General features: G+C 41.6%; 2 protein-coding genes across 2 annotated transcripts in view; one reads left to right on the forward strand and one right to left on the reverse strand.

The window, feature by feature from the left end:
* Positions 1–37503: 37503 nt before the first annotated feature.
* Positions 37504–60674, forward strand: PCB (Pyruvate carboxylase). Its single transcript, XM_080267575.1, has 21 exons — positions 37504–37679; positions 38814–38998; positions 39689–39854; positions 41106–41251; positions 41921–42145; positions 43134–43297; positions 43902–44064; positions 44705–44887; positions 45477–45711; positions 47994–48160; positions 49185–49399; positions 50411–50517; positions 50777–50910; positions 51248–51359; positions 52549–52844; positions 54794–54880; positions 55625–55804; positions 56204–56350; positions 57031–57114; positions 57759–57920; positions 58295–60674. Exons 1-21 carry the CDS (start codon positions 37508–37510, stop codon positions 58547–58549), a joined length of 3585 nt encoding a protein of 1194 aa, XP_080123701.1. The 5' UTR covers positions 37504–37507; the 3' UTR covers positions 58550–60674.
* Positions 60675–64983: 4309 nt separating this feature from the next.
* Positions 64984–66374, reverse strand: part of LOC145393408 (WD repeat-containing protein 18) — an 11807-nt gene continuing 10416 nt past the window's right edge. Inside the window, exons 7-8 of the mRNA XM_080267502.1 lie at positions 65865–66022; positions 64984–65217 (exon numbers count right to left, since the gene is read on the reverse strand). Of these exons, the coding sequence (XP_080123628.1) occupies positions 65079–65217; positions 65865–66022 (297 nt within the window). The 3' untranslated portion in view covers positions 64984–65078. The remainder of the gene's footprint in view (positions 65218–65864; positions 66023–66374) is intronic.

Raw genomic sequence — 66374 nt, forward strand, 5'->3', positions numbered from 1 at the left:
AGGACGAGGACGAGCGCAGGGAAGGACGTGACACTCAAGGCAAGCGGACTTTGGAAAACCTTCGCCGCTACAACATCAAGTCTGCGCTGTACAACTGGGCTAGTGCATGGAAGGAAGTCCCTGTGAAAACTCTTGAAATTGGTTGGTCTCGTCTGCTTCTCGGAACAGATGTGGAGTACGATTTCCTAGGGTTTGACGTGGATGACTTCCATGCACGGCTACGTACGCACGGCGACGATGTTGATGTGGACGATGTTCGTGAGTGGTTGGACGACGACAAGGGCGATCCTGGGTATCAGACGTTGTCTGATATCGAGATCGCGTCTTCGGTTGCTGGTGTCAGTCCCGAACTTGAAGATTCCGACGACGAAGGCGATGATGATGCAGACTCCGCCCAGCAGGACACTACTCCAGCCATCCCCAAGCTGAGCGCACTCCGGGAACATCTAGAGTTCATCCTAGACTACCTGGAACACCCGGACTGCGACAGGGAGATGGGGCCCTTGGGACTCGTGGAGGAAGTGCGTGCTTTCCGGCAGCGCATCATCAATCGCCAGAATCGTCGGTCCTTGCGTCAGTCAACGATTGACAGTTTTTTCAGGCCCGTGACCCCCACTGTGCCAAGCCCTGGTTCCACTCCGTTGCCTCCCCAAGACAGGCCCTCATGCTCCGAGCCACAGCCCAGCACATCAGCTACAGTGGAGTCACCGCTCGACGTGAGTTTGCGGCTGTCTTCAGGGTCTTCTGTAGTCGGTACGCCATCACCACTACCCACCGATGCACCCCTTGGACGCCTGCCAGTGATACTCTCGGGCTCTGACAGTGAATAAACAGCAAGAACTTCTCCACTAGACCACACGGGAATTTTGAGTGTTGTGCAGTGAAAAAAACGGTGTGTTGTGTTAAGGTTTTCAAGTTGGGAGAAAAGACTAAGTAGAAAAGAAATTTAACGTAACTAACCTTCTTTGTTTTGGCTTTGGAAACTTAAAAACTTGGGAAAAGTTAATGTGCAACACTTAAATTTAATGGAACATTATTTGGACTAAAGTGAACACTGTGAAAAGAACGGACTTCTGTGTGTTAGTGACTAAGTTCAGTGCAAGACTTCAGGAAGAGTGTAGTGCAAGTGCTTCAGGAAATCGTTCTTACTGTCAGAGTCCGAGAGGAGGCGGTTATTCATCGAGGTGGCCAGGGACTTGCTGTAAGTAGCCAAAATGTTTCATGTTGTACTATTTTCCATACTATATTTACCAGAATGTTTCATATTGTATTTTTTCCCATACTATACTTACCAGAAAGTGTCATACTGTACTTCTTTCCATACTAAACTTACCTCATGCATGTGCAGTAGGAATGTGTTTTTCAGAGTTCGGTTAGGTTAGGTTCGGTTAGAGTCCATAAGTACCAGAATGTTTATTAATGTATGAACATACTTCTAAACCCACATTTTATGTGTCTATTGCATTTATTTCAGTCATTTATGTGCCTTATTGGTGTGATTTGGGTGTTAAATAGGTGCTATGCATGTCCAGAGGGAGTTGTATAGGTTTTTCTCTGTGTTAGGGTCCGTAAGTACAAGTCCATAAGCTGGGGCCCAGTATCCGGACAAAACCAATATCCGAACCTACCGATGGCTCTATTGATCCGGATATTGGAGTGATTACTGTACTGTACCTAATTGCATCTGTGGTTGTGAAAAGGTTAGGGTGTAATATTCAAATCTATCTATCTATCGCCCGACACCCTAATCCCGCAAAGGGTGGCCGCAGACAAAACGCCTCCAAGTCACTCTGTCACCCACCATTTGACTACCCTCCCCCCAACTCACCCCCCCCTCCCTCATATACCTCTCAACTCATCCCTCCACCTCATCCTCGGTCTACCCCTCCCTCTCCCTCCCTCCACCTCACCTACATACACCCTCTTAGTCAGTCTTTCATTCTCCATTCTCTCCACATGTCCAAACCACCTCATTGTATTTCTCCTAATCTTCTCAACCACATCCACATCTACCCCACAACGTTCCTTCACTTCTTCATTCGTCAAAATACTGTACTGTAAGTCAGTAAGAAGTGTACAAAGTTTTGTATAGCATTAAGATTATGGTACTGTACATAGAGTTCATCTGAGTGCCACTGTTGCTTGTGTCAGTGTGGTGGTGAAGTACCATACTGATAAGCCAAGTGTGTGGTGATGCCAGCTGTCACGATGAGGGCTGACTGTAGATGGAGCCAAGGTGGATTTTTCTCCCATGGCAGTAAAATACTTGTTAGCACTTTGTTTAGGTGGGCATCAGACAATTTTATTCTTGATCGTGGGGAACTTGAATTGTTTTATTCCCTAATAATTGCTTGCAATTCATCATAATGTTTTGAAGTCAAGATTGATTTTTTTTTTTTTTTTTTAAGCCTCACTTCTGAACCAGACACATGCCTTTTATTATTTTTTTTTTTTTCACTCTAGGTAGTACTGGTATTTTGCCTGCATACAACCATACATCCTTAACATCATCAGCCTGGATGATGTTTGTTTTAGTTTATTCTTGCAGTTGGAATATTCTTATTGTAAAGGTTTATTAAGGTTGTATCCAACCCCTCTAGTTTGAAAATTCTGTCATAGAGTGCATAAAATTGTAAGATGGCAAGAATAAGGTGCTAAAAGGCATCCCAGGGCTCAATGGTTTAATTAAAGGCTGACTATAGTACAGCTACTGTGATGTGTTTTGATATATCACAGCTTTTCCATACAGTGTGTGTGTGTGTGTGTGTGTGTGTGTGTGTGTGTGTGTGTGTGTTTACTATCTTCAGATGATTTTGTTCAGCTTGGGAGGGGCATTTTGAACAGGAGGGGTTAGATACATAAAGCCCTCATGAGCCAGTGCAACAAAAGGTTTTGCTATTTATAGTGTATATACAGTATTTTATCATTCATTTCATTATTGCCCCTTTAGGAGCATATGGGTTCAGGGCCAGGCTACTTATTGGAGATGTTTAATGTGATAGTGACCTGTTGCTCACCTGTATTACTACATGAGCAGTAATTTCCAACCAGCCCTCAGATGTAAGCACATATGGGTCTCATCCACTTAGAGCCCCGTAACCCACTAGAACCCCAGGCTTCTGTGTAGTGTTATGGTTACCATCCTTTGTAGTACTGTATTGTACATAGTTTCATGGGCCACAAGAAGCCATTTTGCTTGACCACCTGTGCATGTAATACATTGAGGGAATGGTGGGTGTTCCACCATCTGCAGTATATTGTAATGAAGGGGTTATAAAGATCTTTCTATCTATCTATCTATAGCCCGACGCCCTAATCCCGCAAAGGGTGGTCGCAGACAAAATTCCTCCAAGTCACTCTGTCACCCACCATTTGACTACCCTCCCCCCAACTCACCCCCCCCTCCCTCATATACCTCTCTACTCCATCCCTCCACCTCATCCTTGGTCTACCCCTCCCTCTCCCTCCCTCCACTTCACCTACATACACCCTCTTAGTCAGTCTTTCATTCTCCATTCTCTTCACATGTCCAAACCACCTCAGTGTATTTCTCCTAATCTTCTCAACCACATCCACATCCACCCCACAACGTTCCTTCACTTCTTCATTCGTCAACCTGTTCCTCCACGTCACTCCACATGCTCCTCTCAAGTAACTCATTTCCACTGCTCTCACTCTTGACTTGTTCCCCTCTTGCAAGGTCCATGCCTCGCTTTCATACGTCAGGGTAGGGATCACAATATTGTCATGCAGTGACTTCTTAACTTCCATACTCACCTCCCTATTTCTTATTACTGCTTTCAGTGTACCAACAACCTTCCTTCCCTGCTGTACCCTTTCACGCACTTCATCCCCCAAAGTTATAGAGATGCTAGCATTTATACAAAGCTTTCCTGCATTCACTTTTTCGCATTTGTGAATAATGCATTTTTAAAAATGAGTGTGATACAGCAACTAACTGAATACTGTACATACTGTATTGTACAAGAAGAAGAAGCAGTTAAAGAGTGCAACACCCATGCTCTAATATTGGTGTAAAGGGTTGAGCATTTGACTGTGTCCTGTGACCACGACCCTCGACTGATTGTACCAAAAATTGGATGACTTCTGTGTGTGTGAAAATCCTTCCACCCAGCTTGGTCCAGATCTGTAAAAACTCATTTGAATTAAAATTTGCATGATTTATAGGTTCGAACATTTGGCCTGGTTTTGTAACCTTGACATTTGACAGATTGTTCAAAAATCGAATCCCTTAGGCTAATCCTTGCCTAATACCCCGAACCTCTCCACGAAGTTTGGTTTAAAGTCGATGAAAACTTTATTTCACCTTCCCACATGACCTTGACCTCTGATTGGTTATAATAAACTTTTTGGTTGACCCTTAACCCTTACACCAAGTTTGCTCCGAATCAAATCAAGACCATTTTAGTTTTGTTAACACACACACACACACACACACACACACACACTGAGCAAAACAGTGCGCGCTCGGGTGTAATAGCGAAATTTTATATTATAACGAATTTCTTTGGCCAGATGCAGAAAGGTAGAACTCAAGTCGAGTTGCTCTTTTTCTTCCAGTGAAGGTTATGGTTAGGCTAGAGTAGGTTTCGTAGGGTAGGTTGAGTTAAAACGAGCGATTATCCTGGAAAGGAAGGGGTGTGGTGCGGAAATGGCTTATATTCGTTACATATACAGTATATATATATATATATATATATATATATATATATATATTATGTTACATGTATGTACTGTATAGTACTGTACAGTATTACAAGCCGGCCGGATATCCGTTTTCGGTGTCTGCAAACAACGTCACATAATATCACGTAACGAACGCTAAGGCTTACTGGTAAAGATATTATTGTACCTTGACATACGCCACTGTCAGCTTATCAGTATGTGATGGTTGTCATACGAAATGTAATGATATAGGCCTAATGAAGTGTAGAGTATAACGGGTAAATAATCGACTGATTAATGAATGTATAGTTCTTTGGTTTGAGTGATTTGTTAACCATTACCAGATCACATTCTCCAGACGATTATGGTAGACTTTTTGAACTGTTGGTGTTTGATATAACCATCATTATCCCTCGCTACAAGAGGTCTCCCCAAGCTAAATTAAATCGTTTGGCGGCAGTAGGTATAACACTAATTAAAACATCCTACGTCATCGTAGTTAAGGGTTGTGTGCGTGCCAAGAGCGAGTGCGACAGACCTACCCAAGATCTGAAGACCCACCGTTGACAGACTCCCAAGACGGTTTTGTCGCTCACAGTCTTTGAGAGTAACTCTTATTATTATTATTATTAATGCTTCCGAATCTGAGCACAGATATCCAGTTGTCCTACTGTGTGCCACGCCACTTAGCACTTCGGCACTAGTATCCACAGTCCAAACTGAATACATGTTAGGGCTGTCTCAGCTTTGGATAGAACTCGCGTGGGCAGCAGTCTACTGTAACTAATTCACCATGTGCATTTGACTTTTAAAATAAAAATAATAACTGGTCCGAGCAACAAAATATCATGCACAAATTTGTATGGTCAGTATGTAAAACCATATTTGTTTAACTAGTGATTTATATACTGTATATGGGATATTAAAAAAAAAAAAATCATGAGTACCGTATGAAAAATTTCCTGATACATCACTTTTAATAATACTTATTATAGTGCTTGGAGCGCAGTAGTGGTGATACACATTTTTACTTTATGACCTAAGTTAGCGTGGTTGTTGGGGATACCTGCCATCCATTCATGTGATATAATGCTTCCTTCAGTGACACGCCAAATGGTGTCTTGTACCCCCAGGAAACAATTTACTGCGTTGTTTGGTAACCATGCAGCCAATAAATGGACGCCAGATGCTGGTGTGGATTAAGTAGTTCCAGCCGGATGTGAGTCATTAGGATTAGCCAGGGTTTATTGTTTATATACAGTAATACCACTCAGACACGTGGCTGCTGACCATGGCCTTCAGTGGCCGTAATGAGTAGCCTAGGCTGGGCCCTCTACTCTTCTGGTAACGGAACAGGAATGGATGGGAAGTGGATTTTTTTTTCCCCAAAATTCTTAAATATGTGAATAATTGAAGTAGGACATGAGTGCAATGCTAATTAAATATTTTGCTTACGGTAGGGATGGTCTGGCGTGGTCTTTGTATAGTTTATCATCATCATCCTACCGTAATTGTATATAATTAGCTCAGCATGACTTTATCGAGTGATCTTGTGATTAATGACCTCTTAAATTTGATAACCTCTTTGACAGGTAACCACGAGGAAGTTGTCAAAGCAGCCATGTAGTAGATCTATGTACAGTACCTATGAGGGGACTGTAAAAATAGATGTATGATGGATTAACATACCACCGTAAGGCGGGGGGGAGTGGAGGGTCATGTATAAAACGCTAGAGGGTGTGAGATACCAGGCAGTGAGATTCAGGCGGGCAGGCGGTGTGGTGGTGGTGGTGGTGGTGGTGGGAGGAGGATGGTGGTGTGTGGATGGTGATAGTGTTGGTGCTGGAGTTGTGGTGACGATGTTGGTGCTAAGATTTTAGTGGTAGTAGGTATATTTGGTGTTGGAGATGGTGGTGTTAGAGGTAGTAGTGAAGGGTTACTCGTGCTTGTTTTGGTGTTGGAGGTTGCTATGGTAGTGGTGTTGGAGGTTGCTATGGTAGTGGTGTTCTTGGTGGTATTTTAGTAGTGGAGTGATGGTGGTGGTGGCCTGGTTATCTTCTCCAACAAGGAGAATATGTTTTCACCTTTTTTTTTTTTATTTTTTTTGGTTAGCAGGATTACTCAAAAACTAAAAGGCAGATTTGGACCAAATTTGGTGAGTAGATAGCCCGTGTCCCAGGGAATAATCGATTAAGTTTTGGGACCGTTGCGGATCGTATTACAGATTCTGGATCCGGAATACACTTTTTGCGAAACCCTAATCAGTGATGAGAAAACCTATCCCATTATGAAGAGTGGTTTGGAAATTACGTTGCCCTTGTCGGAGAGATGCACATTGAGTGCCCTTTTAGTTTCGTATGGTGATGGTTGGAGGAGGATGTGGTTGTAGTTCTGGCAGTATTTTATATGGTGATAGTAGTGGTTTCGGGAATTTTGATGGTGTTTGAGGTGGGGTGTACCGTAGTGGTACTGAAAGTTGTGGAGTTGGTGTAGGTGATCTATTGATGGTGGTAATGGTTGTGGTGTAGGTGGTGGTTTAGTGATGGTGGTAATGGTTGTGGTGTAGGTGCTGGCTAGTGGTGTTGAACTTTGTGATAGAAGTGGAGATAGTGTTCAGTGGTATATAGTGAAGTGGTGTTCGTGGTAATGGAGGTGGAGTGTTGATATTTGTTGAAGTGGTTTTGATAGTCGGTGGTGCTAGCCTTTGCGACGGTGGGAATGATGGTGATTTTGTGCATGCAGGCTCTTGAAGGAGGATGGGGGTAGTAATGAAGATGGGAATGAAAGCAGAAAGGCCGGTGATGAGATGCAGCAGAGTAAAGGTGTGTGGGACTTTTTTTTTTTTTTTTTTTTTTCTCCAGGTCAGGGTTGTCAAGAGTCGGGAGTAGCATCTGATGATAAAGGCGGGAGCCGAGGCCAGTTCATTGAGCTCTTTTGGGACGAGACCACCATCCTTTTGTCATCACGATTTTTAAGGGTGAAAGCTGTCCCATTTGTTGCTTTATTATGCAGGTCGTATTAAAACGGGCAGTTCTTAGTAGAATGCCGGTCCTTATGGGGATATACTTTTGACTTAAACCACGATTATTATTACTGGTATTATTATTATTATTATTATTATTATTATTATTAGTTTGCTCACCTACCATGTAATGCATCATCAGTTCAGCAGGCGCCGTATACAGTACAGCAGTTATTTTTTTTTAGCATATTTTTGTCTCATGTAAATAACACAATTGATGATTGTCAGGTGGTGACAGGTTGTAGGATCAGCATAATAATAATAAGTAGCAGCAGCAGCAGCAGCAGCAGCAGTAGTTGTAACTGTAACATAAAGAGTAGCAAGAGGCTCCTAAATATCCTTTTTTTTTTTTTTTCTTTTTTTTTTTAGTACTTACATTGAAATTTCAAAGGAACTGAGGATACAGTTACGTAAAAGCTGAAAACACATACAGACGTGCGGATGAGAAGTGCGAAAGCGTCTACGTTAAGGATTTATATAAGAAAATTAGTTATTAAGTCTATGTTAAGTGGTGGTTTTGTGTGGTGCAGTCTGGCTTGTCAGTATTTCCCACGACCTTCCTTACACAGAGAGAGAGAGAGAGAGAGAGAGAGAGAGATATTCTTGAGGTACTCGTGTGAATTCCACTGTACTACCGTGGGCTTAAGATAACGGGAATTTCAGTTTGTTTCGTGTTCTTTACGTCAGTTATACGGTATGTACTCTCGTGTACTTTAAGCAGGTGCAAAACACAGTCCCTCCCTCTTGACCGATAATAAGTGGCGAGATTAGAATATGGTGCTAGTCACTCAGGAAGAAGTGTCATGGCATGTAGATCTGTAGTTCTGTCCTTTTCCTCCATACAGGAAATAATCTGCAAAAGGACGAGAATATACGCCCAGTGAAGGTCAATAAACAGTTGGGCATGTACAGGTCAGTTTCCCATGGTACACGTCTGGCGCGCCAATCTAATGGAGCGAGATGTCAGCCCGCCCTTAACCCTCTCGTACCTGTACTGAGGGTAGGTAGTTTTTGGACGTCTGTAAGGGCTGGAACTTTTGACAAAGCTTAGATTTTTTTTTCTTTTGAATAACCCAACCTAGAATATTGCATTTATTATGTATTCATTTTGTTTATAGGTTGATTACTTTATCATATTAAGGACAGTTCAGTTTCGAAGGTCAGGTGTCAAAGAGCGGAATTATTAAAATGAATTAGCCCAAGCAGGCGGTTGCCCCTCGTTTCCTGTGCATTCTAGTACTTGTCACTATCACCAGGCGACTTCTTCTGTCACTGCTTCTAGATTATTATTATTATTTTTTTCATTGCCACTGGTCGAATTTATGCAGCATCTTTTCAAGAGGGTGAAAGGACAAGCATTCACTTGCAGGCCTTTAAAAAAAATAAAAAAATAAAAAAAAAATAGTTACGATTTTTTTTTTTTTTTTTTTTTTTTAGCATCCTGAAGTGATTAGTAAACCATTATTGACGGTTATAAGTCTTAGGGGACAAAAGGTGTGTCCTATAGCAAGTAGTCTTAATAGCGGTTAAAATATTACTGTTGATTTGTACCATCGTGAAAGGGTTGGTCTTGTATTGATTAGGCTTTGAGATAGTTAACATTTTTCTCCAGTATACCATGATGTCTTCTTAACCGGTAGATCAACAATGTTTTGCCAGTCTTGTGTCCGGGTCATTGACTGTTGCCGGTACCTTGTTGTTGACCATTTAGGGACAGTTTGCTTTGGCGTGTGCTTATGTTTTACGGTGAATCTGCTGTTGGTTTTGTAGATTGATTTATTTCCTATTGAGTCTTGAGCGAATTTCTTATGTGCAGCTGTGGAACCCGGAAGAGTTTATAACAAGTGAGTTGGTATGATTGTGTTCTCTTCGTCGTAGTTTGATAAAGTGTTTCTGTTGATCTTTTGGTTGTGAGTTTCCCTTAATTGCTACGTGACTGTCTTGAAGGAAGTTTTGTGTGATCTTGTGCATTTGATGATGTGCTGTGGTGAACGAACTCTATTTGCAACGATGGGCGAACTAAATGATATGGCCTAGATACGTTTGGGTTTGTCTCCTGGCTGGCTTTCTGAATTAAGTTTTATGGCACAGTAATTGAACACCGTGACTTCTCGTGCACGAAATAATTGGTCCTACATTCTTATTTCTCTTAATATTCTTAGATTATGGGTTGTCTTGTTCGAGTATGTAGGCATAATTTCTTCATTTGGTCGACCGGTTTATTCATCTTATGCTTGTGGCTGCCGGTTAATGCCATAGCTGGTTTCAATGCCAAGTTTTTGTACCCTGGTCGTCGAGCTGTCAGACACCCAAGAGAGACCCCCAACCACGTCTCCACTCCCTCTCACCCCGCACTCCCTGTCATCTCCCACTCCCTCCCACTCCCCCTCGCTCTTGTTGCTGAGGAGGTGAAGGTAAGACTGAGCCGACACGTGTGACTTTTTTTTTTTTTTTACTCATTTCTCATTAACTTGGCCCAGGTTTTCGTCCCTATGTAGCTTATGGTAGTGAGCTCAGTAGCACAAAATATCATTGCTACAACTCCGCACCCTGTTCCTAGCACTTCTTCCTAACTAGCACCATATTCTAGTGTTAAGCTATTGCCACATCTCGGCACTGGAGATGTAAGGACGGAAATTTTAGGCCAAGCTGGAGTAAAAGGGATATAGTAACCACGTCAGTGAATTTATCTTCGAGTAGGAAGAATATACTAAACAAATAAAATTAAGCAGATGTTTTGAAGAATAACGCATGCAGACATTTTTTTCAGTTTATTGTAACAGCATTCATTAATATCTTCACAACAAGAGGTAACCCAAAGGTTGAATAAAATTGTCTGGTAACAGCAGTAATATGATAATAATAGTAATAATAATAATAATAATAATAAATATAATCGTAGAACTTTGGAGCAGTTAACCCCTTGCACGTCTGTTCTAAGCTGGATAAAATTGTTTTGCAGTATTTAAAAAAAGAAGAAAGGTGATCGTAACGAGAGAGTTTATATGGTTTTGTAGGCGAAAATGATATTAGTAGAAGAGATCTCCCTAAAGCTGAGAGAGAGAGAGAGAGAGAGAGAGAGAGAGAGAGAGAGAGAGAGAGAGAGTCATGGTAGTGGGATGGTTGATATGGCCTGTCAATGTGAAAGCTCCATTAGTATGCGATGGATTGTCTTGTCTCGGATTTCTGAATACTAACCATACCTAGCCTGCCCCAGACACTCTCTCTTTGTCTCTCTTTTTTTCTTTCTCTTTCTTTATTCGCTGTTTCATACATTCTCGTGCTACCTCCAGACCATTTTATTCAGCTTGAGACGCATCTTAGGCAGTAGATTAGAAACTTAATATATACCTCGAGTTTTCGAGTTCAGTAATCTAATCACTTCCATACAGCATGACCTTTTAGTAATTATTATTATTATTATTATTATTATTATTATTATTATTATTACTACTACTACTACTACTACTACTACTACTACAATGTATTTATTTATTCATTTATACTGCCGCTACATGTTGTTAGTTTGTGATGGTTGCTTTCCTCCCCGTTATCAGAATACTAACCACCAATCCTTCCCTAGGCGTCTTCAAAATCCATATTAATTTTACACCTCAGGAGAATAAAATCGTCCCACGGTAGCAAGAATAACAGGAACAGAGGTGACCGTGTGGAAGGGCTTAGTGGAGAGAGAGAGAGAGAGAGAGAGAGAGAGAGAGAGAGAGAGAGAGAGAGAGAGGGAGAGAGAGAGAGAGAGAATGTTGTAAATATATAACGTAACTTAATAAAAATATAAAGGAATGAAAGTAATTAGATAACGTAACTTATTTCATACCGGAAATAGACAAATAAACGTAAATAAACAGCCAATATAATAAATAAATTAATAAAAAAGTAAATCAGTAAATAAATGACAAGAAAATAATCACCCTTGGGATTTTAAAAGTAAATATGAATGCCGTAAACTGACCAAAAAAAACTATTCATCTTTATAGCGTGAGAGTCCAGCAAGAATAAATAAATTAGTAAAATTATTAGTTATCAGAACAAATAAATAACATAGCTAAATAAAAGTAGGAGGAAAAATAAAAACGAAATTGTTATCCATTTTGTTAACATGTGAGTGAGCAACAATATCTTTTTATTCCCTGCCTGTGAAGTGGCGGAACTGTCCTTCAGGTAACCTAGGCGAGAGAGAGAGAGAGAGAGAGAGAGAATTTTGAATGTTTTTTTTCAGCTGCTGTTTGTGTGGATGTGATATGGTATTGAGTGTGTGTGTGTGTGTGTGTGTGTGTGTGTGTGTGTGTGTGTGTGTGTGATCAGATAAAGTGCTCAGGTATATGTAATGCAAGACGGTCTGACTCACTCCACCACTTTCTCAAAACTGTGTACAGTATAGGTGACTAACCCCTCATTACACACACACACACACACACACACACACACACACACACACACACACACACACACACACACTTATGTTGCCGGCCATACTTATAAAATCCAGGGCTGCGTCTCCCCTCCTCCATCCCTCCAATATCAGTGTGCGACTCAACACAGGTCCTAAGCCTGTGCATATATGAGCTGCGGTGGTAAATGTACTGTAGCGCAAGCCATGGCGGACGTACGAAAGTGACAGCAGGTAGAATGTCCTTCCATGTGTTTACCCACTGTACAGTATATTCACGTCCTGTTGGTCCCACTGATGTCATATATATACTCCGCTGTACACTGACATGGGTACAATATCGACTTTAGTATACACCGCTTTTCCTACAGGCATCCTTTTCTCTGGAGTACTTCGCTAACTTGGTAAAGGCTAATCCTGGCTATCACTATTCCTACGACGAGAAGGTCCGCCCGGACATAGATACAATCTAAAAACTATATCAGTTGTAAACTATACATAATGAATGGGTAGGAGGGTGCAATGAAAGTGTGGTGTGGTGTGGCGGTGATGAGGATGCGGTGTGATGTGGTGGTGTGGGTGAGAGTTGTCAATATGTGGAGGCCGGAGTGGAGTGGAGTAAGGGGTAGGGAGGGATATAACCTTCCCTGGACAGGCCTGGGGCTCAGGCCGCATTGCAGGTTAGCTCCACACCACACCACGTCACCCCACCACCATTACTTTTCCATCACACCACATATTCATTCCATCACCACTACAGTTCCATCACACCACACCCACACCTCACCACAGCATTATTTCACCATAATACTATCACTAAACATTTACCATACTCCGTCATACATCCACCATACACCTTTCACATCACACCACCACCACCAAACCCGTACCTCACCTCCTTCACACTCCACTACACCTCCCTTTCAACACACTACCCACCAAAGCTTCATCACACAACCACACCTTTATCATGCGGTACCTCCACCATACCCCCATCATCACCTCACCCCTACACCACCTCAGTGCCTCCATCACACCATCACCACAGCTCAGGCACACCTCCTTCACACCTTAACCACATTTCTTACACCACCACCTCCCCAGCTCACAGTATCACCCCTACACCACCACCTGCACACCACAACCACACGTCCTTCATACCTCCATCACACCATAACCACACATCTAACACTTTTACCTCACACCTTACCGCATCCCCCCTCCCCCTCACCGCTCCTCCATCACATCACCCTTACACCACCATCGCCACACATTAGCACATTTACTTTAACCTGACGAATCTCTCCAACCCCCTGCAGCTTAGTTGATGGCCAAGTGTAGTCAGATTGGAGGGTTGATTTGACTGGTAACCAGGGAGACTCATTCCTACATTAGTCATCGAAGTTCACACAGCCACGATTTCATATTCAAGTTGTGGCAGTGGGTCAGTTCCGTCAGATGATAACAAACCTCCAGTGCCACCTGCTATACCCCACCTGTTGGCATATACCCATCAAGGGCAAAATACAGTTCATGAACACGGCTTGAACCTAACTGAACAAAACGCGGACCTAGCTGAACACCGGCCTCACACGGCGCCACCATTATGGAGGGAAAAACTGGATTCCTGTACACTAGGGAAGAAAAATATTAATGGTCATGTGGCGCTTGGATTATGCAGAAAAGTGTGTTTAATAATAATAATAGTAAGAGTAGTAGTAGTAGTTACATTTCTCATACGTATAGCGACTCTTGTTATTACATTCACATTCACACAGAACCAGATTATTTTTCCTGGGATTTATCTGTAGGACGTTCGGTACTGTTGTATACACGTTCACTTGAAAAATAGATTAAACCTTTTGGAACATTACAAGTCTTATTGATCATAAAGGATGTCTTTCTTAGACCCCCTCCTGCGCGATCTTGTGCATGCATCAATGTTGTAGCCTACATTTTAGAGGGATTTACGTTATAGAGGATTTACGATAGAGGGATTTACGTTATAGAGGGATTTACGTTGTAGAGGATTTACGTTATAGAGAGATTAACGTTGTAGAGGGTTTACGTTATAGAAGGATTTACGTTATAGAGGATTGACGGTATAGAGGGATTTACATTAAAGAGGAATATACAGTATAGGGGATTTACGTTAGAGGGATTTACCTTATAGAGAGACTGACGTGGTAGAGGGATTGACGTTTAGAGGGCTTTATGAACACAGAAGCGCTTTGCACATATCTCATGTAGTTTCGTCAGGGTCGTCCGTCTTGGGGATGACGGAGCACAAAACGTCGCTGCCAAGTTACTTCTGCATATTAAAACACCTGAGGCCTTGTGTGTGTGTGTGTGTGTGTGTGTGTGTGTGTGTGTGTGTTTTATTTTTAACCCCTTCATTTCGGTGGCGTTTTTTTCGTATTTTTTTCATTTTAGTCTTGTTACCACCTGACGATTTTATTATACTTTGGAAGGACCACATAGTGAAGGGGTTGTTAAAGCAGGCTGCCTCTGACCCAGTGTTTCTCAACTGGTGGTCCATGGTGACTTTTTGGGTGGTCCACAGGACGTTCACTATATTTGGTATTAAACTAGAGATTAGTGCATATATTTTTAAATCTATTGAAACTGCAGTACGAAAAATTTCATCTAAATTAATAATTGTCCATTCATTTTATTGTATTATTCCTATTTAAGAAATATTTTTCAAACCAAAATGTTTGTTGTCTGTGTTTTATTTATCATTACTCAAAAATGAAATGGTCCACGATATTTTTTTTAATTGGGCTGGTGGTCCGTGTCCTGGAACGAGTTGAGAACCACTGCTCTGACCCTTCCATTTCGTGAGGTCTTGTTTGAGAGAGAGAGAGAGAGAGAGAGAGAGAGAAGTAATTAGGACTTGCTAATACCTTTATCTCTTGCTTGTGGAGACGAGGAGACTGCAATCTAGTTTCCTTTATTGTGTGTGTGTGTGTGTGTGTGTGTGTGTGTGTGTGAGAGAGAGAGAGAGAGAGAGAGAGAGAGAGAGTCATGAGTGGAGATGTTGCCTTAATTAAAGCTAGTGTGTGGTATAAGAGGCATTTTCCTTTCATCGTCCCCCCCCCCATTTTTTTTTTTTTTTTATCACCGCTTTTTTCCCGAAATTCTCATATAAATCTGCGTCTTGTCCACACCTTCCTCTGAGTTTTAATAATACATATCTTAAGCTTTATTTTTCAGCATTTTAATCACACAATCCCCGCGTAAATGCTCTAAACACGTGCATTATTATATGACTAACAGCATGTGTGGGTGATATGTAAGCGGGGACGAAATGGCTGTGTAAATTAGCCTAAGAGAGATATTACATGTTCAGTCGCAAATACCATACTCCGTTTACTATAACCTGGCTTAAAATTGCCCTCTCTCCATTTTGAATACTGAGTTGTAATAAGAGAATCGCTTTACAATATGGGAAGTGCAGTGGAACGGATGTAGGGCCATAGTATTGTCTCTGCCTCTGAAGTATGTGAAATGGGCTGCAAAAGGACGAAAATTTAAACCAGCTTAAAGAGAGAGAGAGAAAAAAGTTTAATTTACTTGTTTGCTCCTTGTAACTGTCCGTATTTATTCAATTACTCTTTTCTCAGTTTTTATTTTATTTATACAGTTACTCTTGGGAAAATAAATGAGTAAGATGTCTGTATATCGTCCTTTTTTCTCCCAGCATACATGCACACATACATACTATACATGCATGCATACATACATACATACATACATACATCCATCATAGATTATATATACATCATACATCATACGTACATACATACATACATCATACATACATACGTACATACATTCATACATACATACATACATCATACATACATGCATTCATACATACATGCACTCATACATACATACATACATGATACATACGTACATACCAGTGAGTAAATCCGTAAATCTGCCAGAGATTTTCCTCACTGATTAGATGCGAAAAATGTTTGCTTTGACGTCAGAGGGGGCTGCCTGGTTGGTGGAGACCTGGCTGGATACATACATAGGCTACATACGTACATAAATACATACACACAAAATATACATAAGGAAATAAGGCAATAATCCAGACAGTGAACGTCCTCCTCACACACAGACACTGATTAGGTGAGTTTGGTGGTGACAGTAAAGAGGTCTGGCTGGTTGGTTAGGCCCTACGCACACACACACACACACACACACACACACACACACACACACACACACACACACACACACACACGTAAAACATCCCCTTCCACTGATAAGCTGTGAGTGTTTTGTGGTGACGTCAGAGAGGGGTGGTGGTTTTGTTTGTTAGGCCTCATACACGTGGAGAAGGTGACTGCGTTGGGACGGTGTGGAGGTCAGGAGGGAGAGAGCGGCGCGTAGGCTTCTTATGGCGTTGTATTTTCTCCTCCTTTTGTTTTTGTTTTGATTTGTTTTACCGGTAGATTAGTAGTGAAGGTGTTGATTGAAATAATTAGTAGTGAAGGGGTAAATAAAGGTTATTAGTAGTGAAGGGGTAAATAAAGGTTATTAGTAGTGATGGGGTTAATGGAGATAATAGTGAAAAGGTTAATATTGAGGTAAAGTAATGGAGAGGTCATTGGAGGTTATTATCCAGTATGTGTCGACTCAAATCGTCTGTTGATGGCCTAACTAAAAAAAACTGCTAGAAATTCTTTGATCTCCCGGCAGTCATTACTATCCCTACTAAGAAAGGACCCACCAACCCATTTTTCGCTCTTTTTATCACGTGCTCATTAGGAAGAGAGACAAGAGGTTGGCCATAGAAGGTGAAGTGAGAGGAAGAGAGGGATGGTGTTATTGTAGGTGTGTTGTGTATTTCATTATATCCGTCAGTATATTCCCTATCTTGTTCTCTGTCCACTTTTTGCTCTCCCAGTCAGTCTCTCAAGAAGTATAAGGAAGACGTCATCGTTAAGGGGGTTAGTGCGTTGCTCTCTCTCTCTCTCTCTCTCTCTCTCTCTCTCTCTCTCTCTCTCTTTGTTTGTGTGTGTGTGTTTGTGTGTACCGTGGAAGTCCTTGGAAAATGGTTGATTTTCTGATGGAAGGCATAGTATATACCTATTATACACACACGAGAAAGAGAGAGAGAGAAAGAGCGAGAGAGACGTCAGTTTTCACGTATATGACAGAAGGTGAAAAGTCTTCCCTTCACTTAGGGTCCCTGAAGCTGGGGGTGTGGCATGGGAAAGGACCAATGGCATGGGTGGGATGGGTGGGTGTGTACTCGCCCTGGCCAATCACACACCACCGCTATGGACTCTGTTACACGACCCTGAGGCAGTGATAAAAACACTTGTTCCCAGGTGGGTTAGAGTGAAGTTTTGTCTTGTATCCCCCCCCCTTCTCTCCTCCCTGGAAGACATAAACCACTTCAACCCGAGGACGTTGTATTTGCCTGCGTCGCAAGACGCCAGACTAATGAGAACAACGGGAGCTGTGTTAACACTTGAAATAACACAAACAGTTAATGCTACAGCACCATTTTCAGAGAATACTCTCATAAGCTCTCCACACTGCTTCCCACTAATTTCTCCCCCCATACCCCCATCCCTCCGTTTTTATTTATTTATTTATTTATTTTTTTTTACTGCTCCCGACATTTTCACTCCTGGTGGATATTTTGAAGTAAATATTCAGTGCATTCAAACCACGAATCTTTTATCACCTATTTTAATGGGGTTTGCCTCCTGTCCAATCCCCGCCGCCCACCAACATACTGCCTATCCCACTCATTTCTTTGTTCACCAAGACCAAAATTTTTCCTTGTGTCGGTTTCACGGTGAGACGCAGGTCGGGCGGTCAACGAACGCACTTGTTATTAAACACTTGCAGTTTTTATATTTTCATCAGGATCCTGTCATTCTGCTTTACTTTAGAAGGGCCTGTAGTAGTGAAGGGACATTTAACCCCTCAAAAAAAAAAAAAAATGTGTACATGACTAACCTCGTGTGGGTTAGCAAGAACAAAATATGAAATGCGTCATCGTGGTAAAGGAGTTAAATCAGGCTGTACACAAACTAACGTTTATAGAATAACCAAACCTACCACACTCTACTCCCACTCTCACATTTCACCATCTGTGCCTTGTAGCTCTCCTACCATAGCACTGTTTCTTCTGATTACCTTCTGTTTCACAACCATTACCTTCTGTTTCACCATATATGCTTTAACCCCTCTGCCAAATGACATTTTTATTTGTTCTTGCTGCGTCGGTACGATTTTAATTACTATCAGGGAAACCTCTCGCAGTGCAAAGGTTAAAAAATAATCACCATTAAATTCCTCCACTATGGAACATCTCCCCAGAATCAAGTAAAATAGATGCTGGAAAGAAGAAAACAAAGACTACGCAGGGAGGTGGTGTAGTGGGTAGCGAGGCTGGGTTGAAATCTGGCGGACATAATTAGTTCCCTCTTGTAACTGTATTTTGTTTTTGCTTGAACAAGGGACAGTGGGAATACTTTATCATTCAACTTTCTCTGTCATGGGATAGTTTTGCTTTCCCCTTCCCTTGGCCTTCCGGCAGAGACAGATTATACTTAGGGCAGAGAATTGATCGTGGGCTTGAAGGTGAAAGGAACTGGCGGCTGGCTGGGAAGTCGGCAGCGGGGCCCAGTCGACCACCTTACCCCTCTACTATCCCCTCCCCTCCCCTCACCAGACACCATTCCCTCTCCTGCTTCTCCCCTTCCTTTCCCTCCCTTCGTCGTTTCTCATCCTTCCCCCTGCCATCCCTTGTCCTTCCCATGCCACCCCTTCTCCCCATCCAGTCCTTTTCCTCACCCTCCATACACTAAAAGTCATAAGGGACGGTGAAATAGAAAATAGTGATAGCCCCTGTGGCCCATCCTTGGACTTCCTACCCGCTTCTCCGCATCCTTCCCTTCCCTCCTCCCTCCCCTCCCCACCTCTCATCCTCTCCTTCCCGGTCCTTATGGAGGTTGGGAGGAGGGAAGGGTAGATACAAGGTACAAACGGTGAAACAGAAGATAATATGACCTTGTCTCTCATTCTCATCCTTCCCCTCCTCTCCCTTCCCTTCCCTTCTCTTCTCTTCCTCTCCCAATCCCACCTCTTCCCTTCCCCTCTGCCCCGCACTCCTCTTCTCCCCTATTCCCCTTGCCCCCACCCCTCCCCATCCGCACTGCTTCAGCCTTCAGTCCAGTTCAGTCGTGACGGTGGTGTGCGAGGGGTAGGGTGTGCGGTCTCCTGCTGTTCACGTCCCATCACTAACAACACATCTGTATAACGGTGGGTGCCTTGAAAATGTATTACACGAACAGTCTCTTACACGAGCAGATGTCCCTTTTTACGGTCATGTTCTGCATAGCGATGGACATTCCGACTAGGATCCACAGTAACAGAGCTTAGCAACTAGAAGTGCTGACGGGAGCAACTGTGATGGCCAGAGCACAACAGATTCGTCATTTACCCATTTAACACTGAAAATAAAGATCATCTACAAATGCGGGTTACTTCAGATCTGCCATTTAGGCCAATTAATTCACGTATAGTGTTTGTGCTGAGTTTCTTTCATTTGAGTAAAACTGTGCTGTCGTAACTCGAATGAAATATTTAAACGAAGTGTAATGCCGGGTTTTACTGCAGAATCGATAATTACCACGTTATTTTTATTGCCACGAGATTCTTGCAATGCCAGTCGTTTATCTTACGGGAGAGGGGGGGAAGTGAGATCTTTGCCTTCATGTATTTGTCGTTTATGAATTTCTTCGACTTACGGGGTGTTAATTCTTGGTTCTGGACACTCAGCTGAACAAAATCTGGTGATAGCTGGAGTGATGTATTTTAGTTCTCTTGAGCACAAAGGGGTTGATGGTGAAAATATTACCTCTCGGGCTCCTTTGACTCACGCTGAATCAAATCGTCTGGCGTTATTTCCTAGAGCTGTCACGCCCATGAGAGAATCCATGCCCTTGCGTATAAAAACAGGCCCGGGAAACGTAGCTTGCATATTTTCAGCATTGTTGTGGTTGTGTGTCATGAAAATATTATTGACACGGGCCAGCAAGACAGGGGTTGAGGCAGGGGTTGAGGGCAGTGTGCGTGGTGAGGGATGATTGAGAGAGAAATTGCTAACCCTCCCTTCCCTGTCCCCTCCTCATCACATTATGTCATACCAGATTATTACGGTTCACTGCAGTGCAATACAATACTGTTCACACACACACACACACACACACACACACACACACACACACACACACACACACACACACACACACACACACACACACACACACACACACACACACCTTACTCTGCTTCACCACAACACACTAAGCCACATCATATCCTACCCAACCCTACCCTACCCTACCCTGTTGTACTTTACCATACCATATACCGTAGCATAGCATAGCATAGCATACCTCAGCGTACCATAAAACACCATATCCTTTCCTGTTCTACCCTGTCGTACCCAAGTCATTCGTACCCTACCGTACCCTCTCTTGTTCAGTCTTATCATCCCCCTCGGTACCCTGCCGTGTCCCCCCATTCTCCTCCCTCTCTGCCCTATCCTACCCTTTCCTACGGTACCTTAATTAACTTCACTTTACTCAACTCTGCTGTACCCAGCAGTACTCTACTCTCCTGTATTCATCTTTCCTGTACTCTACAGTACTCTGCCCTGCGCTGCCCTAACGAACACTAACCTACACTACACTCCACTACGCCGCGCCACACTTCGGTATACTACACTGTAGTCTGCACTACATACAGTACTGTGCTTGCGAGTGGTGTGGTGATGTAAGGCTGGGGTGGGGGCTTGTGAGAGCGTGCAGAAGCCGCATGCAACATCGGGGTATTTATTGACCTTGAGTGTCGCCTTGGAGTCTTGCACCAGGAAGCCCACGTAAGGGGTGTGACCATCCCAACACTCCAGGCATGTTGGGTTCGTATTCTCTTGGACTTTGTAGGTTCCCTGACACCTGTTTCTCACTAGGTGATATGGTGCATTACACTAAATTCTTCTTTTTGTTGTTCATGCCTTATTACTAGCATAGAGTACAAATTCTTCTTTTTGTTGTTCATGCCTTATTACTAGCATAGAGTACAATCATACCATAGAAAGCATTATTGACATGCTCTTGTTGGTTTAGAAGACTTCTGACAACATGGACTACATACGAAGACAGTAGTGACGTGCTAAAACCCTCGAGTGCTTACTGCAGGAGACTCCCCATCGATTTATTTAATGCATCCCAGCTAAATATACTCTCATGTACGGTGTGATCCAAGGCATACTATGAAAGAGTTGGTTGACACTTCTGCCCCTTAGTCTATCTCCGCTACCCCACTATACATACCATATATACTAGGGGGCTTCGTCCCACCCCTCCTTCAGCGATGTATTTTGTATGTTGCAATTCTTTTTATTTACATGTTGTTGTGGCAAATTTTGTCGATACTAGAATATATACGATTAAAGAATATCAGGGTATAATATTCTGCATAATTCGCTTAGAAGTAGTTGCTAGGAATCCTTTATTGTCAACGAGATTACGACACACACACACACACACACACACACACACACACACACACACACACACACACACACACACACACACACACACACACACACACACACCTCATTATTACGGTCGGTAAATATTTAACATAACATGGCGGTTATATGTTGCTTGAGGCATTAATACGGCGGAACATCCCCTCTTTAGATATTAAACTCCTGGTTGTTATCCTCCTTAACGAGCTCCGTGTAGTCGATAGGAGCTGTTTTAAGTAACTCATTCTTCAAAAACATGTTTATATATCACCAATGAGAGGACCTGTGGGTGACGTGGCTAAGAATCTGCCTTGAAACTTCCTCCTCCTCCTCCTCCATTTTATCGCTGGCTTCTGCTGTCCAGTGGGGCTCGGGCGGCCGTCCAAGTCATAAACCCATCGTCCGACCATCCAGTGTTGGGGAGGGGGTGGAAGACATGGCTGGCGGAGGTGAGGATAGGGTTGGTGGGGGTTTCCTGGAGTGATTCAGATGGGTGGGGGTTGTGTGTTGTCTCTGGCTGTGTGGGGAGGCGGGAGGGGTTAAGTGGGTGAGGTTGTGTAAGCCCTTGTGTAGGTGGTGAGGTGGGTTAGGTGGGGGGTTGTGTGTTGATGTATTTCGTGAGCTGGTGATATGGGTTAAGTGGGGATGAGACGTGAGGTGGAGGATGGGGTGGTGGTGTGGGTGGGAGTTGTGTCTGTCTGCAGTTTTTTGATGTTGGGGTTGCCTTACTCTTACTGGAACTCCACGTTTTAAAATTTACAATATTTTCGTGAGCACACAAAAAAGTTGCATTAATAAGAGTTCTTTTTTTATATAAGCGAACTACTCAGAGCATTGCAGAGATGGCGTTTTTATGATTGTGTGTGTGTGTGTGTGTGTGTGTGTGTGTGTGTGTGTGTGCGTGTGTTGTATTTCCACCCCACACAAGGGCGTGTTGATCGACCTTCTGACCTTTGACCTTTATTTTGACCCAGTCTGCACGGTCCAAACCCCTTCGTCATCCCCCCCCTCTCTCTCTCTCTCTCTCTCTCTCTCTCTCTCTCTCTCTCTCTCATTTGCATAACCTAACCAACCCAACTAGCTGTCACTCTGATTACGTACACACACACACACACACGCACACACACACACACACACACACACACACACACACACACACACACACACACACACACACACACACACACACACACAATAGTAAATCGGTAAAGAGGTGACTATTGGAGTTCCTGATATACCCAAATGAACCACACTCTTTCCTGATTCACCACAGTAGGAGTTACAAGTCAAGAAGTCAATATATTTACGTATTTGTTTATTTTTTCTACCACACCAGCATTTTATTGTGAGGCGATATTCAGGTCAGGCCGGAGTACTACTACTACTACTACTACACACACACACACACACACACACACACACACACACACACACACACACACACACACACACACACACACACAAAGTGGCCATTGTGCCGCTGCTGGGTTTAATGAAATAATTACGGAAATACCAGTGTTGAATCATCGACTTCCCCTCATTGGTATATTTTTAACCTTCACCCTGTCCTGTCAGTGGGAAATGTGGTATGCAGAGAAGGCGGTGACGGTCAGTAGCAGCGTTATAATTCAGTGATAGTGGCAGCCTTTAACAGTGTGAGTGCCAGATGTTGCATACAGCCTGATGTAAGTTTAATATTTCATCCATAATCACACCAAATATCACGTTATTCAGGAGGCATGTTAGGGTGCTGCATTAGGGGTATCAACCTAACAGTGTGATAATTCAGTGATATTGGCAGTGCTGACATGTAGTGTGGGTTCTTGGGGAAAATGATGGTGCTAGTACACTAGGAATGCCGATTGATGCAAATGCCTGACGCAAGTGTAATAATGCGGTGTTATTGGCAAACCCACATACCTTAATGCGGTGCTGAGTAAACGAGCATCAGGCAGTACTCGGGAAAACCAGCTGTTGCTATCTTAACCATACGCGTCACTCTATTAGTTTATGACAGTGCACTGTAGCACTTTTTTTTTTTTTTTTTTTGGGGGGGGAGGGACACTGTAGGACACGGGACACTCTGGCACACTTTTGAGTTTTTATACTCGTAGGGTCTTTGTAATAGTAGGAGTACCAACAATTGAATTTTCTCTGATATCTACGTCACGTCTTCAAATTGTGCCAGTCTGTTTTAAGTTAACATGGTCACTTCTGTCTTTGGGGCAGTATATACCGTTAGATTTTTTAATTGTTGGGATTTTACTATGGGAGTGCATCTTAACCCCTTCCCTACGAGAGGACTGTAACCCCTTCACGCAGACCGTTCTTCTTTGCGCTGAATAAAATCGTCTGTCGTTAGATAGAACAAGATGAAGTACTGCTTCCAAGGACTGAAGGTGTTAATAAAATCCTTAGGAGGTTATTGTACTAAAAGGGTTAATGGGCATTGTTTTTATCCCCTTCATTATGGGAGGTTTCTTGCCCTTTCACTTTCAGAGCCATTCCTGATTTGAACTTGACCGTCTGGCAGTAGCAAAGTAAATAAATAAATGATTCAATCAATAAAAGGGCGTTGTTATTGTTGGTAAAAGTAATAAAGAAATAAATAGATAAATAAAAGGGTGTTGTATTATTGTTGTAAAAGTACAGTGAGTGAAATTATCTGCTTCGTTAATGATGGCAGTAGTGTTATCTTTCGTTAGCATCGAGGGGGCTGTAGCCAAGGACGTACCGTTGTCATGGTAACGCTGATGCCTCTGTACCTTCTCTCATAAACCGTTTCTCCCCATACCTCCCTCCTGCTCCCCCTCCCCCATACTTTCCCCCTCCTCCCCCTCCCCCTCCTTCTCTACCTTCTTCATCCTTCGGGGGGCTTTAGCCAAGGACGCACCGTTGTCATGGTAACGCTGATGCCTCTGTACCTTCTCATACACCGTTTCTCTCCATACCTCCCTCCTCCTCCCCCTCCCCCTCGTTCCCTACCCTCCTTATACTTGTGTACGTGAATATGTATATACATATGGTATATATCAGTATGCTCAAACAAATTCCATGTAACTACATACAACAGCACTCTTTATACTCACTGTACAGTTTAATACATGTATTACTGTATATAAGATTACTAATTAGTCCACTTTAAAATTATTGACCAGTCACACGTACAGTATATTGTAATCTAATATAATACATTAATAGGCTCGGGAAGATGACTACCTAAGTATCATCTTCCTTTTGAGATATTGTACAACTACTATTTTTATATGTACAGTATTGTGTATCTCAATAAATGTATCAAATTCAAATCAAATTCAATATACTTATCACATCTCTATGTCCCCTCCCTCTCCCTACCTCCCCCTCCCTCATCCCTCCTCCTTCTCTCCCCCATCCCTCTCACACCTCCATAATTCCACCCTTACATCCTATCCTGTCTTATTCCCTTCTCCCCACTCTGCTCTTCCCTACATCCTTCCTTTTTTTTTTTTTTTTTCCCTAATACACTTCCCTTCTTCCCTCCCCCACACATTTCCCTCCTTACCTCCCTCCCTCCCTCCCCCCATCGTCCCTTCTTTGCATGGCTTCTCGCAATTCGATATTCCTTCCCTCACACTCGTTTTCTGCCCTTCCTCTCACCCGTTTTTATCCCCTCACCTTTCCCCTCCTCCCCTCCTCTTGTATCTCCACCTCTCCTCCTCTTCCCCTCTCGTCTCTCTACCCCTCCCACGTTCCGTTTTCTCATACTTCCTAATTTCTTCCCTTATATTCTTTCTCCTCTTCTTCTTCTTCCCCTTCCCCGCCCCCTCATTCCTCACCCCCACTTCCTGTCTCTGCACATAACTCTCATGTATTTTTCCTCTTTTTCCTTCCCCTCCCTAACCTCATTTTCCCCTCAGTCACACTATTTTAAGATCTTCCTTACTTCCTTCCTTGTTCCTTCCTTGCTCTCCTCCCCTTGCCTTGCACATCGCAAAAACCCTCTCCCATCGACCCCTCCCGCTCCTCCACACACACACACACACACACACACACACACACACACACACACACACACACACACACACACACACACACACACACACACACACACACACACACACACACACACACACACACACACACACACACACACACACACACACACACACACCATACATTTCCCCCGGTGTCCCCTCCCTTTATTCCCCGGTGTCCCCTGAAGTCCCCCTCCCCTTCACTCATCCCACTCAGTCCCCTCCTCACATCCCCACCCATTTCCTTCCTGTCGCACACCCGCTTCCCCTCCACCCCTCCCTTCTACACACACCCCGTCTCCTCCTCCCCTCTCCCTCCCTCACACACCCCGCCTACCCCTCCCCCCTCCCTCCCTGACTCACCCTGCCTCCCCCTCCCCGCCACCCCTCACCACCTCACTACCAGCACTATTTTCAATTCGACACAAAAATAAAAGAGACGCCTCGTGAGTCATATGACAGCCAAATAGGAAACTGCCATTTGTGTGTTGTCTGCGGGGAAGCGAACAGTGCTTCTAAATATTTTTATTTTTTTCTGACTCTGGACATAGACTTCACCGCCCGTTCCCCGAGGCCCAGCAGTCACCTTACGTGCCATACACCTCCCGATGTCACCATTTCGTCGCTAACACCCACCATCCTTATTGAATACATGCTAGGATTGTCTCATACATGACTGGTGTGTTGTAATTAGAGGAAATTAAGATCGTAATCTGTTCCCTGCTCCAGCCGAGATTCGAACCCGCACCCATTGGGACATTGTTGTACACAGACGGCATTACGCATGGAATCGGACCATCAATGTTATGTTGTCAGGAACGAGGCCATCAGCTGTGTGTTGCATGGAATGAAAGCTGTTAGTGCAATGTTGCCCTGAGTAGCTCATGTCATGTAGAGGAAGATGTTAGACAATATTCATACATTGATTGAACACACCCTTACGTTTTGATTCCTTTAATGGATGGTGTTTCTGATACGCTGTGCTTCTTCCTCCTCCACCTCACTCCTGAGTAAGTGCATCTGGTGGTGACGCCATGTGCTGAGGGTAACAATAATATTATAGTGTTTTGGATTTGTGTGGTGTTTGAATTTATAGGTGACACACTTTATCCGTAGCTAGGTAGTGATAGTGGCAGGTGTGTGTGTGTGTGTGTGTGTGTGTGTGTGTGTGTGTGTGTGTGTGTGTGTGTGTGTGTGTGTGTGTGTGAGGGGGGGGAGGCAGGGTTGATATGGAGACGGGTGGTAGTAGTAGACAGGCCAGAGTGAGCCAGTGTTGTGCGTAGCTCCCGGCTCACCCCCCGTCTCTAGTGCCACTCACTTCGTCTTTACAACTCGCCCACAGCTGCCCTATCTCAGCCTGTAAGCGAAAAATAATTATCCTGTGTGTATTTAGTGGATTATTTTGTATTACTGGAACTCCCTTTAATAATGGTAGTGTTATTAGCGTGTGTGTAAAAAGTTGGTCAACGTCAACAGGCTTATTTATCATCTGTTTCATTCACCCGGCACTGTTTTACTTCGTACGGTATGCAGAGGACAGGCACAGGGGTGTGCGTCTAGTGTAATTTACTCATGATTCAAGTTCCATTCACTGAGGAAGGTTTAAGGAGTGTCTGGAGGTGCAACAGGCATCTTTATCTTCCACGTCCCTCACACACCACTATTGTGACTTGGCCTGTAAGCAGAGAAACAATGCTGACATGAATTCAGCATGGACGGTGAGCAGTCGCGCCGAAATGGTGACATGGATGTATAATACTTAGAAGATCTGCGGGGCCTTAGGGAACGGGCTGTCACATCTGTGCATAAAGTTGGGCCCATTAAAAAAAGAAAAATTGTTTAGCGTATAACATTGGACAATTTGAGACCCCTAGAAGGATGGCAGCTGTACCTCTTCAGGCAATTGAACTCCCGTGCTGGTATCAAGAACAAGACTCACAGTTCATGACTTTTAAACACCGAATTTGAAGCTGTCTGGATGTATTACCTATTTTGGGGGAAAAAACTGGATATTCTAAGCAATTTTGAAACCTGGTGTATGTTATCAGTTTTGGTTTCGAATCCCGTCATCATGGAAGTTTCGCCCTAATACAGCACACTAGCAAAATCACACCTGTGCTTTCATTCCGGTGACGTAGGCTACAGTTCATGTAGTTCTTGCAGCCGTCAGACATTTTTCATCAGCCTGGAGAGATTTTTTGCATTGTGGAGGTTAATTGAGGTATAACTCTTGAGGAAAAATGGAGAGCGGAATACGGAGCTTTCGTCAGTTCTTATAAGACATTTGCTGGTCAGTAGAGGTCAAATATACCCCCCCCCTCTCTCTCTCTCTCTCTCTCTCTCTCTCTCTCTCTCTCTCTCTCTCTCTCTCTCTCTCTCAATAAAACCGTCTGGAAGTAGCTCGACGAAAGGGAAATATACATCATACGACTGAAGGAGGAGAGTTTTTGTGTATGTGTGTGTGTGTGTGTGTCTGTGTCTGTGTCTGTGTGTGGGGTAGAGGGATTACCTACATGACATCTTTATCGTCGGGAGCTTCTTACCCTGTCAAGATAGTGTTGTCGTGTGAGGGGTGTGGCACCTGGCAGGGATGTACTTGTGAATAGGATATATGGTCAGCCCCTATTTTATTGTTATTATTATTATTACTATTACTATTATTATTATTATTATCGCTATTTCCACAAGTTTATTCAGATTACGAGATATTTTTTTTTCGTGCTGAGGAGGGCTGTAGTCTGCACTGAGTGGTTTAGTATCTGTCCATTAGTAAAGGTCTTTACTGAGTTGTATTAAATCATGTATATCTTTGGGAAACACCACAGCCAGACGGTTCATATGTACGTAACTTTTTTCATTGCATTGGAATAACATGGGTATTGTATTTTAGATTAGGCTCGATGATGTCTTGAGAGTAACCTTGACGCACTGACCAGAATAAAGGAAAAAAAAAACACGTCATCGGTTTGAAGGGCTATATTGAACCATTGAATACGATGTTGTTTTAATTGATTTATTTTATTTATTTATGCTGCCGTCAGACTTTCATTCAACCCCCAAAATCCCTCTTGTATTGAAGTGGTGAGTTTGTGTAGCAGCCTGCAGTGTTGATGAACGCAGGGAGAGGGTGTGGGGAGGTTGAGAGATGAGGGCACGTGTTCAGTGTGTGTGTGTGCATGCCCCCCCCCACCCCCCACCCCAGATTCCACACACCTACCATGCCCATTCCCGCTGCCATCCGACTTCCCCGCACCCACACCCTGTCTTCCTCGTCCCCACACCCTTCCCCTGCCTTCCCTTTCCCCTGATTTCCTCTTCCCATAATTTCCCCTTCCCCACACCCCTCCCCTGATTTCCTCTTCCCCACACCGCTCCCCTGGCTTCCCCTTCCCCACCCCCACCTCCATCCTTCCCCTACTCTACCACCATCACCACCGCCACCACCACCAGTCCTCTATTTCCCCATCCCCCTGCCTACCCCCTCCTGACCCCAATCCCACTGCCACCCCAACCCACGCGCGGCCCATTAATTTTTCTTCCATATATTTCTTTACAATGCCAGGTGTTTGGAGTAGCCTGTGTGTGTGTGTGTGTGTGTGTGTGTGTGTGTGTGTGTGTGTGTGTGTGTGTACACCTAGCAATGTTTACCTAGTTGTAGTACACAGGATTTGTGCATGTTTCGTGTGGACCCCAGTCTCCCTATCTATATTTATCCAGTGTGTGTGTGTGTGTGTGTGTGTGTGTGTGTGTGTGGAATTTGCCCTGTCGTGTATGGATGTTGCCAGGTTGTACTGTTATCAGATGAAATGGTGGAGGTTCTTTCACCACAGATTCAGAGTACGTTTACCCTCGTCAGTGTTTTACGCGTTTGTTTGTTTCCTCCACCTCCTTCACTTCCTCATACCGTACACTTTTCTGTCTCTCAGTGCTGTGTGTGTGTGTGTGTGTGTGTGTGTGTGTGTGTGTGTGTGTGTGTGTGTGTGTGTGTGTGTGTGTGTGTGTGTGATTTTTTGCCGTACTTTTCTCGCCCCGGACATGGGGCGTCTGTGATCACATTAATATCATGGAAATACCTATGTTCAGTACAACTTAGGTTAAGTTAGGTTGGGTTGCATTAGGATAAGTGAGGTTAGAATTGATTAGGTAAAATTTCCTTGGCTTGATATAAGTAAGGCCCAAGTTGCGGTAGGGTAAGTAAGATTAGGCTAGGTTAGATTTAGCGAGTTAGGTTACGTTAGATTGGTTTGGCCTCCAAAAAGTAAGGCAGCATATTAACGGAAGTGGCGTGACTGTCTGTGGGGTAGACTTTGGTGATTATCAGTTAAGAGTCAGGATAATGAGATATGATAGTGTGGAGTAGTGGAGATGGAGAAACGGTGTGATCAGAGGTAGACGGGAGGGGTTGTGGGGGTGGAGACACGGTGTGGTCAGAGGTGGACGGGAGGGGTTGGTAGGGAAGGGATGGATAGAAGATGCAAGGAGGTGATGAATTGATAGCTATTTACCCCTTCAATTCGATGTTTGTTTGTTTTTTTCATTTTTTTGCTACCGTCGCACGATTTCAGCTTTAGGGAGGCCTCATGGGGAAGAGGTTGGTGTAACCTGTATCTAAACCCCTGCATGTTGAGACGTCTGAGATGAAAAAAATCGTCTGGAGGTAACAGGAATGGAATAGAAAATGGCAGTGTAATGGAAGGGTTAAGAGGATATGATAGTGTATGTAGAGGGGGAATATAGGGTGTAAATTGAGAGATGTGGAGGTACGATTATGATTATGGTAGGGGATGGAAGACAGAGGAGCGGAATATAGTGAGATGCAAAGATGTTTCGGTATTTCGGCAGCTTTTTCCATGCTTTGTTTACTGTATAGTGAAGGAAACTGGCAAATTGTTATAGGTGGCTGTAGAACTTTAATGTGTGTGTGTGTGTGTGTGTGTGTGTGTGTGTGTGTGTGTGTGTGTGTGCGTGCGTGCGTGCGTGCGTGCGTGCGTGCCCATCCGTCGAGACCTGTCAACGCCACTGCTTTAATCTGGATAACGCTGGTGTCAAGGGTCGGGCAGGGAGAAAGGGCAGTTGTGTCAGACTGGATCGTAAATGAATAGATTAGATAAAAGGAGGATACAGTAAAGCCAACGCTGCCTGTACGATTTTTAACACTTTACAATGACGACTGTTGTTTTTTTGTTTTTTTTTCTTTACTGCCAGTATTTTGTTTGCCTTGGGATTATTCGCCTGTACTGGAAGACTTGAGAAGCAATCCCTGTTATCCCTTTCAGCTTAAAGACGTCTCCATGGCGGGCTTTTAAAGGTCATATTCACCTTGACTTCCACCTGGCTTGCACGTGAATTTAGGGGCAGCCACGCCAAAGGGAATAACTCTGCTTTTTCCCAGCACCATAAACAGTAAATCGTCCGGCAGTGTAAAGAACAAAATAAAATGAAAGAAAAAAAAAAGATTGGAGTGAAAGATGCCAACGACTAGTAAGTGACCAAAATTGACTTCTTTCTAACCCTACTCTTCAGTTTATCCAGTCTTGAAGCTCATCTCCTAAGCTGGATAAGTCGCTAGTGATCGAAGTGATAAAATACCTTTCATACCTTTTATATTTTAACTTGGCCTGAAAATGTCCTCTCCATCTTCAATACTAAGTTGTAAGAAAAGATTGACACTAGAATATGATGCTAGTCACGAAGAGTAATAGACCTAAAAAGTTTATCTCCATCTTGAATACTTAGTTGTAAGACGAGATTATCACTAGAATGTGATGTTAGTCAGGAAGAAAATGCCATGGAAAGGATGCAGGACCAAAGTATTGTCTTCTTACGCCACTGAGTTACGTGAAATTAACAGCAAAAGGACAGAAATCAGGGCCAAGTTAAGGTAAAAGGACTGTAGTGATTCAGACGTCCGTAGGTTCGATCCCCAAGAAGTGAATGGCGTTTTTTTATATAATACCAAGAAGGGGAATTACAGGCAGGCGATCTATACCCTTCAATGAACTGAACTGCAAATTATGGAAAGTAGGAGTGACTTACGGTTATTGATGTGCATTTAAAGAGGCCTATATATTTCTCTCCACACTTCCTACTCCGCCTGGTGATACCTCATGTGTTGTGGTGACGTCACAGGGTTATCAGTACGTACCCTGCATCATTTCGTCCTTCCCTGCTCCCACGGCTTCACCACACCAACCGATGGAGCCGTCCCCCCAACACACAAGGTACTGCCACGTGAGTTTCAAGTGGAGCGCTTTTTTCGGACTTCCGTATATACCATAAATATTTTCCGCATCACACGTTGTAGAATATAGCTTTTAGGTCCAGTTCGATCGCCGTCCTCTCCCCCAGTTTCTCTATTTAAACCAATCTATATATATACCTCTTTGTCTTCGCCACCTTTCTTCTCTCTGTCTGGGCTAGGTACAGTACAGCTTGGACTAAAGTATACCCTCAGTTCCACTGCGTCTACTTCACACTTGGGGCATGTCCACCACTTTCCTCCCTGACGCATCATATCAAAGAGCATTATCTATGGACAGAGAAACATACCAAGCCAAGAGTTAGGGATACTAGGCAGCAGAGAAGTGATAAGTGGGAGAGGTGAAATATTAAGGGAACTTTTGACTCCCACTGTAAGTTCTCGTCATTTATTTATTTTTTTTCTAACGGTAGTTTTTTCCCCATTACCGTCCCTCACTACGGCTTTATATATATATATATATATATATATATATATATATATATATATATATATATATATATATATATATATATAGTTCGAACGGACCTCTTATGGTGAAAGGGTTAGGGTTGAACTATAGTCCGTTTGCTTTCACCTGAGTCTCCTTGGTCACTAGGCAAATCACACCATCAATCAGACCACCCCTTGCCATCGTCTGAGCTGAAATAGGTTATGGGTTTTTGTCACATGAAGACTAACCATAATTTCCATTAGCTCATAACGATTACATTTCAGTTACATTTTTGCCAGCCTCAGACAATTTTTTAAAAGTTCACCAAGGAGCTCGTAGGAAAAGCGTTAATTTCAGTAGGCCTAAATTGTACCGTAAAAAAATAGTACCTATAATAAAAACAAAGTTCCATTGCTGCCTGTAAAGATGAATTTCACCAAATTTTAGTACCAGTTGCTCGGAAAAAAAAAATAATAATAATAACACACCATCCTCATGTCATTGCATGGGAAAGTTGGTGTTGGTTACCGGTATCTAAACGTTATTATTATTATTAATACTAGGTTGCTGTGTCCTGCGAAAAATATTTCTTTCCAAGCTAAAATAGATTTGGCTAAAATACATTCGACTATTTTTCACCTTAACGTGGGCCAGATTTTCGTCTTTATGCAGTATATTTCACGTAGTTTAAAGGCGGAAGAAGACATTGGTACAGGTCTGCTTCCTTTTCATAGCACTTCGTGACTAGTACCTTATTCTAGCGATATTCTATTATAACAACTCAGCATTCAAGGTGGAGATGACAGTTTTAGGTCGTTACTGTAGAGTAAAAATATAATAATGAGAATTGGTAATATGTCCAAATAGGTCTGTGAGGTGGAGCTAGGAATCCTGGGGCTTGAACGATGTGTGAATGAGTGACACGCCCATTTCACTGAGCCTATTGTTGATAGTACTCCCACTTGTTTGCTTTCCCTCTACTTGATTCTCGACCCTGTCTCATCCTATCCATATCTGGGAAAAAGGATGGTGGTGGTGGTGGTATAATGATGATGATGATGATGATGACGATGATTAAGTATTGCAGAAAGATAAAAAAGCCATTTGTATGCAGTATCTGTCAGGTCCTTGGCTACACTCCTGCACGGCCAGCGTTGTTGTTGTTGTTTAAATCACTTGTATCATCCTCTTAACTCGCATTTGTGGCCGGTGTGGTGTTGTGAAGAGGTAGCGGAAGGGAGGGGGAGGATATTATGTTCCCGCCAGTTTTCCCCAACCCTGTCCCTTCCCTTCCCCTCGTCCCCCTTCCCATTACCCCCATTCTCACTCCTTCCCCTCCTACCCTTCACTTCCACCCTTCACCTTGCCCTTCACTCCCCCCCCCCACCTCTTACCTCGTCATCCTTTCTCTTCCCCTTCCCCCTCCATTTCCCTGTTCCCCTTCCCCTCTCACCTTTATGACTCCCACCTAACCCACCTCCCTCTTCCCCCATCCTTTACCTAGCCCTTTACCTCCCACTTCACCCCGCCCCTTCCCCTTCACCCCACCCCTCTCCTTTCCCGTCATCCCTTCCCTACCCCTCCATCTATTCCATCCCCTTCCACCCCACCCTAACCCCTCTACTTCATCCCACCTTTCCTCTCCCCCTCCACCCATCCCCTCCCCTCCCCTCCTTTTTAACCCCCTCCCCCCCTCAGCCAGACAAGTTAAAGGGGTGATCACCTTCCTATGTGGGGCGAGAAACGCATCCATGAACTGCCGGGCAGTTTTCCAAAATGTGTCACGTAGAACAAGATGAACAAGAACGAGAACAAGAAGAATGGAAAGGAAACTGAACACCGTAATAATAATAACAACAACAACAATAGTAATAATGATAATAATAATAATAATCTATCTATCTATTGCCAGACGCCTCAATCCCGTTTGGGGTGGCCACAAACAAATCGCCTCCAAGTCGCCCTGTCTCCCGCCATTTCACTGCCCTGCTCCCAATTCACACCCCCCTCTCTCATATACCTCTCCACCCCATCCCTCCATCTCATCCTCGCCCTCCCCCTCCCTCTTCCCCCCTCCACCTCACTCACATACACTCTCTTCGTCAGTCTTTCACCCTCCATCCTCTCCACATGGCCAAACCACCTCAGTTTGTTCCTGATAACTATCACATCCACATCCACACCACAACGCTCCTTTATATAATAATAATAAAAATAATAATAATCCATCCATCCATCTTCCAATCCTACATTGCCCCATGAGGAGCGTAGGAGCCCGGGGCTAGGCGGTTGGTCCCGACAATTGTGAGAGTGACCAGCCTCACTCATCCCAGAGTGGCATTACGCGAGCAGTCAACCCCAACCTCCCCTTGGATATAAACCTTCACCCGCTCAATCCGATTGGAGCACAATAATTACCCACTAATCCACCAGGCGCCATAATTTGGTTATATGGTTACCACCCAGCGTAGTAAATAGTTTCCTGGAGTACAGGATACCATTTGGCTTGTCTGTCACTCAGTGTAGAGTCACCCACAGGCAGAAGGAAGAGGAAAGAATGAAGGAAAGAAAGGCAGAAGAGGGAGTGTAAAGTCATCCGCATTCATAAGGACAAGGAAAAACTGAAGGAAAGACAGAAGAGGATAGAAGGAAAGAAGGCTGGAGGAGAGGAAAGGGCAGACACCCGAGAGCAGTACTACATCGAATGAGTGGATGGTGAGCGCCCCCACAATACTACTACTACTACAACTGCTACTACTACTACTACTACTACTACTAATGATGATGATGATAATAATAATAATTATTATTATTATTATTATTATTATTATTAATTATGATGGTGATAATATTTAACAACAATGATAAATGAAAAAATAAAATGAGGAGAGGGAAAAGAAGAAAGTGGGGGGGGGGGAGTATTTCTGCAGACGTAGGGGTGACCGAACTTGCCTTTGATCAATCTGGTCATATCACACCAGTTTAGGACACTGAGCAGGTATTATGTGGTTAGTTGATGCAGTCAGGCCTTCAGGGTTAGATTTACACCACAGTCATTCGTGAGTCAGTGTAGGTGAGTGAACTTTCTTGTGAAATTACGTGGCCAAATCACACGAACTTAATGTACAGTAGGTCCTGTGCTAGTATGGTATAACCAGGGGTCAGACTTGCAGCACAGTGTATTTGTCATTAAGCAGTGCAGGATAGTGATTTTACTTTATGTCTGTTGGTGATAAAGTCGGGTTTAAACTTACACCTCAGTCGGTATGCTATCAACAATTGTTCCTAAGTCAATGCAGGAACTTTGTGAACTTCGAGTTTTGGTAGATGAATTAGTAGGAATGTGTGAAGGAGTTAGTGCCGCTATCCCCTCCAGTTCCTCGAATTTATAGTCTTATATATATATATATATATATATATATATATATATATATATATATATATATATATATATATATATATATATATATATATATATATATATATATATATATATATATATATGAGGAACACACTGAGGTGGTTTGGCCATGTGGAGAGGATGGAGGGTGAAAGACTGACGAAGAGAGTGTATGTGAGTGAGGTGGAGGGGGGAAGAGGGAGGGGGAGGCCGAGGATGAGATGGAGGGATGGGGTGGAGAGGTATATGTGAGAGGGGGGTGTGAGTTGGGAGCAGGGCAGTGAAATGGCGGGGGACAGGGAGACTTGGAGGCGATTTGTTTGTGGCCACCCCAAACGGGATTGAGGCGTCTGGCAATAGATAGATAGATAGATAGTGTATATATATATATATATCTATCTATCTATCTATTGCCAGACGCCTCAATCCCGTTTGGGGTGGCTACAAACAAATCACCTCCAAGTCGCCCTGTCCCCCGCCCTTTCTCTGCCCCGCTCCCAACTCACACCCCCCGCTCTCAGATACCTCTCCACCCCATCCCTCCATCTCATCCTCGGCCTCCCCCTCCCTCTTTCCCCCTCCACACACACACACACACACACACACACACACACACACACACACACACACACACACACACACACACACACACACACACACACACACACACAGGAGGAAGGATTCACAGGTGTTTGGCACTTGGGTATTTAGGGGTAGTGGTCACATGCACTGCACCATGTCATACCATACCATACAACACACTATATGCGTGCACTGCATCACTGTGCACTACACCACACTACACTATGCTACACCAGCACAAAATACTGTATGACACCACACTACATTACAGCATATCTCACCATACCACATTACAGCATTTCACACCACAGCACAGTACATGACAGCATATCTCACCACACCACATGACAGCATATTTGACCACACCACATGACAGCATCTCACCACATCACATGACAGCATATCTCACCAAACCACATGATAGCATGTCTCACCATACTGCTTGACACCATACCTTACCACACCATGAGAGCATATCTCACCACACCACATAACACTATATTTTGCCACACCACATAACACCATATCTCACCACACCATCATGCACTATAACCAGACCACACACCATGCCTCACCATACCATAATCGCACAGCACCACACCACTTGCACCATAATCACACAACACATCATCCCACACCACACCACACCACACACCATAGTGCAACACAGCAAACCACACCACACCATACCATAACCACATTACACAGCACCATATCCACACCACACAGCACCTTAGCCAAACCAAATACCACACCACTTGTACAATAATCACACCATACCACAGCACACCACACCATAACAACTACACTGCACCAGAAGGACATGTAGTTTATATTCTGATGAACATTATACAGTTATATTCAGTTTATTAGAGGCCCATCATAGTGAAAGGGTCAGGTGCTGTCTTTACTAGGTAGAAATACTGGTACCTGTTGTATGTGTGAATAGGTATGATCTGTACTATACTACTCTGTACTGCATTGCAGTACATTTCAGTAAAGTACAGTATATGACACTGCTATAATGTATGTACTCTTTAGTGCTGTAATGTATACTGTACTAATACTGTAGTTTCTTTTTGCAGACTAGTGATATCAGCTGAGCGGAGGAGCCAGTCACCATGTTGGGAGCACACCTGCGTCGGCTGGGTGTGAGTGCGGGCCGCCATGCCTACCTTGTCCCGGCCCGCATCCCAGCGCTGTCCATCCGTTTCGTCCAGCTGGCTCACTCCTCATCAGACGCATCCAGTGTCGAGTACCGCCCCATCAAGTCTGTCCTTGTGGCCAACAGAGGCAAGAGCAATGGCCAAAATATGTATCCACATATCTGTCTATTGCCAGACACATTAATCCCGTAAGGGATGTCCACAAACAGATTGCCTCCATGTTGTCTTGTCCAGCGCAGTGCTCTCCCCCAGCTCACACTGCCCTCTCTCATATAACTTTCCATTCCATCCCTCAATCATAAAAATATCATTCCAGTATAATATGTTACCTAAGAACTTTTGTTATAAAGTGTAGCACTTCTTGTTTATACGGGAATGTGTTACAGAATACAGTACAGTAATATCCCAATGATCTAACACCACATTAACCAGCCAACAGCATTATCCAAGAAGCAAAATTTTGGCTGAACTAAGACGTTTTTTATATCTGTTTTTTATGGTATTATCCAACAGTGTGCCACTAACCAGGTAGGAATAATAAACAGAAGCTTTTACAGTTCTACAGTATGACTAGTACTGTATACTGTAGCTGTATATACTGTACTGTATTTCATTTTAAAATACTGTTTATCATGAAAACTGCATGAAGTTATACTGAAAATGCATATATTACATGGCTAGGCTGAATTATAGTGGGTAATTAGGAGATTACAGTATCACAGCTTTCTTCATACAGATGATAATGTCAGTTTGGGGAAATCGGTAGTACTGTAGTAGTAGTTGCAACCTAAGGCTTATTCCGAAATGTGAACTCGGTGACTACTTACGGAAGTTACCTCTTACCCTGCAGCTCACCATCCTTCTTTGGGGAGATAAAAAGCACTTGAGAGACCTTTGTATAACCAGACAGTTTAGCCATTCTTGTATGGGTGCCACCTCATGAAGGTGTCTGTCTCAAGCACCAGGAAAACTGGTAAATCATCTTTATAGGTTGCATTGGAACTTTAATGGGCAGTCTTCTTCTTCTTCTTCTTCTTCTTTTTTTTTTTTTTTTTTTTTTTTTTTTTTTTTAAATATACTATAGACTAAACTGAAAAATTTATATTAAAAGGGGTAGCTTATAATGAGGGCTTACTGCATAGTGGTGAAATAATTTGTAGTTAAGTTTGCAAATACATTATGGTAGAGTATTGTTAACCGAAGGTGAATTTTATAACTGACTTTAGTAATATTTTTAATAATTTGGGACTGTATTTTGCAGGTGAAATTGCAATCCGTGTGTTTAGAGCATGCACAGAACTGGGTATACGGTCAGTTGCAGTGTACAGCCAGCAAGACAAAATGCACATGCACAGGCAGAAGGCAGATGAATCATACCTCATTGGGAAAGGCCTTCCACCAGTGGATGCTTATCTCTGTATACCAGAAATTATCAGAGTAGCAAAGGTGAGGAGCTCAAAGTGTACAGTGTAATTATATGATATTTGACTCAAATGTTCTGTTCCATTTCACATCAGATACTTTTATTCAACTGAGTTGGTATAGAAGCCTGAAAGTGTTATTACTGTCAATATTAACCCTCTCATGTTGAGGACAGCTTTAGGGTATTATTCCATCTAATACCAGATTATTTCATTTAGCCAAGTGAATCATTAATGTTTGAGTGTTAACTGAACACTTGTATAGTAGAATGTTTTATTGTTTAAAACAGCATATTATACCAGTGACTGATTATTAAACAGTTAAGTGAGAACATATTGCCCTCCTTTGAAGTGTCCACTCTAGTCTCAGACACCATAGTACAGAATATTTGATGTAAGAGACCTTACTCATAGGGATATTTTTCTTACTTTATTAGTTACCTTGTAATTTTAATACATGCATTCCTCATTTCAAGTCAGGGTTTTGTACCAAAATATCACAACCATTTCCGTTGGACTACTATTGGAAATTGAGGGGAATGGGCAAATCAGCTTCATGGGCAGTAGTGGTGGCAAATTTTTGGCAATTTGTTGTAGACTTAGGAAAAAGAAAAGTACTTATTCCATGGACTTACTGACTTAAGAAAAAGAAAAGTACTTATTCCATCGACTTACTGTACAAACCTTACTAATACTGAGCTCTTACGTTTTGCAGGAAAATGATGTTGATGCAATTCACCCAGGCTATGGCTTCCTTTCCGAGCGTGCAGACTTTGCCCAGGCATGTATAGATGCCAACTTGAGGTTTATTGGTCCATCACCAGAAGTAGTGCAGAAGATGGGGGACAAGGTAGCTGCTCGTCAAACTGCCATCAAGGCCGGTAAGAATTAGGTTAAGTTTAGTCCTTGAGTGCTGTACTTAACCCATTTACTAATTTGGAAAAGGCTGTCTTTATTGCATTAAGTTTCAATGAGTTTTGTTGCATTAATGCAAGAGTGAGAGGGTCTTCATTGTTTTAACCTTTAAAGCTCTGCCTCTCCATTTTGTGGTGCTGTAGGCAAACAGTGTTTCAGATTATGCACTCAGCAAGTTATGGCCTGGCAGAACATCCTGGAAGGACAGTTAGCACTAACCTGGCATGCTCATGTATTAGAAAGTGGTAGAAAAATAATATCCATTTGCAGTTGATGATAATATAATACCAGTAAACTGTCTTCCATTTACCTCTAATAAAAACAGTGAATAGGTTATGCTTTTGGTTCTGAAGCTGGGGTTTCACTTGTTGGCTATGACAGCTTTGGAATTTAGGCTGTTCCAAGTTGTGGTCTTTACCTATTGAGTAGTTCTTCCTTGTTACAGATTTGAACCATATGACACATACAGTACCTAGTTTTAGTTTGTTTTAGTTTAACCATAATATAATACCTCTGAACTCACCTCAGTAAATTGGAAGTCCTCAGTAAACAGCAGAGAATTATAAATTTTTTTGTTCTGCTGTATTTTGTATGTGTTCAGGTATGAAAAAACTTAAGTTGTTATTGGTAGGCAGGGGCACCCATCATCCACTTACTTAGTGTAGTGCTGCTTTATGGCCTCTACACTGAGTGATAAGCCTAATGGTTTCCTGTAACCCAGGAAGCCATTTACTATGCTGGATGGTAACCATTTAACCAAATTATGGTGCCTGGTGGTTTAGTGGGTATTTAAGGTACTCCAATCAGATTTGGCCTGTGCATGTTTATATCCAAGGAGTGGTTGGGGTTTTTTGCCCACATAATTCCACGCAGGGATGAGAGAGGCTGGTCACCCTTATTTTGAATGTAGGACCAACTTGCCTAGCCCCGAGCTCCTACATTCCTCATGGGGCAACACAGGAGTAGATGATGGATGGATGATAAAAATACCTCAAGGTAGTTTTGTATGCAGTTAAAATTTTACTTTAGCTAAGTTTTGTTAGATGTAAAAGCAGTTTTAATATTGCTGCTGTTTTAGCCAAATATTCATATGGACGTGAACAATATTGATCCAGTATTGACCCCAGGTATTTTGCTACATTGGCCAGAAATTCCCAAATGTATGTAAAGAAGTTTGTATATTTTTACTTAATCACAACTCTGGAATGATACTTCAGGTGTGCAGGTGGTGCCAGGGACGGATAACCCTGTCACCACAAAAGAGGAAGCGTATGATTTCTGTGTCAAGTATGGTTTGCCGGTGATGCTGAAAGCTGCATATGGAGGTGGTGGCCGTGGAATGAGAGTCGTCAGGGACCTGAATGTGAGTGTTCAAGATGCCCTGTATGCATTGGTGTGCTCACTGTAGGAGAGTGTTCAGTTTCAGGGGTACACTTCTGTAGAAGCAGCATCTTTTATGATTTTCCATTTACAGTACTGTACTGTGAAGAGGAATGGGAGATTTAGGAATTTAATTTTTAAGAATATAGTTCATTGTACACAGTACTAGCCAGAGTCTTCCAACTCTCAATAATATTGTTGCCAGGATTCCTTGTTTTCAGCAAGGTTTGCCCTGGCAGCATTGCCCAACTCCCTATCTTGCCATCCCAACTTTGCAACACAAAATGCAAGCATACATCTTTTAGTTTTGCATTGTATTGTTATATTTCATATAATACTGTATAAAATAACAGACAGTTCCTTCTCACTCTACTTCAAGGTGGAGGAACCCACAACTTGACAACTGTAGTGGCATTATATTATCAAAATAGCTCCACATTTAATTGAGATTGAAACCTTGCATTTGACAAAGCTATCTCTCTGAGTAGAATATTTTGACCACTAAACTACTGCACAAGATAGGGTTACTATCAGCCTCATTCCTCTATGTGGTTAAAGGCCACTGATTACTTTCCACTAATGTTTATATATTGCCGAGATACTTTGATGTAGATTTAGTGTTTTTAGTATACCTTTTTCTGTCCTTCATCAGGATGTCAAGGAGAGTTTCCAGCGAGCCTCCTCTGAGGCGGAGGCTGCATTTGGGAATGGTGCCATGTTCATAGAAAAGTTCATTGAGAGACCCCGACACATTGAGCTTCAGGTGTTGGGTGACAAAGCAGGCAATGTAGTTCATCTGTATGAGCGAGACTGTTCTGTGCAGCGTCGCCACCAGAAACTGGTTGAGGTGGCACCCGCGCCAAACCTTGACAAAAAGGTGTGTTAGCTTCAAGCCAGTGAGTTTTCACATTCTGCTTTGCTTATATTGATACAAAATATACGGTATTAATATTTTTAGGGCATCTGAACTTCTATAAACCATTTTGACATACCATATCAAGTAATGTAATTATAGTACTGTACATGATTATAACCCAGCTCATTGTAATGGGAAATTGGTTAAGGATGATGATAACAAATGAAAATGTATGTGATGATGTAGTAGTAGTGTGACTGTCATACATTTTTTGTTATGCTTTTCTGGTATAATGAAGCAAAGAATACTGCGCACCTGTAAATGAAATTTGTGCATTATTAATGTATATGCAACATAGAGTAGTATTGTTTTTATTGTAACCCATTGTTTGCATCAAAGCACAATGGCTCACTCCTGTCTGGTTGCTTGAAATGATCTTTTGAAAGCTATTTGAGAGGATTTTCTGTGTTCTGTGAGAGAGTCACTACAAGAATAGCACAAGTTTTCCATGTTGTATTACTGTACGTGGCTTAAAAGCCACATTGCGGTGGCTGGATATACCAGGATCTTTGAGAACATTTATAGCTAAAGTAAGTGTGAAGATTTGTATTAGTGTGCCAGTTTATAAAATAGTATTTAGAGGTAGAATGTGGGATACTGTACAGTACAGTACAGTAGTATATTTCTGAACACTTGTGCAACTTTCCTGTTCAGATTTTTTTTTTTTTTTTTTTTTTTTTTTTAAATAAATATTTCCCAAATAGTTCTGAGCATATTTTCAGGCACAAGCAAGGACAAAAGTTAGCCTTAAATTTTTACCTGTTCTTCATCTTACTTTTCTCTAGTGGCTAATATTCCTAAGCTGAGAAAGGCTTCGTATGTGTGTCTTCCCATAGATGATTCTGTTAGATATAATATGTCAGGGAGGAAAATGACAGACGTACCATAAGCGTTAGTTGATGAGAACAGTATGTCATCATGTGTCCCTCGCTATAAATTTTGTTGGCAGGTACGGGAAGCAATGGCAGCTGATGCAGTCAAATTGTGTCGCAGCGTTGGGTATGAGAATGCTGGCACAGTGGAGTTCCTTTTGGACAACCAAGGAAACTACTATTTCATTGAGGTCAATGCTAGACTCCAAGTGGAACACACAGTCACAGAAGAGATCACTGGGTAATACCATATGCAATAGTTTTTCACAGCTCTCTCCTTTCTTTTGATTCTTGGCCATACACTTATCATGGACAGCATGACATGCTCTAAATTTACCTTCCATAGTGCTGTTCTTGAAGTCTTTAATTGTCATGCATTAAACAGCATAATTACAGTATGTGTAATAAATAATATGAAAGTGATATTTGCCGCTCCTCATCCCCTGCTTAATGTACTTCACGTATCACTATACTGTAGTTGTACAGTGCTGCATTTTTCTTGTCCTCCAGATATCGTGGTACTTTTATAACATCTGTCAGCTTTTGTGTTAAAGAAAGAGCTCAAGGTTTATACAGCTGGCAGTCAGTATTGTAAGACTAACAGTGCAGTGATATATTTCAGGGTGTGCAGGCAAATTGCCATATTATTGGTAATTTAAATTTCCTTAAATGAGACATGCATCTGATTCATTTTGGACTTCAAAAGAACTTTATTGTGAATCATTAGGGACTTGAGGTGAAGAAAAGGCATTAATTTATCAGCAGATTAATAATGTAGCAAATTTTAAGTGGAACAACTCTAAAATGAGAACTAACTGTGTCTCTCTGTGTTATCTTTCCCATAGGATTGACCTGGTACAGAGTCAGATTCGCATTGCTGAGGGCATGACTCTACCTGAGCTAGGTATGAGCCAGAACAAGATCACCGCCCAGGGTTGTGCCATACAGTGTCGAGTGACCACAGAAGACCCAGCAAAGGGATTCCAGCCGGACACTGGAAGATTGGAGGTAAATTGTGGTCTGTGATTTTTCCACTCATTCGATGTAGTGCTGCTGTCAGGTGCCTGCCCTTTCCTTCCTTCCTTTCCATCCTTTCTCTTTGTATTTCTTTCCTTCATTCTTTCCTCTTCCTTCTGTCTGTGGGTGACTCTACACTGCGTGACAAGCCCAACGGTTTCCTGTACACCAGGAAACCATTACTAAGCTGGGTGGTAACCATATATCCAAATTATAGCACCTGGTGGTGGGCAATTAAGGTGTTCCAGTTGGATTGAGCTGGTACTGGTTTATATGCAAGGGATGGTTGGGGTTTATTCTTCAACATAATGCCACTCAGGGATGAGTGAGGCTGGTCACTCTCATCTTAAATGTCAGGACCAACTTGCCTAACCCCAGGCTTCTATACTTCTCATGGGATAACACTGTATTAGGTGATGAATGAATGAAAAATGAATGATTTTTGTGTGTTCCCAAAGAAAGAGTAATATGATGTAATATTCATAATCTTGGGTACTAGTAAACTGTATTTTGTATAAAATTTAACAAACAGGTCAGAGTTAGATATGTGACACAGCAATTTTTTTTTTTTTTTTTTTTTTTTTTTTTTTTAAGGATGATATGGTTAACAGTATTTTTTTTTTCACAACAGGTTTTCAGGAGTGGTGAAGGCATGGGGATCCGTCTTGATGGTGCTTCTGCCTATGCTGGAGCCATTATCTCCCCATACTATGACTCCTTACTCATGAAGGTTATCTCACGTGCGTCAGACCTACACGCTTCAGCTGCAAAGATGAATCGTTCTCTCAGGGAATTTAGGATTCGTGGTGTAAAGGTTGGTACTGTTTAATGATTATGGAATTCATTTTAGTGCATTTAATATAACCTGACAAAGATACCTAACCCCTTTCAGTTCAGTTGATTGCGAAATGTTGAGACACAAGGTTTTATTTGACTTGTAGTCACGGAGATTCATTCATACCTCAAATAAAGCTCATCAGATTCCATGTAACCATGACATTGCATTCATGTTAGGATTGGTCCAGTTCAGTCAGGTAAACAAACTGACCTTTGACATTGTGGTCCTGAGGTGATGTTGTGAGTGTGTGTATTCTAAGCATCCTCACAGCACTTGTACCTTGTAAACTGCGAATGTTTTGGAATGTTGTTATCTGAAAGGTTTTATGTCATAGTATGCGCAGTTACCATAGCAAAGCTTATGAAAAAAAAAAATTGTCATTCCCATATACAGGTACAGTTTACAGACAAAGTTACTGTTGCCATAAACATCAGCTGATATTTATAATTCATGTCATGAGTTTATCAGTGTCTTTTATGACTAGTTCCCACTCATTACTCTGTCATGAATGTAGAGTTCTAGCAGATGATGATGATGATTTTTTTTTTCCCCCCATTCCTTCCAGACCAACATTCCCTTCCTATTGAATGTGCTGGAGAACCAGAAATTCCTCAATGGGACAATCGACACAACCTTCATTGACGAGAATCCCCAGCTCTTCCGCTTCCACCCGTCACAAAACCGAGCCCAGAAGCTGCTGAACTACTTGGGTAATGTGTTGGTGAATGGCCCCCTCACTCCTCTTGCCACGGGACTCAAGCCTGCAGAGATTCATGCTGCTGTCCCAGAAACTCCACCAGGTACAAGTTGTGTGTGTGTGTATTTACCTAATTGTATTATACAGGATTTGAACTACGATCATGTTGTCCTCTCTCTTTTCTACAAATTTTTATTATACAATATAGATTTAAATACATGGATGCCTTCTGCCCACACTACCTCTCCCCCTAAATTATTCCAATTGTCTATAGTTCTGTTTGGAAAACTAAATTTCTTTACATCACTGGGGCATCAACTCTTCTTCAGCATAAATTCATGTCCTCTTGTTCTTCCATCATCTTTCACAAAGAGGTCCTCTCTGTCCACACATTCTATTTATCTTACTCCTCTAATCATTGCAATCAAATATCCCCAGTCTCTTCTCTCTCTCAGGGTTGGCAGTTTCAGCTTTTCTAATTAAGACAACTCCCTCAAAACTGGTGTCAGTTTTGTGGCTATCCTTTGTATTCTTTCTAGTTTACAGGTATGCTTTTTCAAGTGTGGTGACCATATCACTGCTGCATATTCCCTTCTAGAGAAGGGAAAGAAGTTGTATGTGGCTTTCATGGATTTGGAGAAAGCATATGACAGGGTGGATAGACAAGGATTGTGGAAAGTGTTAAGAATATATGGAGTAGATGGGAAGTTGTTGAATGCTGTGAAGAGTATGTACGATGGTGCGAAGGCTGCAGTGCGTGTGGATGGTGAACTAAGTGAATTTTTCTCTTTGAAAGTTGGTTTGAAACAGGGATGTGTCATGTCTCCATGGTTGTTCAATCTGTATATGGATGGGGTAATAAAAGAGGTACAAGGTAGGGTAGTGGATGTTGGAGTGGCCCTGGTGAGAGAGGATAGTGTTTGGAAACTCCCTGTACTGTTGTTTGCAGATGATACTGTGTTGTTGAGTGAAGACGAAGGGGAGCTGCAAGGCTTGGTGGATGAGTTTGAGAGAGTGTGTAAGAAACGGAACCTAAAGGTGAACATAGGGAAGAGTAAAGTGATGGTCTTTGAGAGAGGTGAAGTTAGTGAATGTACAGCGAGGTTGGATGGTGAGGAATTGGAAAATGTGAGTACGTTTAAGTATTTGGGTAGTGTGATGAGTAAGGATGGAGGTTTGGAGGGTGAAGTGCTTGAAAGGGTACAGCAGGGAAGAAAGGTTGCTGGTTCCTTGAAAGCAGTGATAAGAAACAGGGAAGTGAGCATGGAAGTGAAAAAGTTACTACATGACAGTATTGTGATACCAACTCTAACGTACGGAAGTGAAGCTTGGACATTGTTGGAAGGACACAAGTCAAGAGTGAGAGCAGTGGAAATGAGTTATTTAAGAGGAGCCTGTGGAGTCACGTGGAGAGACAGGCTGACGAATGAGGATATAAAGGAACGTTGTGGTGTGGATGTGGATGTGATAGGAAGCGTTATGAGGAATACACTGAGGTGGTTTGGCCATGTGGAGAGGATGGAGGGTGAAAGACTGACGAAGAGAGTGTATATGAGTGAGGTGGAGGGGGAAAGAGGGAGGGGGAGGCCGAGGATGAGATGGAGGGATGGGGTGGAGAGGTATATGAGAGAGGGGGGTGTGAGTTGGGAGCAGGGCAGTGAAATGGTGGGGGACAGGGCGACTTGGAGGCGATTTGTTTGTGGCCACCCCAAACGGGATTGAGGCGTCTGGCAATAGATAGATAGATAGATATTCCAGTTTCGGTCTTATCCATCCATCATCTAAACTTGTGTTGCCCCATGAGAAGCGTAGGAGCTGGGGTCTAAGCAAGTTGGTCCTGACATTTAAGATGAGAGTGACCAGCCTCACTCATCCCTGAGTGGCATTACGTGAGCAATAAACCCCAACCACCCTTTGGATATGAACCGACGCTGGGAGTGTTAACCCCTTCGCTTTGATGGTGTACTTTTTTTTATAATCTTGCATACTCCGGCCAGGTTTATTCAGATTGGGATTTTATATATATATATATATATTACTGGAGAGCCTAGAGATGTCATTCAATAATCCCTTCATGTAAAGGGTCTTGCATAATTCTGGATAGATTTTCTGATGGTGGTAATTAAGGCGCTTCAGTCGGATTGAGCCTGAGTAAGTTGATATCCAAGGGGTGGTTGGGCTTTATTGCTCACATTATGGGACTCAGGGATGAGTGAGGCTGGTTACTCACATCTTAAATGTCAGAACTAACTTGCCTAGCCCCAGGCTCCTACACTCCTCATGGGGTGATGTAGGATTGGATGATGGAGGGATGGATGGCATGATTCAAATTAAAAATGTCATTAAATAAAATGGGTTAATGCAAGTACTGCACTTTGTCTGTAGCCACTGAACCGCCACGAGGGTTCCGAGACATCCTCGTATCTGAGGGTCCTGAGGGGTTTGCCAAGGCTGTGAGGAAGCACAAGGGTCTGCTACTGATGGACACCACCTTCAGGGATGCGCACCAGTCACTCCTTGCCACCAGGGTTCGCACTCATGATCTCCTCAAGGCAAGTGATTAGATTTAGCATTTTCTGCCTTTATTTTGTTACTGCACTACCCAGCTAGCTTATGCAAGATTTAGCTATTTTTGATGTTGATCAACATCAGTCTGTCTGGCTGAGCAGGCTCATCAACTTTAGGCAAGCAGTCACCCGCGCAGGACTGTCCCATGCAGTGAACCGATGTCCCTTTGTGGTTGACTGTCTCACCACAGCACGGTGTGAGGAAAAATATAGAGCTTTGGTCCTGGGTGGATGCAATTTTTGTCTCTGTCCATTTGGTTAAGAGGAGGACCATAATAGACTCCACTTTACCCTGTGATCTGGTTATATGGGTACCACCCAGCATTGTCAATGATTTCCTGGATAACAGGAAATCTTTAGACTTTTCACTCAGTGTAGAGTCAGCTGAAGTTGAAAGAAAAGCGATAAAAAGTGTCAGGAAGGAAAGGAAGAAGTAGGAAAAGAGGAGGGCAGACACAGAAATAGAATGATGAGGTGAAGGAAAAAGTAGGCAACACTCCATCAAGTGAGTGGGCTGATGGTCATCACTACCTGTCACCATTTATGTATTGTACTGATTATAATGCTCTTCACCTTGAGGATGTGCTTTTTTTTCTTGGTGATTCCAAATGACTTCATTTGCTTTTTCATATGCGTGTTTTAATGAAAGGGAAAATTCCTTCAGTTGAGAAAACCTCTCCAGAGCTGAATAAAACAGTGTGGTGATAGCAAGTATACAGTGAAGCAAGCATCATCAGAGTGAAAGGTTAAGTATGTACTGGTAGTGATGCATTCTTAGTATGTACAAATGATGTAATCAGATTATTCTGAAGTTTGTTTCTTTCACTGAACTGTAATAATTCCTGGCATTTGTTTTATTGTTTGTCACAGATTTTATTTGCTAAACAGATTATTGGCTACAGTATTAGCATATGCAGAATTATTTACAAAATGCAGTCATAATTTTTTTCTTTATTATGAGAAATTTAATCCAAATTGTAAAACTCAGGCATTATTCTTGACCTTACAGATCTCGCCGTTTGTGTCACACAGCTTTAGCAACCTGTATTCATTGGAGAACTGGGGAGGCGCCACTTTTGATGTGGCTCTCAGGTTTCTCCATGAGTGCCCCTGGGAGCGCCTTGAGGCCATGCGTAAACTGATCCCCAACATCCCCTTCCAAATGCTGCTGAGAGGGGCTAATGGTGTGGGATATACCAGTTACCCGGATAATGCTGTGTATAAGTAAGTTGACCATATATACCATTTTTACTCTAACTTGGCCTGAACTTGCCACCTCATCATGAATATTGAGTCATAACAAGAGAGTAATGCGAGAATTTTATGCTAGTTAAGGAATACTGTGGAAAGCCATAGTATTGTCTTATTCTGCCACTGAGCTTTGTCAGATAGGCTGCAAAAGAACAAAAATCTGGGCCAAGTTAAGGTGAAAGGACTAGAGTCGCGACGTATGACTCTGAGGTTGTCATTATCGTACCCTGGCAACCTACCTTTCAGAAGTGCATCCGATTTCGTATCATATTATTATGCACGAATATATTATACACGAATATTATTATGCACAAACACACTATACATGAATCACATGCGTCTTATACACAAAATCAGACACACTTTTCAATGGTAGGTTGCCAGGGCACAATAACAACCTCAGAGTCGCATGCTGCTGTTTATCATTCTTACACTTTTGTATGCTTCTCTTTCCCTGTTTCTGGATCCTGTGTCATCTCATCCGTAAATAGGAGAAAAGGTTAGGATGGTGATTGTAGATTAAGGCAAAATCAAATTGCATTTAGGATATTTCATAGTGGCCTTAGTTGCTACACTCTTGTTCCTTGTTAACTTGAGCTAAAAGATGGCTGCTTCCAGTTTTCTCATTACTGCTGTGATGAATTGCTAAAATGTAAAAGAACTAGAAAAAGGGAACTTAAAATACCTAGTACTGGTAAGTACTCCAAATGTTTAATATATTAGATGTCATAATCATTCAGTGTTTGCAAAATTCAGTATTGCTGTGCTTGGAAATATAAAAATCAGAAACAAGAATTGCAGTTGTACACTTAAAAGATTTGAAATTATTTTAAAGCCCCTTGTGAAGCAACATTTGTTTCATCAGTGCAGAGAGTTTTGAGTAATAGATTGCATTTGTTATGGACAATTTTTTGGATATGCTGGATAAGAGGAAAACAAGAATCGTGTTCAACAATACACAGGATTCTTTTGTCTTGATTGCAGGTTCTGTGAGCTTTCTGTGAAAGCTGGAATGGATATCTTCAGAGTGTTTGACTCTCTTAACTACCTACCAAACTTGCTACTTGGAGTTGATGCTGTTGGAAAAGCAGGTAGCCTACAGTTGGATCACAAATTTTATGTAAACTATATATTTATAGCCTAACTAACATTAATGTATTTGATACAGTAGTGTTCATATGGGCGAAAATTAACAGAGTAAGGAGAAATTATGTCATTCCTTTCCATTAGTTAACTGTGAGATAGTTTTAATAGTTTTGTCATAGTCTTTAGAGACAAGTTACTGACTGTATAATACTGAGAAATATATGTCATGTGTTAAAACCAAAATTCTTATTTTGTACTTATCAGGTGGAGTGGTGGAAGCAGCAATTTCATATTCTGGTGATGTGAGTGACCCAAGCAAAACCAAGTACACACTGCAGTATTATCTAGACCTGGCAGAGCAGCTTGTGAAGGCAGGAACACATGTGCTCTGCATCAAGGTGGGCACTTCTTTGCAACAGTCAAATAGCACTATTATTGCTGGTATGTGACCATATTTACAGTAAAAGGTGTTAAGCCTGCTAATGCTTATTGGCGGCAAAAGGAAGTTCATACAATCACAGAAATACAATAATTATTGCTAAGTATATTCACAGTCCTGGACAAACAAGCTAAAGAGACACTTAGATACTTATTCTTTCACAGTTCCATGCATGTTGATGAATATTTTTATAGGTTGTGTAGAATCCCAGTCATCATTTTTTTTTTTCCCCATCATCATTCATTATCCAGTCCATAAATACATTACTCATACAATAATACATTTTCTTCATACAGGACATGGCTGGCCTCTTGAAGCCTCAAGCTGCTAAGATCCTCATTTCTGCCCTGAGGGACCGCTACCCCGACATTCCCATCCATGTCCACACACATGATACCTCAGGAGCAGGTATGTACCCTCCTCATACTCACACCTTCCATGAGCAGAAAAACAGCACTGTAAGGAGCATGGAAATAGATTGTCCTTACATAGAACATCAATCGTAGAAGTCACAAAAGTAGTCACACAGTACATAGAATCACTAGGCAAACTCTCATTGTGTGAAACTTAACAAAGTGTAACATATCACGATAATCATGTGTATGAATAATGGTGCATGATGTAAACAGCTCATTAAGAAACAAAATCAAGTAATTATCTATCTATCTATCTATTGCCAGACGCCTCAATCCCGTTTGGGGTGGCCACAAACAAATCGCCTCCAAGTCGCCCTGTCCCCCGCCATTTCACTGCCCTGCTCCCAACTCACACCCTCCTCTCTCATATACCTCTCCACCCCATCCCTCCATCTCATCCTCGGCCTCCCCCTCCCTCTTCCCCCCTCCACCTCACTCACATACACTCTCTTCGTCAGTCTTTCACCCTCCATCCTCTCCACATGGCCAAACCACCTCAGTGTGTTCTTCATAACGCTTCCTATCACATCCACATCCACACCACAACGCTCCTTTATATCCTCATTCGTCAGCCTGTCTCTCCACGTGACTCCACAGGCTCCTCTTAAATAACTCATTTCCACTGCTTTCACTCTTGACTTGTGTCCTTCCAACAATGTCCAAGCTACACTTCCATACGTTAGAGTTGGTATCACAATACTGTCATGTAGTAACTTTTTCACTTCCATGCTCACTTCCTTGTTTCTTATCACCTCTTTCAAGGAACCAGCAACCTTTCTTCCCTGCTGTACCCTTTCAAGCACTTCACCCTGCAAACCTCCATCCTTACTCATCACACTACCCAAATACTTAAACGTACTCACATTTTCCAATTCCTCACCATCCAACCTCGCTGTACATTCACTAACTTCACCTCTCTCAAAGACCATCACTTTACTCTTCCCTACATTCACCTTTAGGTTCCGTTTCTTACACACTCTCTCAAACTCATCCACCAAGCCTTGCAGTAATTATAAAAACTATAATTTATGCAAGCTGTAGTGGAAGAAGCTTGCTGTAGAATTCTGTAACAGATTAAAATAACTCACCTTATTGTAGGTTAGGTTAGTTATAATATGTTAGTTTATATGTTCAGAGGTTAGGTTAGTTATACAGTAGTATGTTTGTTGCTTTGTCCTTAGGTGTTGCCTCCATGCTGGAGTGTGGGTATGCTGGAGCTGATGCCGTGGATGTGTCGGTCGATTCGATGTCTGGCATGACCTCACAGCCATCCATGGGTGCTGTTGTGGCTAGCCTCATGGGCCACCCACTGGACACCGGCATGGACCTTGCCAACATCAGTCAGTACTCAGCTTTTTGGGAGCAGACACGCACACTGTATGCTCCGTTTGAGTGTGCTGTCACCATGAAGTCCGGCAACGCTGATGTTTACCAAAATGAAATCCCTGGTGGCCAGTATACTAACCTACAGTTTCAGGTAGATTGTTGTATAGTGTTGTTGATGCTTATTATTTGTGCAGAAATATTAATCACCGTTATAAATTTACATTTGAGGTAGTAGATGGGGTGGCTATCACTGACCGTTCACTGTGTAAGAAAATGTGGCTACAAGCTTGGTAAATAGCCACACTGTCTTTGCTCTCAGCAGGCAGGGAACATTCAGCCACAAGTACAGCCACTCAGTGGTCTTTCTAATAAGTGACTGTACATAGAGTCCAACCTGAGACTCTCACATTGTTACAGATCTTGTTGCATCTCTCAAATTTCCTTTTTTCTCAGCAGGTTCAAGCAACTGTTGGGAAATAATTAGCCAGTTTTGGCACCTGGTTTAGCTTCCAGTCCATAGAGTACAGTAGTTATACTATGTCGAACCCCAGTGTAGGGGATTCTTAAGGGGGAAACATGGTCTCATTTGCATATATAGGCTACTAGAATTGTATACTTCATTCTTCTTTGAAGTATTTGATGTCTTGTATATAATGTTTAGTGAATGCTTATTATTTCAGTTATAGATAAGGTTTGCTTTCTGGAGGGATTGCTAAAGAAATACAGTATTGCTTCAGTCTGAATTATATGAATCTTCCATTTACTTTTTACAGCTTGTAAGGAAATTATGTATAAACCAAGCTTTCTAACACCTGCCACATCAGACAAAGTAAGGGGTTTATACGTAGCTATTTGGTACAGGCATTGGCAACATTACCAGCAGATGTATGAAATCAACTAATGCTCATATTGACTGGCCACTTGCAGTCAGGCACTGTTTTACCCAGTCATTTTGGTGGTGATCATCAGTATTCAAAAAGTACTTAAGGCAATAATGTGTATTGTTACCCAGTTGTTATAACTTTCAGCACCAACAGTGAGACTGGCCAAAAGTTTTGAGTGGTGTTTTTTATTATAGATAGACAAAGTACGTAATGCAAATTTCATCTACAGTATAGTACATTAAAGGGGGAACTGTTAGTATTCAGATCTACATTTATAGGAAAAGTTACTGTAAAGATTCCTGATGGTATACTCGTCAATTTTAAAAATTGCTAACATTTAATCTGTATTTCTGTAAGTTTATGTATATAGTTTTACATGTATATTTATTCTTGTATTCATTTGTGGGCATTGACTACAGAACATTTTTTTCTAACGTGATGAAGTTCACTAATCTATTTCAGCTTAGTTGATAGACAAGTTAAGTCATTTTGGAGGGTTGATTTGACTGTTACTGGGTACTAAAGGAAAATGATTGTTGCCTCATTGCTAAGGCTCACTGAATTTTGTGCAGCCTGTACTTAATACAGTATTCAGATTATGGGGATGGACCAGTGCAGTCCCCAAGGCCAAGCAGTCTTTCTGTGTGCGATGGATAGCATCACACTTGGAATATATCATATACACTTCATTTTTTGTATGAATATCTCAACTATGTACCTCATTATACTCTCTCTTTTGTCTGGAAGGCCATTACCTGGACGCTGTGATCTAACTATTCAAAACCATTATTCATACATTTCTTTTATAACGTCTGGACAAAATACATACGTCTGGGTGGAAATCTGGTTGGAAATTATGGTCGTGCAAACATTTTCGTCCGGCCGGGCAGTAATAGCCCAGTGGCGCCATCCTGTCTGGCTGGGTAGTTTACCCAATGGTGATTGCTTGTCTGTGGTTGGTGGGTCAGCTTGTCCATGGTAATTGCATGGCTATGGTTTATAGGTCTACTTGACCAGATAGAGTATTGTTAAACAACATTAACAAGTGTTGTATGATGTACTGTACTGTAGTGGCCCTTTACACTGGCTTTCAAAGTTAGGTTATGTATGAAGGGGTGCCAGGGGAGAAGTCTGTTATCTGGATGAAGCCATTACCTGGACATGCCTTTGGCTCTATTATGTCAGATAATCAAGGGATTACTGTATTACTTTACAGGCATTCTCCCTGGGACTGGGTGACCAGTTTGAGGCTGTGAAGAAGGCTTACAGAGAAGCTAACATGCTGCTGGGAGATCTCATCAAGGTCAGTGTTTCCATGTATTAGGCTGCACTCTACCGTGTCTTAACTTTCTTAATACTTCTCTGATTTTTTTTTTTTTTTTTTTTTTTTTTTTTTTCAGCTTTCCTTCTCAACAATGTACAGTAAAAAAAAATTGGTTTAATATGTCACCTCTTCTCCATCTCACTTTCCTCTGCTGGCTAGTATTCTTAAGCTGAGAAAGGATTGGAACACAAATGATGCATCAGGGAGGAAAGTGATGGATGTGTCTTAAGTTTGGAGTAGACACAGTGGAATAATTGGTTAACTTTTGACCTTGACTACATTATTATCATATTCTATATCACCACCATATTATTTTGTTTATCATACATAAGTTAACATGTTTTATATACAAATAATTTTAAGATCTGGTCTAAATATAAGAGTGCCAAGGAAGACTAAATATAATTTAAGAGATTAATTATTGGTTCTGTTTGGTACTTTTTTTTTATAGTTAATGGGAAATGGGGCTGTGATGATGATGATTATGGTGGTCTAGTGGTTGGAATACTGTATTCAGATTAACAGCCTTCCATAGATTTGATCCTTAGAAGGTTTCTGAAGTTTTCTCAATCATATTACAAAGGGAAGTAGGCTGGTTGTACATCCTGAAATGTACTGGCTGTGGTAGCCGATCTTGAGGACCCCACACCTCACGGGTAATTTGGAATTGGGTGTTACTGCCTAGAATATACAGCTTTTTAACATGACACCACCCCCCTGCAGGTCACTCCATCATCAAAAGTAGTGGGGGATCTTGCACAGTTCATGGTGCAGAACAAACTCACTGCTGCTGAGGTGGAGGCAAATGCAGAGAACCTCAGTTTCCCCAAGTCTGTCATTGAGTTCATGCAGGGTTACCTTGGCGAACCATATGGGGGCTTCCCTGAGCCTCTTCGAACTAAGGTGAGACAGTGTTGTGCACTTGTTCCCCAACTTAAAGACTTAAATGGTTCCAAGAGATGCTTCTTAACTGGAAGAGTTTACAAGTAAATATTTAATAATACATGAGACCAGATGTGTACCAGTTAATACAGTATACCAGTTACTTCATGTGACTGTTAATTTTAAAGCTTCAGCATCTTACTGGAAAAATTCAACAGTATTTTGTAGAATACAGTTTAAAAATTATGATGCATGGTTTAGAAAGTTCAGTCTCTGAAGGGCAAAGGTTTGATAGTTTATAAGTAGGAAGGCAGCTGTATTTCATTTAAATAAAATCTCAGTCAACATTATTATAGTGATTTTAAGAGAGTAGGTATTTTGAGGTGAGGCATGACAAATGTTGTTATGATATCCTGACAGATGTTGAAGGGACTGCCAGTGGTAGAGGGACGGCCAGGCTCCACCATGGCTGCAATGGACTTTGATGCTATGAAAGAAGATCTGATTGAGGAGCACGGATCTCGCATCACTGACTATGACGTTCTCAGCACGGCTATGTATCCACAGGTGGGTGTTAATGGAGATAATAAATATCTTCCTTTATTGTTTTCTGTATTTTACTTTACTGCATCCTCTGGTGGGAAAAGGGGTCAGGATGATGACAGCATTGATGGCTGATGATAAACTGGGCATATGCTAAGGTGGAAGAATGTGGAAGTTACATAAGAAACACAGGAAGGGTGATATAGGTAAATAGAGTGGGAGGGGAACACAAATGTAAATTCTTGAATTCTGTACTGTTGCTGAGGTGAGGAAACTGACAGGGACTAGGGTTGGTTGAATGAATTATGTATAGAGGAGCACACGACAGATGTTAAAAGGAGAGTGACCAGAAACATGGCACATACTTCATAATGTGATCTGGTTTGGCAGATTTATGTGAAGTACATCTGTAAAGAACAATAATAAAAATATGTGGTTAGAACTGTAAGGTGAGTCAGGATTCCACGGTTAGAATGGTATGTGAATGAGTGTCTGATCCATTTCATTGCACATGCAGCTGATAGTTGTTTTTGTGTGCTTTCTATTTCCTTGTTCCTTCCCTCCATCTACCTCACCCCTTCCTTAGATGGGAAAAAGATTCATGATGAATGTGTATAAAATAACATCCATTTATGTTTGCAAAATATTTGTTTATAATTATGTCATCGTCATCATCATCTAAACTGCACTGTTCTGTCTACCAGGTGACAAATGATTTCCTACACTTCCGAGCAAAGTACGGCCCTGTGGATAAACTGGACACCCGCATTTTCCTCACCGGACCTAAGGTATAGTCCATGCTGAGTGGAATGTGGCTAGTTCTGTATTTTATTACATCCTCATTCCCCAGTATATTCTCACCTGAACTTGGTAGAGATTTTTCATCCATTTGCATCTTGTTTCCTGTTGCTCATGGCAGGTTGTGGCAAAACACTGTACAATGACTCTACCTCCATTCCATTGCGCTTCTTCATGATAAGCAGTTACATAGTGTTAATCTCTTGTTATAGCTGAGCATGCAAGATCAGGAGGTGGCAATTTGAATTCAAGTTAAAATGACAAGAATACAGTTCCGCATCTTAAACATTCCCATCCATCCCACTATTACCATTATTGTTCAGAATGGTTAAACATTGTCTCTTAGTCATTTTGAAATGCTTTAACTGAGTCAGGTACAGTTAGGAAACAAAGCTTGCTTGTTGTTTCTCCTTTTCTGCTTGTCACTTTCCTCTGCAGGCTGTTAGAGTATAACTGAAAGAGACAAACTTGTCTCACTCTGCTTGTAGATGATGCCATGTGATGTTTTGGGGAGGAAAGTGCCTGACATGCCCTTAAGCGTAGGCAGATTTTTGGCTTGAAGTAGTACCTCTGCTAACTTGTACTGTACTGCTGAGAGTCATTTTTGTGTAAGTCATACTGTGATATATTCCAGGTTGGGGAGGAGTTTGAAGTTGAAATTGAGAAGGGTAAGACTCTGCACATCAAGACTTTGGCCATGGCTGAAGACCTCAATGCTAATGGAGAGAGGGAGGTTTTCTTTGAACTTAATGGGCAACTAAGATCAGTTATGGTTCGGGATCAGGAAGCTGTCAAGGTTAGATCTACAGTATATTGTATCTGTATTGTTAAATCTCCTCAGACCGTTGTCAAGTTATCAGATTTCCTGTTGTAATTGAGGAAATGAAAATTGCTTGTTATTAAACTTGTCACAGAAAAATAAATAAAAAATAAACATTTTCATAAAATAATTTTGTATAGTTGGAACTCATATTAAATTAACACAAAATTAAAAGTCTTTTAAAAACATACAAAGCTTGTGTTTTATCAAATTTTTAGCATTTGTTTTAAATACATGTATATATTAAAGTTTTTGAGTAGTAATATGGAATCCAAGTAATAAATGAGAAAAAATTACAGAAGATGTTAAAAGGAGAGTGCAAGTGATAAGCAATTGTATTCCCTGTACAGGAGCTGCATGTGCATCCAAAGGTGACTCCTGGTAAGAAGGGTCAGGTGGGTGCACCAATGCCAGGCACAGTGATAGACATTCAGGTGAAAGTGGGTGATCATGTAGCCAAGGGTGCACCACTAGTTGTCCTGTCAGCAATGAAAATGGAGATGGTGGTGCAGGCGCCGTGTGATGGAGAGATCACATCCATTGAAATCACCAAGGACATGAAGCTGGAGGGAGATGATCTGGTACTTACTATAGACCCCAAATAAGAGCTTCATCAGTCCTTTAACCAGTAAGCTTGTCCTTGTCTCTTTCCAGAAGTCAGAATCACTGTTGGTAGATTTCTCACATGTTGAGATTGCCACTAACCACTTCAACCTGTGGACTTACATTTTACTTTATTCATTCTATCTCTGGATGTTTAGGAAGGATGTGTACAAAGGAAGGGATTTATGAAGGGTGTATTTATCCCATTCTGATAAAACTGTCTCTCCTGTTTTATAATAAAATAATTTGGAGACAGCAAGAATAAAATTTAAAAATATGTCACGGGATTCAAGTGGTTAAGCAGAGGTTTATATATATGAATATGGTATGTGCTGTTGATTAAACAGAAAGCTGGAATAGAGTAATTGTTTTTGTACATTTGAATATAATTATAGTCTTGCGTATTCTTTCCATTGCTGTCCTCTGTTCCATTCTTCTCTGTTGCTGTCTTAGAGATCTTTATTTTTCATCACTTACAAGGACTGGAGAGTATATGAAGTTTCCAGAGCGTAAGATTTTGTGTTGAGAGCACAGAAAGTTACCGGTATTCAACAACATGTTAGTAACTAAGCAAGCTTGGTAAGAGATGTACAAATTGTTACGAAAACATATATGCAGTACTTAATGTATACACTCCTTTACTTTGGAAAGTAACTGAAACAGGAATGTGATTTTACTGAATACAGTATTAAAAACTTAAACTTTCCATTTGCTTACATACCATACCTTACTGTACATTAGAAGTACAAAGTAAAACACTGTTTGAAGCTAGGACAGAGACACATTGCTAATATGAATGCATATTAATTGTATAGAAAGCACTTTCCAATCAGGCATCTTTGTAAAGATTGTCATTAATTGCAGCTGCATTGCTTTTCAGCCATGCTTGCTTGCAGTTATGTACTGTAATTGTAATCCTCCAGTCAAGCTATAACTTTAGAGTTCCTTTGTAAGCTCTTTTCATACCAGATATGATATATTTTGTGCTGTCTTCACTTCCCTGTTCGATTTTGTTTGTATGAATCAACATAATCAAACTGATACCAACCATTGTTCATGGATGGTCTGAATATTTGGCAAGACCAGTGTCTTGGATAAAGTATGTTCCTACAGTCAGTATTTTGTGTAGTTTCATGTATGTGCAGTTAATGTCATGGTGATCTAAATCAATAGATGCAGGTTCTGCAGAGTTATTGTAATGAATGTGACTTTTAAAAATATTGATCTCTGTTTAGTATTTAATTCTGTAATTCAAGTAATATATGAGGCCCCTGTTCACAGAGTTGGTCAAGCGCCACTTTTCTCAAAATTGAGTTAAATACATCATGACCAAGCGACACCATCCTAGTATCCTGTGGAACACAGTTTGAATATGCAGCCAGCAGAAGGTCGAAAATAGCATTTCTGTAAAGGTAGTGGTGGTCCGTATCACGACCTCACCCCCTTTTTTTTTCTACACACTTGGCTAACGTCGCCCAATGAATGGTATGGTTGCTAAGCTAGTGGGACATGATTCAGCAGGCAGTCTCCGTCATTGAGACCTGAAGGCCGGACTAACTATGCCTACGGTCATAAGGTCAAAAATCCAATACAGGCACATTTTCTAGTGTCATTACTGCCTCGCCACTCCCCAGCGTTCCGATTGTTGGCCACAGATTTGGCTAAGGGCCTCGACTTCAGCGACCCCTACGACTGGCTGAGCGAGCCAGTGGCGTGCTGCGTTGTGTACCGTGTAGGCTGCTCTCAGCCAATCACAGACTGCATGAGATGGCGTGCTCTTCAGTTCCATGTTTACACCCGGGCCTGGATGTACTCACAGCTTCACTCCTGTGATTTTGAGTGATATTTTCTTGGGAAATCAGCATTCCCTGTTATTATGGCGGATATGACTATAATGATACTAAAGTACATGCATAAAGCTACAAAACAAAACAAAAATTACAGATATCTTTGCTGGTTACTGAGATAGGGCATTTTGAAAGTCCCGAAACTTTGATTGCGTTTTTCTCCTTTTTTTTATTTTTGGTGCTTGACCACCTTTGTTAATAAGGGCCTCATATAAACTGCTTCTTTAAAATGTGTTGATAAATTTAACTGTTATATAAGAAGCTGAACAGTCATATGTTACCAACTAATAATTGACCAGAAACATGTAATACTTTTTTTTTTTTTTTTTTTAAACAGCAGAATTAGCATTCTTTCTCAGGTACTTTATTTATTTTCATATTTCACATAGCTAACTGAAAGTCAGTCTTATTCCGGAATAGTGTTGCATTTGGCATCCAGAAATTATTCACAGGTTTATCCTTCGCATGGAAGTGTGAGACACTTCCTTAAACTTTAGTTTAGTACTGGTTACACAGGTGCACAATAATTCATCCAGTAATACACAATGTACATAAAGAATACAGTACCACTGTAAATTGTACTAAAAATTCATATAAAATAATTTTGTCAGGACAACCCTGACATAACTGTTAATTATTAACAATTATTAGAAAGTGTTTAGACATTTACAGTACTGTACTTGAATACATATATTTCTTTTATGTATACTGTGATTGATTTCATGTATACTTGTTCATATGAGTTCACAACTTGCAGGTGTTGCTTGAATTGCCAGAATAAAATACTTAACCCAGCCAGACTTTTAAAGGGTTATCAAAAATACAGTAGTTTCATAACCATTAGTCCACGGGGGAATTCATTGAGCTGCAAAATATGATGTAGCATTAATCACAAAAATACCTAGCTAAGTAATACAAAAGCAGTGAAAGAGTTAACAAGTGGAGTGCATCTAAACCTAATTGAGTTTGTTGGTGTTCTTATTGTAGCCCCAAGCATATATGGATGTGAACCCAGTGGACTGCAGGCTGAAATTGCTCTTCTTATGCATTCCACCATCATCTTTTTGTGGGACAGGGAGCTAGGAGTGGGTTGAGGAAAACTGTTATATCAGTGCCACTGCACAAAGGTGTTTGTTTTCAGCACCATTTAAGAGTGCACCGCAAAACTAATATGAATACTGTATAATATTTCTCTGATTAATAAAAAAAATACTTTTAAAAACTGAATTGCTTGTACAGTAACTGCATAGCAGAGTCGAAGCTATGCCTCCATTACAGTATTCTGATATCTTTTCCATGATTTATCTTCTAAGTGTTTAATAAGACAAACTCACACGTACTGTATTTACCCTTTAACTGTTTGGCCAGTAGCACGATACTCTTTGCTGTAAAGATAAGGTATACTACAGACGTTTCAGTTTATATACTGTAACTGTGTTCAAAACTGTATATGTTAAGTGTACTTTTTTCCTCCCCTACAAGTAAATAATGCTTTCAATGCAAGTATGTTTGTGAAAAGCAGGTCATGTTATGGTGTAACTCACCTTTGGCAAGATGCTTTGAAAGTATGACTGGACCCAAGTAAAATTACCCCTTCACTACAGTGACATTTTTCTTTTGACTCAGGTTGTTGCCAGATGGTTTTATTCAAGTCAGAAAGGAATTCTAATAGTGAAGGGATTTATGAAGGCTGTATCTAACCCATCCTGTTGAAATGCTTCCCCTAAACTGAATAAATGACCTGCAGATGGCAAGTTAAACTATGTCATCATAGTGAAGGGGTTTATCTTCTCAAAATGACATTGTAATGAACTCGAATTTACCATCAATTTATTCATCACTCATAGGTTGTGCTGTATATATACAGTAGTGCACTATTTTTGTGCTGTGATTTTCTTCCTCTCTGCATTTGCATTCACAATGATTTTCTAACAGTAATTAAGATTTAGCTACACTGTTTGAGTTTCAGAAACTGGTTGAGTTTGAATCTTGTTTGTAGTTATTCCTATACCCATTAAATCCCTTGTAAATTAATGGTATAAAATATATTGTTATTGATGTACTTTCAAAGCTGCATTAGAGCTGTGCTAAGTAAGATAACAAATTGACTGTGTTTGGCTTCTTGCACAAATTATTATACCTACTGTAAAACTGATTTGTAAAATATTTTTTGACAAACTTTTTACTGCTTTCCTTTGAGTATTGTCACTGCCACAACCTTATGTATGGTACAACTTACAAAGAGTTCCGTAACTGTATCCTCATTCCTTTGTGTCTTCTTTTATAAAAACTATTATATTTTAAGTAGAAAGATATATGTTGTATTATGATAATTCGGGAATTTTTTATTTCTGTTAACAGAGAATAAGACTGCTAGTCGGAGTATTGAAGTTGAAGTAATATTGTTAAAGTAATGTTGAGGATTACTTAGTATAGGCGTGAAACTAGTGCTGTGTTATGCTGAACCATGTAAGCCTTAACGAAATCTTCCATACAGCATAAGGTAATAAATAGGGTAACATCAGTCACATAAAGAGTAAGACTAAAATGTACATTCCAGTTGTGTTACAGGCTTCAGTTGTTTAACAGATTATTATGCATATCAGACTTGATGGAAATGTATGCATGTCAGGTTATGATACCGTTCATGACACAGGATTCCCAGCTTTTCCCATCGAGGCTTTCACTACCAATGTTATTCCCTCCTTACCGGCACTTGCAGCAGCTTGTGATTTTAATTATTGTGTAAAACTGTTTATGATGCATATCCGCTTTAACTTCCACAGGAATTTCACAGGCAGTTACAAATTCTCCTACATTTTGAGCTGATTGGATTATTGAATGAAAACTAACTTGTTAGGTACAGTACAGTACAGTACAAGAAGGATTTAATATTCAAGAAATTGGACAGAATAGGGTAGAATATTGTACATGAGTTTAGAATTGATAACTGTTGATATTCAGTGCTTTACTACACATAAACAAGGTATATTAATGACTTTGTTTAGAAAGTCCACTAATCTCTCAACTGTGTCTTCCTCTACGGAGTCCGTGACAATAGAGTTTAGACCTATATTGAATTATATGTTGTGGCCGCTGGTGTGAAATATGATAGCAATATATATAACAGTTATCTTTGTGTCTTAATTATCCCAATCATGTAGAACTTAACTGTTTCCATTTATTGCTTGACACCTTATTGAATTCCAAGAGTTACCCCTTCTCCTAATGTGAATGAATTAGAATGCTAGTAACTATACTAATAACAAAGTACACACCATACTAAAGGGACTGATGTGGGGTTGCTGGGAGGGGGAAAAAAAAAAAAAAAAAAAAAAATCAGGCCTTACTATCAAAACTTTTCACCACTACCTCCTGTTCATAACCACATTTATTTTTATTTATTTATTTTTTTAAGGTTTTGCTTGAAAGTGCGTGCTTACTTTTGGATTTGTTTATTGCCTTTTTTTCAAAGACTCCAAAGCTCAGTGTTATGAACCTATTGCCCATCCATTTAATGCACTTACTCCCACAGTCAGTGGTAGGTGGCAGTGACCATCATCTGCTAACTTGATATAATGCTGCCTACTTCCTCCTATGGTGACTCTACACTAAGTGACAAGCCTAATGGTTTCCTGTAACCAGGGAAGCCATTTGCAACACTTGGTTAAAACCCAATAACCAAATAACAGGGTGTTGTGGAGCCTACTATGGGGCCCCTGATAACTGGGTGGAGATGCTTATGCACCATCTATCCAGGAACCGTGACTCCACACTCTTCCTTGTGCCTCGCTATGGCAAGGCCCTGTCCACTGCAAGGGAACATCAGTTCACTGCATGGGATGGCCCTATAAGGGCAATTGCTTGCCTGTGGCTGATGGGTTTGTTCAGCCAGACAAGGGTCATTCTCCTACTACTACTACTACTACAACTACTACTACTACCACCCCAGTCTTTGCTAGCAGACTCTCCCCTTGTCAACCTCTCACTAACCACACTCCTGTCCTCCACTCATCACATGTCATAATTTTTACATGTGGGCAAATGTCTAAGTACATTCTTTAAAATCTGGTCTTTATTTATTAATTTATAGCAATAATATAATTTATATTTTAAAACTTGTAAATAAATAAAGGCAGCTCTGTAATGCATCACAAGTTCTGGCTTTTTTAACATCTGATTCAGACAACTTTACTAGGTGATACTCTGTACAACAACAGAAAAGTCAACTAATAATTCATTCATTCATCCTCTAATCCAGTGTTGCCCCATGAGGAGCATAGGGGTCGGGCTAGGCAAGCTGGTCCTGACATTTAAGATGGGAGTGACCAGCCTCATTCATCCCTGAGTGGCAGTACATGAGCAATAAACCCCAAACACACCTTGGATATAAACATGCACCCGCTCAATCTGACTGGAGCACCTAAATTATCCACTAAGCCACCAGATGCCATAATCTGGTTATATGGTTACCACCCAGTGTTGTAAAGGGGCGCCTGTTGTACAGAAAACCATTTGGCTTGTCACTCAGTGTAGAGTCACCCACAGACAGAAAGAAGATGATAGACTGAAGGAAAGAAAGACAGAAAAGGAAGAAAGGAAAAGGCAGGCACCTGAGGGCAGCACTACATCGAGTGAATGGATGGTATGCATCCCAACTATCACCTAACAAACTATGTAATATTTAACTTTCTTGAATCTCACCAATTATATGATTCAAAGCAAGCTTGTAGAGTTGACTATTGGCCACTCGGAGCTGGCTGACAGTGCTCTTTAGGTCTTCACCATCCTCCTCTGATCCTGAATTGGTTTTTGGTGTACTGCTGCAAAGTAACAATAATATGGGAAAGGGCATTTGGATGATGATGAATATTCTTTACTCTGATTCTAAACAATCACTTCTGATCCCATTTCAGCTATGTGTTGTTACCATTGATATAAATGAAATTACTCTGTGAAGGCACTGTGTAGGAGGGAAGTTAATCACCATTTGCAACAAGAACTCAAAGTACTGTATATCCAATCCAAAAACTTTAGGCAGAAGCATGCATAGCCTGTGATAAAGTAATGACACACTGGTGAGCAGAGATAATCTTGCCTCTACAAGTTAATTATAAAGTTGTCTCAACCATAGGAGGGTTAACTGTGACAGAGTTAAAACATTCAAGCTCTAAAAGACTGCCTCTCACATGAATGAAACTGTCTGGCATTAGATGGAACAGATTAACGGAGCTGTCCTGACCGTGAGAATGTTGATAAACAGTAATATAAAATACCCATCCATCATCCAATTCAAACTTCTAGTGTCCCATCAGGAGCACAATGGATTTCATGATGGATGGATTTTGTATTACTGTTTATGAATCCTCTTGTGGGCAGGACAACTTATGTAATCTTTTCTGACTATGCCAGACAATTTTATTCAGCTGAGTCCTTATGAGCCTGAGAGTAAAAAGAAGTTCATATTTACCTTCCATTTGTGTTCCCGCCAAACATAGGCCACTGCTGGAAAGGGTGAGCTGGTCTCCCTCTAATGGGTACAGTGACAGGAGCAGTTAGGGGGCTGGAGACATCCTGGCTGAATGGAGCAATCATTTCTTTTATATCTAACTCAGCAGTATTCAGAACCTGTCAAAAAGGGAGATTACAATTCAGATGACAGAAAAATGCATGCCATGCAACATTATGCTGCACTTTATGTGCTAGCAGCAACTCTTGCATGCAAATGGTCAACTCTTAGTCTTTCTTATCCTATCTGGCCTATTTTGCTGGCCATTGTTTATAATGTTCCTACTTTTGTGTCTTCTTGTTCTTAAGATTTACCAAGCACATCCTGCCTATTTTCACATTCATAGGTAATAGAGTAATATGTGTGACCCACTTCCTTGGGCACTGTGTTCATGGTTCTCCTACATCAGTACTTTTTCTTGTTTCTGGATCCCAATTGCCTCATCACTCAAGTGGGGAAAAACATCAGGAT

The sequence above is a fragment of the Coenobita brevimanus genome, chromosome 24 (assembly GCF_032717465.1).
Source record: "Coenobita brevimanus isolate Jiangsu-jjx chromosome 24, ASM3271746v2, whole genome shotgun sequence".
NCBI lineage: Eukaryota > Metazoa > Arthropoda > Malacostraca > Decapoda > Coenobitidae > Coenobita > Coenobita brevimanus.

Excerpts from the sequence above, each read along its gene's own strand:
- PCB (XM_080267575.1), top strand. The coding sequence starts at position 37,508 with ATGTTGGGAGCACACCTGCGTCGGCTGGGTGTGAGTGCGGGCCGCCAT. Across the intron at positions 43,298-43,901 it reads GTCACAGAAGAGATCACTGG|GATTGACCTGGTACAGAGTC; the intron begins GTAATACCATAT and ends TCTTTCCCATAG. Across the intron at positions 48,161-49,184 it reads GCACTCATGATCTCCTCAAG|ATCTCGCCGTTTGTGTCACA; the intron begins GCAAGTGATTAG and ends TTGACCTTACAG.